The sequence below is a fragment of the Pinus tabuliformis genome, chromosome 8 (genome assembly GCF_031772625.1).
Source record: "Pinus tabuliformis cultivar Carrire ecotype Pingquan chromosome 8, CPIR1, whole genome shotgun sequence".
NCBI classification, from domain to species: domain Eukaryota; kingdom Viridiplantae; phylum Streptophyta; class Pinopsida; order Pinales; family Pinaceae; genus Pinus; species Pinus tabuliformis.
Window position 1 is genome coordinate 1427062480 of NC_142294.1, and position 72089 is coordinate 1427134568.

The 72089-nt window shown below is 33.7% G+C and overlaps 2 protein-coding genes and 1 non-coding gene across 3 annotated transcripts; 1 reads left to right on the forward strand and 2 right to left on the reverse strand.

The window, feature by feature from the left end:
- Positions 1-28718: 28718 nt before the first annotated feature.
- On the reverse strand, positions 28719-29627 carry LOC149240997 (uncharacterized). Its single transcript, XM_089370406.1, has 2 exons — positions 29445-29627; positions 28719-29240 (listed from the first exon to the last, which is right to left on the reverse strand). The coding sequence occupies exons 1-2, from the start codon at positions 29625-29627 to the stop codon at positions 28719-28721; spliced, it is 705 nt and encodes a 234-aa protein (XP_089226532.1).
- A 1998-nt stretch (positions 29628-31625) lies between these two features.
- LOC149240998 (uncharacterized) lies at positions 31626-32210 on the reverse strand. Its single transcript, XM_089370407.1, has one exon. It carries the CDS (start codon positions 32208-32210, stop codon positions 31626-31628), a length of 585 nt encoding a protein of 194 aa, XP_089226533.1.
- A 1426-nt stretch (positions 32211-33636) lies between these two features.
- Positions 33637-33708, forward strand: TRNAI-UAU (transfer RNA isoleucine (anticodon UAU)). The gene has a single exon. It is a non-coding gene; the product is annotated as a tRNA-Ile (tRNA).
- Positions 33709-72089: the final 38381 nt, after the last annotated feature.

Below are 72089 nucleotides of genomic sequence, written 5' to 3' on the forward strand. Positions count from 1 at the left end.
CTCAGTTATATGTGTTCCCTTGATCTTGCTCAATTCGATTAAGCTTCCGCAAATTGTTGTAGAAGTAGATCTTGTATTGTGTTTTAGTATATTGCATAATCTGTTGATCTACAGTGGGAATTTCTACATGGTATCAGAGCAAAGGTGATCAAGGCGAAGAACAATATACAAGAAGGAGAAGTTCGAAGTTTTTGGTTCCTGAATATAGAAATCGAGTTCTTATCACATCTCAATTTCACTAATGGCGTTCAGCGGTTTAAGACTTGAGTATGCCCTTGATGGCAGCTCAAATTATATAGCCTGGAAGGATCACATGGAGGCAGTATTAGAGGATAACGGTCTAAAGGACTTCATTGATCAAGAAGTCCCCAAGCTAACTGATGCTACTCAACTGGCGGAATGGAAGAAATGTGTGGCTAGAGCAAGGAGAATCCTCCTGGAGGGAGTTCAATACCACATTGTCTCGAGCCTCCATGGGAAGGAGACACTATTTTTGATGTGGAAAACATTGAAATATTTATATCAGAACAACAACGATCAGAGGAGGTTGGTGCTGAAAGACAAGCTTCGTAAGATCAAGTGTGAAAAGGGCGACACATTCTCTACATATCTGAACAAGCTCACCACCTATAGGGATGAGCTTGGAAGTGTAGGGATCACGACTGCTGATGATGACATGGTGAGTCTTGCACTCCTCGGTCTTCTTAAGAGCTGGAATAGCTACCAAGACTCGGTTAATGGAAGAGAAAAACTACTAGATTGGGAACAACTTTGGTCGAATCTTATGTAGGAGGAAATAAGAAGAAGCACTAGAGATGGATCCTCATCGAAGCAAGATGATGAGGAAAATCTAGCCTTAGCAAATATGGTTCTTCTCATTGTGGGAAGAAGATTGAAAAATCGAAAGTGTGATGCTTTCATTATCATGAAGTGGGCCATTATGCTACGAATTGTCCACAGAAGAAATCCAAGAAGGGTTCCTCGAAGGGATCTGATGGTGAGGCACTGGCCTCACAGTTTGAGCTAGATTTCTCGCTTATCACATGCATGGTTTCATCCATGGTGGGATGTGTGTGGTACCTAGATAGTGGAGCTTCATTCCACATTTCAGGTGACAAGAATCTTTTTAGTAGCTTGGAGGAGAAGGATCTCCAGATGTGGATCGAGATGGGTGATGATGGAAAGTACCATGTTTTAGGTGAAGGTACGGTTGTGTTTCAGAGGGAGCATGGAGCTCCCCTCACCCTGACTGATGTAAAGTATGTACCAGGTCTGAAGAAGAATCTTGTGTCTGTCGCTATGCTAGAAGATAAAGGCTATGCTATAGTCTTTAGTAAAGGAAAGGTATTCCTGAGGCATATTGTTACTAGACAGACAAAGTGAATAGGGATTCGAGTTAAGAATCTATACAAGCTGGATGTAGATGAATGTGTTGCTTTGAGTTCCAAAGATGAGATGGTGCGGAGCCAAGATGTTGGTGAGATATGGCATAGAAGACTGGGCCACTTGCACCATGGAGCCCTGAAGATCATGCAACAGATTTCTATTAGATTATCCAAGGGAAAACTTGAGTAGACCACTACATGCAAAGGTTGTACCTTGGGTAAGTATGCGAAATATTCCTTTCTGGATCGAGCCAGTAAAGCTAGATCAATCCTGGAGCCAGTTCACTCAGATGTTTGTGGACCTTTCTCTACAGCCTCCACCGCTAAACAAAGGTACTATGTTATTTTTATTGATGATTTTTCTCGTAGATGCGGGATCTACTTTATGCAAAAGAAGGATCAGACCTTCTTGAGGTTTTGTGAATTTAAAGCCTTGGCAGAGAAAGAATCTGGAAAGAAAATAAAAGCCTTGCGTAGTGACAATGGTGGAGAGTATGTCTCCGAGCAGTTTAAATACCTTGCGCTGCATAAGGTATTAAATGGGAGTTGATGGCACCCCATAACCCACAGCAGAATGGGGTGATCGAAAGGAAGAATAGATCGATTGCGGGAGTAGCTCGAGCGATGTTGCATGACCAAATCTTACCACTGCATTTGTGGGTTGAGGCATGCAATATAGCAGTATACTTTCAGAATAGTAGCCCGCACCATATACTGTGGATGAAAACACCTATGGAGGCCTATTATGGGAAGCGACCTGATGTAAGTCACTTCTGAATCTTTGGATCATCAGTTTACTGTCATGTGACCAAATATTCCAGGAAGAAGCTAGACCCAACAACTGAGTTGGGAGTACTTGTGGGGTACACGGATACACCCCACAACTATCGGGTGTACCTTCCTTCCACTTAGAGGACTGTGGTACGGAGGGATCTGAAGTTCGACGAGCAAAAATCCATGCAAGTGTCACTTGAGAGGGAGCTCAATTTTCATGCAGTGGAGGAACTTTCAGTTCCTGAGGAGGAGGAGCCTCATATTGATGTGGAGTAGCTGCATGCAGAGGATCCGGGAGTGGAGACGTCCACTCATGCTGATACTTCCAGAGATGGGTGGAAACACTCAAGGGAAGCTGACAGGTTGATGCTGGATGCATGGGAGAATGTGGGACAACCATCTTCTCAGCAGAAACAGAGGAGGTCACCTGAGCGGTACACTGGGTACATGGCCTTGGTTGGGGAGTGTGTAGATACCGAACCTTCTTCATTCAAGGACGCAATGCAACAACCAGTCTGGGTTGATGCAATGGTAGAGGAGTACGACTCTATCATTCAAAACAGTGTGTGGGATGTTGTCCCAAGACCTCAGGGCAAGTTAGTGGTGAGTTCTAGATGGATTTACAAGGTAAAGAAGGCAGTTGATGGTAGTGTTGAGAAAGCTAAGGCAAGGTTTGTTTCCCGAGGTTTCTCACAGGTTGAGGGGATCGACTACGATGAGACTTTTTCTCCCGTAGCAAGGTACTCATCGATTAGATTGATATTGGCACTATGAGATCAGATGGGGTGGAAGATCCACTAGATGGACGTGAAGAAAGCATTCCTCAATGGGAAGATTGAGGAGGAGGTGTACATTGAGCAGTTAGAGGGTTTCGAGACCTTCGATCGTGAGTCGCATGTGTGCCGACTCAAGAGGGCTTTGTATGGGCTGAAGCAAGCACCCCATGCTTGGTACACCAGGATCGACAACTATTTCACCAGTTTGGGCTTCACCAAGAGTGAAGCAGATGCGAACCTTTACCACATTATGGTAGAAGGTAAACCATTGATCATTGTTCTTTATGTCGTTTATCTGATTTTGACAAGTGATGATCAGCTGATACAGTCTTGCAAGGAGGACCTTGCAAGAGAGTTTGAGATGAAGTACATCAGCCTTATGCACTACTTTCTAGGCATGGAGGTATGGCAGAATGATGGTGAAGTATTTGTGTCTCAAGGCAAGTATGCTAATGAGATACTCAGGTGCTTTCACATGGAGAAGTGCAAGCCCATGCAGACTCCTCTAGTTGGGAACTGGAGGAAGGGGGATGCTACATCAGGTGAGGCAGTTGCTGCTACTGTTTATCAACAACTAGTGGGTTCACTTATGTATCTAGTGAACACACAACCTGACTTATGCTTTGCGATGAACCAGCTGAGTCAAGCTATGGTTTAGCCTACCAAGCTATTTTGGAAGGCAATGAAACATGTGCTAAGATACCTCAGAGGTACATCTCAGTTTGGATTGTGGTACAGAAGGACAGAGGGAGTGAAGCTTCATGGCCTCACAGATGTGGATTGGGCAGAGAGTCCATCAGATCGGACGAGAACTTCTAGAGGAATCTTCAACCTTGGTTCAGCTGCAGTTTCCTGGTACAATAGGAAACAAAGGTCAGTTGCACTTAGCTCAGCAAAGGCTGAAGACATGGCTGCTAGTCAGGCTGCATGTGAGGCCATTTGGATGTGGAAGATTCTAGTGGGATTGTTTGGTTAAAGGATGGATCCTAGAGTGATCTACTGCGATAACAAAAGTTATATCAAACTCTCTGAGAATCCAGTTTTTCATGACAGGTCCAAGCACATTGATATCTGGTATCACCATCTTCGAGACTGTGTGGTCAAGAGGATCATGTTGTCGCAGTATGTTTCGACCAAGGAACAAGATGTAGATATTTTGACTAAGGCATTGTCAAAATGCATGTTCGAGTTCCACAAAGACAGGATTGGGGTTACTGATAATCCCTTTCTTGTTGAGAGGGAGTGTTGAAAATGGCAACAAGAAATGATAAATATAGAAGTGCTAAATTTAGTACTACTATAAATAGCATTTCGGGATACCTTCCTATTTTAGTCAGTCCCTAAACTAAAATAGTGAAGTAAAATTCGAATTTGATCTTAGCAGCTGTTTGTAAAATAATTAATTAATTCACCATGAGTTAATTAGTTAAGGAAAATAAAACATGAAGTTTATGCGGGGACATGCAACAATTGCTCCATTAATTGAGGAATTTATCCATCAGTTAAAGAGATAAGGATGAGTTGTAATTAGTTGGCTCAGTTAACTGAGTCAAGTCCAATTAGATTAAATCAAACAGTTTGTTCAATTAATTTGAGTTCAGCTAGTTAATGCATGCATGCATGTAACTACTCCACTTCAGATACCTGAATATTCTCTCATAAATAACTCATGCATGTTAGTTCAGACAGAGACCCAGTTGAGATCAGATGGAGGGGCAGTGTACTATCAATTGCTAGAATATTCCATTGTGAATATTCCTTGAATGCAAAAGATATTCTTTCCTTGAGGATTGCACAGTTACTTCTTCATGTTTTGTGAGTGTGATGAGGCCAATTCACACATGTGGCTTCACTGGAACCCAAGAAAAACTACGCAAGGAAATACGAGGCTTGGATGGCTTGAGGAGGACATATACAGTGTCTATTCAATCTATGAGTTGTATTGTTTAACTGTAGAGAGAGCGGGATAGCTTGAGAGCTGATTCTTTTTGTAACTTGAACAAGATTTCCACTTGTATGATAATATAGAGATTGGGGTTTTAGGTTGAGGCTTTCCCCGGGTTATTTCTTCTGTGTTATGTGTGATTGATTTCTCATTCTCAGTTATATGTGTTCTCTTGATCTTGCTCAATTCGATTAAGCTTCTGCAAAGTGTTGTAGAAGTAGATCTTGTATTGTGTTTTAGTATATTGCATAATCTGTTGATCTACAGTGGGAATTTCTACAGTAAGGAATGGTTGCTACATAGGTCCGGTATATTCAATGCCCTACTGATAGGTATATGGATAAAATTAGGGCAAATCTTGGTCTCCAACACATGTTCTTCCCCACACTTGTTCAAAATGGTTGTGAGGCAATCAAGTGGTAAACAGTCTTTATGTAAGCTGAAAAAAGCAAGAAACTAAGGATAGTAGTTGTGGATTCACCCTTTCAATCTTTTAAAATATTAGATATTGTGATTTATTTATGGTTTACAATTTTGTTATTACAGTATCTTGAGTTTTGATATCTATGATACTAGTGAATTTATTGGGTAAATTAAAAAAAAACAAAGGACTACAATGCATGGATGCGATCTTTCAAATCATATGACATCGTTTTGAAAAGATGAGGCAAAATAAGGATGGGTATGAGAAATGTTTTCTTTGTAAAGAACGGGTAAGACATTTGAATGTAGCTAGAGGCACACCATTGGAGCTTGGAAACTCATTACCTTCCTCGGTGTCATGCAAGATCATGGCTAAAGCAATGGCTCAATTGTATGGAAGGTAGTTCAACAAGAGCACACAATTTTTTTATAGGGTCCGATTATTCTAGACATCTAATCTAGACTTGAGAGGCCTTAGATGGGCTCGAGACAGTGGATAATTCCCTAGTTTCCTACAAATTGGAGCTTTATAACAAACATGCTAGTTTTCTTACCACGACATGTGGCCATGGTGAAAAGTTAAAACATTACTCTCTAATGCATCAACATTTCTCCTTGATAATAATTCATTATCCCCTCAAAAAACTAACCACGATGTGTGGCCATGGTGAAAAGTTAAAACATTACTCTCTAACGCATCAACATTTTTCCTTGAGAATAACTCATTATCCCCTCAAATTTTGAGGGGAATCAATTGATTTTTCAAGGGTTCCCCTTTGCCCCATATTTGTATGTTTGAAAATGGATGTTTTGGATCCACCTATTGGAAGTTGCTGACATTCACGGGCAAGCAAAACGATGTAAGCAAAGGGCATCTTACATCCTGATGTGTCAGAGATGGTCAACAATCATTTTGCTTATGGATCCTTTATTTCTATGAGTTTTAAGAAGAGCTTGGTTAATGGTGCTCATACTCATTTGGAAATCCTTATACATCTTCGGTTCAACACCAGATGTTGTGGTTAGTGACCACAAGACAAATTTTGGTTATTAGAGTTAGACTCTCAGCCTAGTTGTGGTTAGTGACCACAAGACCATTTTTTGGTTATTAGAGTTAGACTCTTAGCCTAGTAGATTCCCGACCATAAGACAAATTTTTGGTTATTAGAGATGTTGTGGTTAGTGACCACAAGACAATTTTTTGGTTATTAGACTCCCAACCTAATAAATTCCCACAACTCAGACTTATATTGGAGCCAGGGTTATTGTGAGGTATCTAGGCATTGCATTGAACTGGGGCTTTCAATAGTGGCTATCCAGGATCAGTTCACCGTGCTTTCAACAATTTCAAAGTAAGCTTTGACTTCTAGAGCAGGTTTTGGTCAAATCCTCAACAATTTCATAGTAAGCTTTGATTTTCAGAGTAAGTTTTGGACAAATCCTCTAGGCCTCACACATGTTATGTATCTTGTTGGTTTCCTAGTAAGACTTAATTTCAACATCCAGAGTAGATCATGCAATCATACTTGTGGTCAAAGTATGCAATCACAGAGTAGATCATGGAATCATACCTGTGGTCAAAGTATGTAATCATAGAGAAGATCATGGAATCATACCTGTGGTCAAAGTATGCAATCATACCTATGGTCAAGGTATGGTGGGAACCACAATCTTCCATAAGGATGGGGGGCTCATCCCTTTCCCAACATGTTGAAAGAGAACATTGTGACATCGAGGCTATTTTGCAGGAATACGGGGTGGAGTTTTTGTCAGTCCTTATAGTAGTATCAATCATTATTCAAAATGGATTTAATCTTTGTTTCTTTAGTAAAATCTATTAGCTACAACTCTCTCTGCAAGATGGGGTGTCGGTTGATCTAGCAGAGTGGTGAGAACACAAATTACCCAGTTTCTAATCTATTTGAAAGCATATTCAGGACCAATATTTAGTTCTTCTTTAAGGAAATGCTCACTAGCGTGTTTCCTTGTTTGGAAACTGTACCTATCTGGTCCACTCTTCTTTCATTGGGATTTGGTAGTGCTGGAGAGTCTTTGCTCTATTTTTCCTTGGAATATTAAATTTGTTTTGCTAAACAATAATAATTTTTTTTATAAATATTTGAACATTGACAGTGTTGTTATATACTGTAACATTTAAACTAGGACATCAATGAGATAGAAAGACATAAGTGAATTGGAAAGAAAATTGGATTAAGCACCTGGTCTGAAGCTCTCAACATGTTTTTACAGTATTGATTAAGCTAATTAATTTGCTTTTGATAAAGATAATCTCAACATGTTTTTACAGTACCGATTAAGCTCATTAATTTTCTTTTGATAAAGATATTTAATGATCACATGGAGAGGGACTCTAAACATGAAGAATTCATATTCAAAATTTCAGAACATAGATCAAATAATGAGGCAGCTAATAATTTGATGGACACTAATAACACAAATTAGGTTAACTATCTTCTTTTTAGTTGAAAATAAATATGACAAAGCTCAAACAGGCTCAAAGAAACCCCTTTCTCTAAGCAGCTTTGTCTTGGTCTCTATTGTCATAACTTTTAAATTTTATATTGATGGAATGTGACTCATGAAGGATTTCAAATTTTATTGAAGAATTCATCCTTTGACTCACATAAGGGTTCACCTGCTCTGACCCCAAAGCAGCAATGGCACAAATATTCATAATGCAAATAATAGTAGTATAACACTCTCAAAACACTATGTCTATATAATGCAAATAATAATAGTATAACAGTCTCATAACACTATGTTTGTATATGTCAACAAAGGTGTCCATTAGAATTGAGGAGTAAACTCGAGGTTAAAAATTCCAAAGATGTTAGGTATTGAACTAGCTTTGGAGAAGACTATGCGCAACCATATTATGAAGTATTCTCTAAAACTACTTCTAAAACGATTCAAATTTATATGAATGATTATATATATAAAGATAGTTATTTAGATCAAATGCATGTAATTGTTTTCGTCATTAATGTTGACTGTGACAACATTGGGGATACTAATTCTATCCAAAAAATTTAAAACGAGTCCATAATAAATGCAGCAGATAGAAACACAAGAAAAGACTTAATGCAAATATGGTCTTCCTCAATGAAATGGGGAAGACAACATCAATGGAGGGTTATGGTCTCCACATGAAAGGACCTACTATGATCTGCTCCAAGAATCAATGGGAGTAAAACCTATAGATGAAAATCTACTCTTGACTTTGGCAGAGTTTAGACACTCTTTCCTTCTTCCTTTTATCTCCCTTTCCTTCTACTTTCTTTAGAGGCTTCTAGGAGGTGGTAGGATCAGCCTGTGTCATGTGATGCCAGTTGAATGAGAACCGATAATACTTAAACACAGTTAGCAATCCTGGAAACATATCCTTTAAGCCCATGTGTACAATGATCCACCTTCCTGCGTTCTTAGGAAATGGTGGCAGTGATGTATAGCAACAATGGTTCTTATGTAAATCAATGTGGAGAAAAAATAGGATCATGGCTCCAGATGATAAATTGGTAGAGTTCTAAAAACATTGCAGGGGATGAATCTATAATGGTACATGAAATTTATATAGACCAACCCCCATGGTGTAGTTAATATCCCAGACAAGGTGAAGGTAGCATTTGTACATAAGTTGAAAGAGATTAATAAAATTATTAGAGAGAATGCTTGGGGAGTATGATTATCACTTTTGTAACTTGATCAATAGGTTATCTTACCCTATCCATGAGAGCCAACAAAAGGCCTATACAAGGTGAAGATGGGATTTGTATATAAGTTGAAAGAGATTAATAAAATTATTAGCAAGAGCACCTGGAGTATGATTATCAGTTTTGTGACTTTATCAATAGGTTATATCACCCTATCCATGAGAACCAACACTAGGAGTGGTTTAATCAAGATCTTTTGCCTATTACTAGAGTATCACTCATGTAGTAGAAGTGGACCACACAATGGGAGGCCCTTTCTCAATGCATGAAAATGGAGTAAATGAGTGGATATCTTGGAGAAATCATAATATGCATTGTAACTATGTCCTCGACTAGCACATGCATGAGCTTACACAGTTCTTATCACAATTATTGGCCTTGATGGAGAAAATGCAGGGGATGAACTAAGCCAAGGTAGGATGGGAACATGATTGGCGTATCATATGCAAGAAAAATGACCACACTGTAAATTAGTTACACTAAGAAAGGTTCAAGGTTGCATTTTCTAACCCAACCCCGCCACCTACTAGATTCCTAGGAATTTTGGTGAATGGATAAGGTGAAATCTATAAAACCTATAACCATCCCCACAACTATGACTAACGCTACAGAAGTAAACTTCTACCGCAACTACCATTCTCTATAACTTTTGTAGGATGAATACTCATGCTATAGAGAACTATCACACCTTATAGGCACTCAAAACAAAGAAGTTTGAGAGGAGTTCCTTCCAAGTGGAGGAAGTGAGTTCTGGACCTCCTAAAGGAGGGGGTTCAGGATACAGTGGAGGCTACCAAGGTGGATATGGAGGAGGATATGGAGGAGGAAGGAATGGCTACTAAATAAGCCAATAAGATGTTACAATTATGATGAGACCAAACTTATCTCCTGGAATATCAGCACCCAAGGAGAGCGTGATGTATCCACTACCATGCCACACAATAAAGGAGTGTCTAGATCTTATAGAAAAATGGGAGATGGGGGTGATACAATAGAATGAAAAATTCGTTAAATCTTGGTTAAATCTGAATCTAAAAACATTAATATGGTAGGGGACCCCAAGATAAACATAGTAACTATGGGAGGAGTTTGCAGGAACATTGAAGGAGACCACTTAGAGGCTTTCCACATAAGAGAATAAGCTTCTACAGGTCTGGGTTTTGATGTGGCAAAGAAGAAGTCTTACTTCAAAGAAGATTTGGAAGCACTGAGGGAGAAGCAAAACCTTTAATAGCAAGGAGAGACAAAAATCTATAATAGAGGAAAAGGATGCAAAATATTTAATGGTTGAACATATTAACCACTATGATTTTGTAATGACAGGGAATATTCTATGAAATCTTTATTAGCAAGGAGAGAGATAAATAAATAATAGAGGAAAAGGATGCAAAATCTTTGATGGATGAACATATTAACCACCATGGTTTTGTAATGACAGGGAATATTCTTTGAAATTTATTGCAAAGGATTGAACACATATGTATGCAGATAAGTACTCGATTATATCCAATGTGATTCCTCATTCTACAAATGTCTCAATCATTATAATTAGATGTTGTATGGTCATACCTTCAATACAAAGGTAAGTCTAAAATTTGACCTGATAACGAATTCTGAGATACGTTGATGACAATCATAGATTTGAAGACCTAAATTCAAGGCATGACCAACAAGTTGATTTTCAAGCTCCTTTCCCTATTGAACAACACAATGCTCAAGAAACTACAACAAACATATACTTTTGAAAATTAAAATTCAACTTTGTTGTGAACAAACCATATTTATAAAACATCGAAAAACAAATTTTAATTACAATTAAAATCCAAAAAACAATGCATGTAAGTTCCAAAATATTAGAATCTATAGAAGTATCATCTACTTTTGGAAGTTAAAAATATTAACAATACAATAGTGGCTTGAAGCATTATAAAACTTGATGTGGATCAAGAAGCACCATGCAAACTCTAAACCAAAAAGTTTTTCTCAGCTCTATTATCACCTTCTGTATAACATAGTTACCAAACACGTCCATCATCAGTGTTGAGGCTTGGGGCAACACTTCTTGGAAAACCAATGCTTTCTCTTCAGGGCTAGCTGTTTCCAACTTTTGTTGTATGAACCGGTTTCCATGTTGATCAGCACTGATACAAAACAACCAAATAAATGATATGCTTAATTAATGTGAAGCAAAAATCTTTAACAGGTTAAAAATTCATATTAGATTTACAAATAAAATTATTTAAAAAATTGCAATTTTTTACCTCAACTTAGCCACATGTGCAACAATATCAGATAAATCAACTCTGCAAGTTTATTGTTCTTCAGTTCCTCGAGGATAGAAGAGCATCTCATATTGATATTATCCAGCTTTTAATTTCCCCTTTGTGAATGTCAGCTAGAACAAGCACCCATTAATATTATCCTATTCGAACCTAATGGGAGGCAGAAGTTTCACTCATTTGGTCTTCTAAGAATACTTGCCACCATTACTGGAGACCCTGGTATCACTGGACTAGCCAGAGATGAACTAGGATATTACATTACAAGGTCCATACTAGGACTCCATAATATGTTGGACTTACAACACCACTTTTACCAACAATTGGTAAACCCATTCTCCCACTTCTCATTAACTAAGACTTTTGTTCAGCCATATAACCCATCATTGAAGCCCTCTGTATCTCAACGATATCCATCTAACTTCCACTACTAAATCCTCTACCTACTAAAGGATCAACAAACATTGTAGTGTTATATAACATTGTAGTATTATATATGTCCTTATATGATCACTACAAATAAGGTAGGTAGATTGGATTAGCTAGGGGTAGTTATAATGTTCCAAGTTTCGCATTGAATTTATAAAGATGTTGCATATCTACATCAACCTCCATACTTCTACCATGTGTAGCTGTAGTAGCTACCAGTGCATTCATTATTTGTAGCCACAACATTATCAAAAGCCATTGGCATTGCACCATGAGTGAGTTATCCTACCTTCATTAGAGATAAAAGAGAAGTATTAATAGGATATCCACTTATTTCATACTCAGAATCATATTAAAAAGAAACCTTCATATTTCGATAATAATTTCCAGATACCATATAGGCAGCTGCAGTTGCATACAAGTGTGGAGCACCTGTTGCACCTGGTTGAACTGTTGGCTGAAATCCTGTGGCTCGGGACTGCACCATATTTTGAGTATTAAATTTAGGCTGATTTCTTACCAAGTTTAGATTACGCGGTGCTTCTTAGACCTTTTGGACCATTTTTTTACTGGTAAAACAAGCTTATTGTTGTATCATATGTAGTAGTACAAGAAGAAGCATTTTAAAAACAAAAGAGATTGCATCAACTGTGACAGAAGGGGGCAAACAACAATGTAGTACATATGGTAGCTCTTATTGTATACAATAATGTTATTTGCTACATGTAAATTGTAATAATACATTTATAATAATTTAACAGAAAATAATAAAATAAAAACATAGTCAAATAAAAGTTGTAGAGTAAGCATGACAGGCTTGCATGTAGCCCACATGCCCATGTTCCTTCCTTTGGCGTTCCCAATCTTAGTTATTCATGCTAGCCATTTGGTCATTCGTTCTTTTAAATGCCAGCCAAACATTAGATCACGTGTAGCTATCTCGCCCATCCACAACCAAGACGTATCTCAGGAAAATCACACGGAATGACAACGACTTGCCCTATTGCACCAGGGACTGCGACTGAGAATATACCACTGGATTATATACAAGGAGGGTAAGCTACCGGTCTTCATCTCTAACTAGCACTTGGTAAACTTCCATGGGTTTTTCATCTAGCATGGACACTTAGCAAGGTGGTGATAGTTAAAGGGTCACTGATCTGTTGTACTCTGTGATGTGATTTACAAATGGGTAAATGCATTGAAGTAGAGCTTCCACATCTTATTGCATTGGTATTCTTTTCATAGGTAAGGAATTGGTCTTCTTTTCACAGGTAAGGAATTAAAAAATTTATGCCCGGAACATGGAGAGCACACCATAGACGAATTGGCGACCACGTTATTTCACAGGTTGATTTTGCTCCATCAAACAACTACGTGGCTAGAATGACAATGATTATCAGGAACATTCAAAATCAATACAAGAAAGTGTTTGAAGTGTCCTTTTTTCCATTAGTAATTGATTTTTATTCAATGCAAGACACGAAATTAAATCTGTTCATACAAGTGCGATTGAAAAATAATCTAGTGGAGAGAGAAAAATAATTTAATCTGGTGGAGAGAGAACCACAATTAAATATGGGGACACCACCAGTAGGCGAAGAGGTAGAGATGGAAGAGACGTTAAACACCTAAATTTAAATTTTTATGTTATTTTGGCAAAATAATCAGTTCCAAATTGCTAAGATCTTTTATATTTGCAGGTTTCCAATATGGAATGAATAAGGTATTTGAAAATGTTTTCAGGTCAATTATCTATCGAATGACTAAGGTATTACCATAGATGACTAAGGTATCAAAGACAATATGGGTCTGTCTAACCTCGGGCTGAATTTCTTACAGCAAGAGAGAACAAACATCGTTAGGGATGGGCACACCACCAGCAAGTAGAGACGGCTAAAATTCTGACAATGAGAGAGATTAAACATGGTCAGGGATGACACACTAGCAAGCAAAGAGAGACAAGAGAGACAAGGATGGGCACACTAGCAGGAAGAGAGAGAGACAAGAGCGGAAGAGATGGTAAACACTTTGAAAATGTTTATGTTATTTTGCAAGCATTGTCAATTCTTTGATATATAGGTTTGTTTTGTCAATTATTTGATATATAGGTTTGTTTTGTCAATTATTTGATATATAGGTTTGTTTGAACAAAATCCAAGGAGAGGGAAAAAGAGAGAACATTCACATAAATATTGTTCAATGAAGTTCCATGAAATTCCAATTCGATGGAAAGATGCAAGACTTGTGAGACTGTGACTGGCACTATTTTAATAGTTATTAAGACACTCTCAACATTGTGGGATGAGACAGTGTGATGAGCTGCAAGGCAAGTGTTGAGGCAGTGTCTAGCCTGGAGCGAGGCAGGTGTTGAAGTGGTGATCAGGCTACAGGTAGCAAAACAGGTGGTTGTCACACCTGAAAGTTAATTGGCAGAGGCTAAAATGTATGCTCAACTTTGTATATATGCACAAAATATCTAACATTTAACATTTAATGTTGCAGATTAATGCTAACATTGAAGTTAGCATTAATCAAATTCATATATATCATCTTACTTTTATATTATAATATTTTAGATGGGAAATATAATATTTTGGATGGCTACCTAAGATTTTAGATGGGAAATATAAGATTTTGGACGATTACCTGCAATAAGAATTCAAACATCAAACTTTGGACAAAATTTTTGAAAATGGTTAAAACTTTGAATAAAAAGACCACATGAGAATAGTCAACAAAAATTAATATGGAGTCAACCGCAAAACGATCGTTATAGTCTTGCTTAGGCAAGGACTAATAAGAGTGCATTTTATTTTGGAATCATAGCAACAACAAATCTAGAGCATCTTGTAGCTATGAAAAGTCGAGGTTGAGACTAAATGTTGAATGACATAGAAATTGTTATCAAGCTGATCAAAGACTATCAACTTCACACTGCATAAGAGTATTTATGTTGTGAAGAATTCAGGTCTCCTTACTTATAGAATATAGTCCGTGGTACTAATTCCTTGACTATTAATGTAGGATAAGATCCCATAAACGTCACAATGCCCATGATTATTAATACCATGCATAATTCGAGTCTCCTTATTTCTAGGGTATAGCATGTGTTGTTAATTCCTGAATGCTTAATGTGCTCTTTCATGAAGGTGATTGATTTCTAATGCAGTTCAGACACTAAAAATTCTGTAAGTAATATTAGAGAACAAAGACTCAGAATATTGACTTGAGCCATTATAACTATTAGGGAGAACTATTTGTCTCCAAGAAAGAAATAGTATATGCCCATTATATCATAGAGAAATGGTAAAATGCTTTATCAATGATTATAATCCTAGGCCACATCTTCCAAGTGGCAACGACCCAGCCATTTACAAGTCTGCTCTAGGGATTTCTCATTTCTGCTACCAATTTCCTCCAGCATTGTTATCAGCTTCAAAACAAGAGTACTTGTAGGTGATGGAAACATGATGGCTAGTTCCAAATGCATCAAAGAATAGTAGTGGTAGTAGATAGTTGGAATGTCATCATTTGATAAAAAAATTAGATAAAATATTCTTATTATAAATATCAAATGATCAGCAAAGAAAGAGAGTGTACAAGAATTCATAGTCAAAACTGACTTTCTGGTTTAGAGATCCAATAATACAACACTTAGATAAATAGATGGCTCAAAATGTAAAGTTGATGACAAACTGTTGTAGAAGCTTGATCAAGTTAGGGTTACATTCAGTCCACCACAGTCTCACTTAACAGGATCAAAACGCCTCCTTTTGACTGCTTCAATCTCAGTGAGAACACCTGTCACTCTTTGCTGCCCTTCATGTCCTTTCTCAATACTGTTATAGGCCTTCACAATGACCCTACAACAATCTGATTGCTACAGCAAGGAAGATCGATCTTCTAACCAAAGAAAATACCCCTAATCACTGTGCTTCTCCTTGGAGTGACTGCGGCAAGGGTATGTGAGCCTACCTAGCCTTCTCGGCCCACTCAAACAGTCCCTCCACCTGACATATATCCTTCCCTTTATAAAAACGAGGTATTCATTGAAGGGAGCAGCATGAGGTTGGGCATCAAAACCAGATAAACATCTATCACAAGTTGTTGATAAGGTGTGCAGGGAAGAAACACCCCCAAGGCCATAGTGAATAGAGAACAATTGAAGTGACTTTTTCTCATCATAATAGATGGTTGGATGGATCAAAACATTTGAGCATAATTTTTAATCTCATGCATGACTTGTTTTTCATTCTGCAGTTTGAGAAATAGTGAGCATGTTTTTATAATATCCATGAATTATTTGCACCACTTACAGTGTGACATATTTGCGTTTGGATGGTTCTGTTGAGCCTTCAGGACGGTTTGACATTGTAAAATATTTCAATTCAAACCCGACCATTGATGTTCTCCCCCTCACAACACATGGTGAGTCAGAACAAATATTTCATTTTTATAATGTGAAAGGTTATTCATATGACAAAAGTGTTATGTTACAATTTTCTAAGTGCATTAGATATTATGCAATGCAGTTGGAGGACTTGCTTTAAATCTAACATCAATAGATACAATAGTTTTTGTGGAGAGTGATTGGAACCTGATGAGAGATCATCAAGTATGTGGTACTTTGTTTTCAATGTCCAAGTTTTATCCAATGCCTCGTGGATCCATTACAAAAAATTCATTGCTAGATAGGTGAGAATGGTTGGAATTCATACAAGAAAATATGTTTTATCCCTCAAATTTTTATTCAGCTTTGGATGCAAATTTTCCCTCTCTGCTTGGATGCAAAATTCATACAAGAAAATATGTTTTATCTCTCAAATTTTTATTCAACTTTGGATGCAAAGTTTCCCTCTCTGCTTGGATGCAAAATTCTTAATTAGAGTCTGTCAATGGGGGAACTCTACACAAGAATTATTGAAAACTCAAGATGTTGATTTCCTTTTGACTGAATAAAAATTCTCCTTACCTTCTTTTGCCGAGTGAAAAGTGAACACCAGAAATTGTTACAAAAGAAATATTTTTGATCCCTTGATTTTTTATTCATCTAGTTTGGGAGGCAATATTTTCCTTTTTTGATTGGAAAAACTCTTAATTTGGGTTTGTCTATGGTATAAGTTATAATGTATCCAAAAAATATTGAAAAATCAATATGTTTATTAGTTTTGACTGAGTAAAATTACTCTCATACCTTATTTTAATGAGTGAAAAGTGAACTTTGGCATAGCCTTTTCTTGGATCATGTCTCTTTATAGACTAAGTGCATCTTCTTTGAGTGATTTATCCACTGTACAGGACTGATTTTATTTTTATATTGGATATTATGATTTCTTATAATTGGAAAAAATAGATATTTTACTATCAAAAGATCAAATGGAGGCAACATTGCCCCTATACCTTTGGTTTTGATAAACTCAACAAAATAAGGCCTAATTCAAATAACCCCATGATGGGCATCAAGCATCAAAATAACAACAGGCTCTACGACTTAGAAAATTATTAAATATACTTAATTGGAACTGGGGCATGCTTAGAAGCAAGTTCTGTGATTTTCCTTGCTGGTCGAGTTCTATCTAGGAATGCCAAGTTACATTGTTATTCATTGCTGGGTATTTTGGATAAGTGGGATGAGTTCCTCATTCCCTACACTGGCTGAGTTCACTGTGTGTATTAGACCAAATTTTTCTTTCTTTCTCAGCTGAGCATGACTCCTATTGCTAGCCATCGATTTTTTAGTGGGGCGTATTTTGTGTATTGTGACAGTGCATTTACATCCATATATTAAGCTTCTATGGGAGCACGTAGTCGATGTACTATTATCATCTTAGAGGCAACATTGAGAGAGCCATATCAGTCTTCAGAAGGGGTCATATTCCATTCATATAGCTGAGCATTCTCTTGAGGATGAGTTGCTAATATGTTGTGGTTGTTTACTTCCTATAGTTGATTCTGAGTTCACTGTATTTTGGAATTTTTGTGGCAGTGTATCTATATGTATATATATATATATATATATATATATATATATAAACACACACATCAGGTTCTATTTCCTTGTATGCCTTGTATCTTTCATACTAATATTAAGACTATTAATGTTAGAACTATCATATAATTTCTCGGTTTGCAATGTAATAGAAAAAATAAAATTTTATCCGCTGTCATTATGACTATTATCTGGTTCTATACTTGATGAGTAAGGATGAAAGTTATTTCTTTGTTATGAAGTGTTTTTGTGGGCATATATTCTTATCATCATATGTTATTTTAAATGAAAACCCAAGAAATTCACCTACTGCAGTATCATCAGCAAACTGATTGACAAATGGCTTCACTGGGAAATTTGTAACAAACCCAAGATATACAATACTTAAATTGGGAGATTGACAAAAGGGACTCTTACATCCCTTTGAATTATTTAATCACAATGCTAACTATTCTGATTATTCAAACAATGAATTTAGTTACTGTGAGGCATTAAATTATGAGGGTGAGAATGGCTGCTCATCCCAACCTAACTATGACTTTTTTATGTTCAGAATGTTTCTGAAGATCATCTTCTTATTCATGTTGTCTCTCTGGAACAGGTCCACTAGAGATTTGAACATATCTTGTTTACCAAGTGAGGTATCAAGTGATTATTCACGCATCCATGATGACCCCTTGAGCTCATATGTCCTTTTTAATGGGCTGCCAACTGGGTTGCATCTGTTGGTTGTTGAATTTCCTAATCAACAATCTCCTAAATGACATTCTCTTTCAGTAGCAAGGTAACCCTTGCCTTTTAGGGCAGGAAGTTAGATGCTTCATCCAATGTATCCTAAAATTTGCCATCCCTTGATCTGATTAAAAAATATATCATGTTCCAAGTCCTTCTAGCCACAAGAATAAAAATATGTTGTGTGCTAAGTCCTTCAATACCCACGAAAAATGATTAATCTTTGCCAAACCCTTGATTAGTACAGTCTCCATCTAAAAAATGATTTCCACCAATTACTGTTGACTGATCTGGCAAACTGATGTTCTATGCACCCTATTGGTTCCCAGGAAACATGGCTACTGCATGCAACATATACCTCCCATGCACTATGTTGTACGACTCACATGTCACCTGTGCCCTTGTATATCCTTCGCGGTTGCACCCTGTGCCCTTGTAATCCTATGTTTGCTGCAAAGTGTTGTGGCACTGCTACTAGTGAATGAGACCACTAGTAAAAATGAGTAAAAGATTTCCTCCAAAATTTTCACTCTAAAATCATCTAGATGGATGAAAAATAATATATTGATCCAATGCAGATCACAACATGGCCCTCTGTAAGAAGATTCCAATGGTGTAAAATCATAAAATAAAGTCTGGTGCAGAAAAAATTCTGGAAATAAAGACACTATGGTTAAGTAGACAACCGATATAAAAAATAGACTAAACACATGGTAAAGAAAAAAAATTTAAAGGTTGACTGAATCATGATTTTCAGCAAGATTTATGAACTACAGTAAACTTGTAGAGTGATGCTAGTGCTTCTTTTCAGTCAGAACCTTGTTGTTTGACCATAGCGTTATTCTGTTGTTTTCTTCTGCAGGAAAAGTAGATACACTGCTAATCAAAGTATGGAACCTCAGACCATCTTTGGTTTGGAAGGATGGCCAGTGGGTTGAATGGAGAAATTCAAACGTAGAAAAGGTAGCACATGAGGTAGGGGTTGCCAGTTAGCTATCTTTTCCTATTTTTTCTTTTTGTTGTCCTGCAGTAACTGACTGTTCGTTTTCTATTTTGGATGAAAGTTAACTTTAATTGGTTTCATTTATCTAGGATGATGTTCCTTTGGGGAAGCGACAAAAGGTTGACAAAGAAGACACATTCAGGAAGGAGAAAAGTAACGACAATTTGCACAGAGTTCCAAATGTAGAGGAAGGTAATAGAGATCAAGAGTTGAGTGTAGTGATATCCTCTGCAAATGGCCTCAAATATTTGGTAGTTAAGATCTCTAGAGAAGGAAGAAGTGCAATGAATAACAAAGCACACCATGTAGAACAGACTGAAGCCTCTAGGTTTCATGGGCTTCCTAAGCCAACAAAGAAGAAGAAATTTATGGATGTAAGTACACATTATTCTGCAGATAAGATGGTAAAGAACTCTCCTAAAGGTAAGCCTACAAATAAAATGGATAAATACAAGACAATGCTAGCTCATAGCGAGAGTGGATTGGAGACCAACAAATTTGAATGTATGAAGGAAAACAAATCCACACTCCCAAAGCCTAGAGAGCTGAGATATGGAAACGGAGGTCAAAATAAGGCACAACCTGAAAAACATAAGTCTTATGTTGTCAACAAGACAACTATAAGGAATACTACTTCCAGTCATGAATTTGTCATGGGTCACAACCCTGCCATCAACATTGATGGCAGAAGGGCATCTAGAAAAGTTGTAGGAAGTGATGATTCATATTTATTTGCTTCTGTAGAGGTGTCTCATAATCCCTCGCCTTCCACCCAAGGGAGACCTTTTTATGCAGTAAATGCAGACGAGGGATAAAAAAAAAATCATCCAAATTAAAGAGCTCAAGTCAAAATTTAGAAAACAACATTTTTTGACAAGGGAAGACATCCAAAGAGAGCGGTACCCTGAAGATAGCTCTAGACCGCATACAACCACACAGATCTAATTGTAGGTTTCATCCTTCTTCCAAGGTATGTAATCTCTGTTCTCTGCTCGATGAGGTTACTTCTGAAAGATATTTCTCTTTATCTCGGGACATCAAGTGGGCTTCTATGTTTTGACTCGATATAACTTGAGATTGTAGGCATTAATTATTCGAGAGTACCCTATTATAGACGAAGCTCTAATTTGAAGGAATTTTCACCAATGTACTGTAGAATCTAATATTTGCAATAAAGGAGTGGGTAGAGGGGCTTCACCTTGTTGACCAATATCTTACCATGTTCATTCATAAAGGGACTTTTAAAATTGTAAAGAATAAAGTCAATGCATTATAAGTACTATGGGGAGTTGTAGGGTACCAAATGGTTTATAGGTATTAAGGGGAATTTAAAGGATATCTAGTAAAAATAAAGGCTTGCTTTATTGGAAATATGTATTGGGAGGGGGGTTTGAAAAAAGGATTTTTGGAGGTATTTATCAATACCTAGTGAAATTAAAGGTATTCTTTAATATTCCATAAGGCAGGTGCTATGTCACAATTCATTAGGTGAAGGCCCCATGGGAGTGGATGAAGCTTATGATGTTTAATACAATGAGAGTGTAGTTTCTAAGGATATAGTCATACTTTATCACTAACCTATAAGGATCTAGGGCTACGATAGTGATCAAGAAACATATGGATGTGTGTTAGGTTACACTAAAGAGCATAATTGTAGATGATATGGGCCATATGTTTCACAAATGCAACAAGAAAGTTATATGCAATGATCTATAATTCGTTCCTTGTTAAACATAGAGATGACAAATGGCATCTATATATTCAAATTTAATGCAGATCCATGCTAGCGCCATATAAACACTATTATATCCTCGAGTTTCTTCCTCCCTTGAAATCCATGTTATTTCCTCCTTATTTGAAGATGCAAGTGTCCCTACTTGTGAAATGGGATGACGGAAATGTGTAGAAAAATCATATTCTAGAAAGCATTTATCTTTAGTTGGGAGTTTACCCATATTTCCCATGATGTAAATAGTTATAATGTCATGTTGAGTAGATTTTTGGCACACCTTTAAGAAGGTATCATTATCGAATGGGGGCTAGAAATCTAAAATGTTATCCATTCAATTAGATATAGGATTATATTTGTCTAGATGGGGAGGTTGATATAGTTTGAGCTTGTGGGAATTAATTATTGGAGAATACCCTATTGCAGAGGAAACTTTGGGTGGAATGAAATTTCATGAACCTACTGCAGAATCTGTGAGCTAAATTTTTTATTTTTAATATATTTTTACCTTATACTATTTCTTATGACAGATGGCATATGATATGTAGGAATATTTTCACTCTATATGAGATATTCATGGCCTTATGCATGGTCAAGAAGATTCCTAAACCTCAAATGACGACAATCTACTATTCAAAGTTAACAAAGATATTTTGGATATTAGAAAGTCATTTGTATTATGCTTATGCATGGTACAAGCTCTATATCCTCCAGAAAAGCTACAATAAATAGTTACCATAGAAGGATTTGTAGCTAATGGCATCATCTAGATTGTTGGTTGTCATTTCTATTATGCCCTATGATCACAAGCATAGGGATCACCATTTTGAGCTGGAGAATGAGAAGGAAAGAAGTTCAAGAATGGCCACTCTTTTAAGTTTTGGGATTTAGTTTGGATTCCAAAATGGATACCAGAGAAGTGGTATGTTATTTCAATGAAAAGGCTTAAGTTCATCTGTCACTATTTGAGATGTTTACATTTGTATAGGTTTTTCTAGTATAAGTATTATATTTTATACTTAGTTCAAGGAGTTTGCTTCCAATATGTCTAATAATAATATGTTTTTTTGGAAGTTGTCACACTCAATAGGTATAGAGCTCATTAAATAATTTATTTTTGAAATTAAGTCTTTCCTTGATGTTGATGAGAAGTCAGAGCACACATATATTCTTCTACACACTTTTTATGCTCGTACAGGTTACCCCCATATGTATTTCCATATGTACATTGTACCTTGTTACCTCCAAACTTGCAAGTAAACTGTTACCTTCCATATGAAGAATTATCAACCACTGAGACAAAAATCAATGTTTCACTTGCCAAAGGTCCCAATGTTCAATCAAATCAGTACCCATAGTTGTAACTCCAGCTCCAGCTCCTGTCCTAGATCTTCTCAGTTATTTAATAGGTTTAGGAAATGCACTTGTCCCTAGAGATTAGTGAGCAGTAGGCTCTGGGTGGGTATTAGATAGTCAAATCCATTTAATTTTGTAAAGAACAAATGGAAAAGATTTGCTTTATTGTTGTTAGATGTGAATTGTATTTACTATGATAAGCATCAACCTGATTAAAGCAACTTGTGATATTTGGTTAATCCATTGTGTAGGCCTCCATTGCCTATTTTACTTGCATAATCATTAGGTCAAGGCCTTCTGTTCAATGGGAAACTTATATGGCAGGATGGTCAAATTTCTTACAACTTGAAGTTTTAGAATAACTCTTTTGGTCTTGCAGCTACTGGACATCTACAGGTGCAACTCATAAAATGTGAAAATATTAGTTCTATTTACTGTAAATATTGCTAGTTTAATAGGATGTATATGCACATCTATCTTGAGTCATTTTACTAAGTTTTGTTCCTGGTAAATTAGGTGCCACCATTGCACCCTGGGAGATCAAAACACACACTACTGCCAATGGTATTGTTTCAAAACATATCTCCTAGACTGGAAAATGCTCTTTTGTAGGTGGAAGTAAAAAATAATCAACAACTTGTTTGGTATTTTAATGATAATATTCCATTTGAAGTTTTCTTCACTGAGGATGGCAGGATGGAGCATGCAACATTTCTAGAGGTAATAATGAATGCTAGGATCTAAATTTTAAGCTTTGGAAGTTTTCTTCATTGAGGATGGCATGATGGAGTGTGAAACGTTTCTGGAGGTAATAATGAATGCTAGGATCTAAATTTTAAGATTTTGTATAGATTATCTATTCTTTAACACTCGTGTTAAATTGTGATGTATTTTTAAGTTGACACCAAGTGTTTTATTTCTATGATACTTGTCACATTCTACTATTTTTCTTTTAGGGTTTACACTTTTGTTAAATGGAACTCAATGATCTAATTGGTCGACATTCATCTAATTTCTTTCCTTCTAAGGAATGTAGTGGGTTATGCTAGAGAACTGATATTAGAATTTGCAATCTAACAAGATATCTACTACAAACACAATCTGTACCAAAATTATAGGTTTCAAAGAAAAAATTCATGAGAGAAATTAAGCTTGGTTAAGGATATCATCAGGAATTTAGGAGTATGCCCTACTCTTTTTTTCTCATGTAAAAACATTTTTCATTTGAATGGCTAGAAATAATAGTGACAAAAGTATCACATAAAGCAAATATTGCATATATGACCGAAAATTTCCTGCAACTGAGTGTATTGTAAGTTAGTATTAAGTGCATTGAGAACGATTACTCATAGGTTATTCTAGGAGACAACCCCCATCCAGCTTCCACTTAGTGGGGATCTCAATTCTAAATATAGGAAGATGTATTATTGTTTGAAGACTTCAAGTCCTAGCCAAGTAAGAAGAGGAGGTTGCTATCATAGCTTCTTTCTCAAGGCAATAAAAATTAATATACATGATAGTAATGTGGCCAAGCACAAGGGGATTATAAGCAGTGCGAGAAAATCAAAACAGATAGACAACATGTAGGAGGTTCACTCATGCTACTGATTCTAGAAAGGGAATGTTAAAGTACTTACCTAGATTATGTTTCTTTTTCTCCTAGTACTCTAGTATGATTAAATTGAACTGTGGAAGGTATGCAAAGGGTGGATATACTTAGCTCTACATAATATCATTCACTTCACTCTGTTTCCCATTCCATTTGGGAACAGAAGTTTGGGAGATAGGAAATATATGTACCTACTAAAAAGGCCTGTGTCTTATTTACCAGTAAGGTGCTCTTGCCAGACTAAATACACACAATCATTCTTAAAATCTTTAAATGAATATGGGCTTCTTATGTGACTAAACAGCCATAATTGCTTTTAAATATCCAAATGAATTCGGGCTTCTTAGGTACATTTATGTTCATGCATTGAATCATAATTTTGTAGTTATTCCTGCCTCTAGATAGACAGAGACAATTTTTAACAACTTTGATTCTCCTCCATCTTATGCCTGTGCTTAAATATGATATGTGCGTGTGGGTGGGGGGGGGGGGGGGGGGGGGGTGATAAACCGCTTGAAGTGCTAAGAATAACTAAAATAATCACTCCATTGATTGATATATTATACTTGGAGTTTGCAGAGTCTATGTCGTTTGGATGGCAAGATGTTTACTATTTTGTAGCCTAAGGGGATTTTCTTACATATATAGAGTGTGGTCAAGATGGTGAAAATATTAAGGAATGTTGCTCTATAGTTTCTATGTAATCTTTTGCTCCTTGTTCCACCTTTAACACCATTCAAGTACCTTAAGGTTCCCACCAAATGTTTCTCTGCACTGTTAATAATTTTGGCTTGGACTTTGACATCTCTCATTCATTTCTAAGTGTCCCCTATTTGTCTGGTTGGGAACTGGTGATACTATCATGCCCTGTCACAAGTCTAAACATACTTGTAGCTTAATGATATTGTGCCTCACTCAGAATGTAGAATTATGAGCTCAATACAAATCAGTGGAGCTATTCATAGTAGCAATCTGGTTTTTTCCTTCATCATTCTGGTAACACCACTGTAATCTATTCCTTCAAGTGTATATCATATATTTAGGTGGTTAAGCAATAATAATTTTATTATGTATGCTCAAACTACTTAATTCTCTTGATAGCCTGCATGTTATTAGAATTTGGAGTACCGTGCCAAGTGGCCAAGTATGCACCCTTCAGTATTCAATCTTCTTGTAATCCATGTTCTATGTTGGACATAAATATATGTAACCAATGGTTAATGGGGGTCAAAATATTGCAGTATATTGAGAGCGTTCATAGCCAATATTTCAGGCGTGTAGATCCTCTAATACCAACTAACCAAAGTTAGGTTAATTGTAGTGCAAAATAGTAGCCAAACTGACTAATGGATTTGGGTTAGGGGTCTTTGTGCATACCCTATAGAAGTTGATTGTGTGTGAGGTATATGAATGAAAGGTTGTGGTTTATGCAATGTTTCTTCTCGTTAGTTTGTTTGGGAATAACTTTGTTCCATATATAAGAGGTACTCCTCAACCAGTTGGAGAAGTTGTTGAAACTAATCATCTGCAGACTACAGTTGAACCCTTAAAACATGGCATAAGTTTCTTGTTTTATTAATAATAGATTTGTTGAATGAGGTGGCATGCTTCAGCTTTCTAGTCACACAAACTTCACATTCTATATCTATCTATCTATATATATATATATATATTTCAAATCAAGAGGTACGACATGCCTTAGTAAATCATGAATTCATCATGACAAACTCTCCTCTCGCATTTTGGATGTATATGGTTCTTAGTAGAACTACATGGGACTTGTTAGTGTTAAAGGATTTTGCAGCCTTTCACACAAGCCTCATTTCATCATTTCACTAAAAACATTATTTTCCTCGAACATATTATTAATATATGTATCCTATTTTATACGCAGATTGAAGTCCGTGAGATAATATTGGATTAGCATAAATTACATTTTATCATTTTTCATCTATCGATATTCATGTCACTACTTTGTAGTTTCTAAAGCAATTACAATCAGTGGGAGACTTTTTCTTTTTTTTATTCCAGTTTAGATTTATCGGCAACATCAAGTAGTTCCAGTTAGCTTTAGATTTCTTGTATATATTTTTGAGATCTCTACAAACCTTATAATTAAGGAATTTTATATTGTTCAATGTAGTATCGTGTTTTATGGCAGTTGGATTTGTGCTCCAAATTTAAGCTTCTCGAATTTACACTCAGATATGCTTAGTATTAATTTAATTGGTTTGTTATATATCTCCTCAGCACATTGAGCTCTTTGACTACTAATTGTTTGTATAATTTCTATATTATTGCAAAATTGGGATGCAAATATTTCACTGGTATAGTTTTGTTAGGCTACCAAATTCATTTCTCATGGGATAGTTAAATTCATATGGGAATTTTGGCGTATAGTTGGGAAAAAAAGAGACAGAAGAACTTAAATGATGTAATACCATGAGTGGTAATGGAACATTAGGAGAACTACATAATTCAAGGTGCATATGAAGGAAAATCTATGATCATAGACATCAAGGATGAAGGAAAAACTTAGCATAATAACTTACAAGTCCTATTTTTATTTTGGTATCTAACTATGGTCATAAGCTAAAAAAAACATAAGATAAATTTGGAAGATTAGCAAATAACAATCAGAGGACGCATCTTTTAAGGGAGTGTATTATTGCAAGTAATTTGGAAAAGAATATTCTTGGCCAGGCATTGCCTTTGAGTTTGAGTATGAGTGAAGTGTCTGGAAGATCTATTGAAGAATGGTTCCTTAGTGTATGAAAATGACAGTTTGTGTGTAGGATCCTCCTAGCCAAGAGGCTTGTATAAAATATTCTTGAAAATGATAAGGATACTCAAATCTAACAATAAACCCTTTTGGAATTGTCTATGGGATATGATTAATCTAAATATTGTAATTAAATATATGATTAATATTATCAAACTTTGATCCATAATAACTTTTTTGTAGAGATTGGAATTTCACATATAATCTGAAAAGGCCTGCTACTTTACATGGAACCATTTAACAATATAATCTGTCATATCATGCAAGGGTGAATGTCAAGAAATCTCATTGTCTTTCTCACTGCTTCTGATTTATCTCTCTATTATGTTGTGGTAATTTTCTTCCACTCAGCAACTTTGGTACTTTTTGGGCATTGGAATATCTAAGAGTTGCAGTGGAAGACTAGAGGAATATGAGGAATTGAGGAAATTCATTTTTGGAATTGCATGGGGAGGGATTTCAGAATTTGGAATAAGATTTCTGAACTTGAGTGCAAATTTTTATTTTGTTGTCAGTATTATTTTTATGTCATTATGCCTCATATGCTATTGCGAATTGGCTTCTTGTTATTATGTACTCTAATGACATGATAACTAAAACAACAGATTCAAATTTCCTACTGGGAAATAAAACAGTCTAGCAAACACCAAAAACAAGTCTTTACCAAATGGCGCATCAGTTGAACTTTATGCTGCTAGTAAGTAGGGCGAGGGTGTGAAATTTTGGCAAGTAAAAAAAAAGAGACCTTTAGATCCCATTCCCAAAAAGTTGCATTGGGAATTGACTCTTTTCAATAACCACTTCTACTTATCAAAGTTGATAAGGAGGGGTGTTACAACATCAACTCTGTTGAAATATGCAATTTTGTTGTTGTTTGAAATTCATCATGTAGCTGCAATTTTTTTTTTTTTAACTGTAACTGTTATAGATTTTATTTATTTGAAAAGATCTTGGGTCTTTGCCTGAGTGACCCCTATTACATTGCAAAGTTCTAACTGTTGCTGATTTTGATCTACTCGGTTTTCAGGGCATTTGTACAAAACTTTCATTTTTTACAATTAACAATCCTCTCATAAGATATATACCTTTATTTTCCATCTGATCGGCTTCACTATTTGACTTTCTAAGAATATGATAAAACTTGCACGTGTCAAAGTCTAGGAGAACTCTCTTCAATCTGTCTAGTATTTTGTTGAGGCTAGCATTACTGAATAACGTCCCCAAATTTAGCTTTTTTATTATTATCTCTGAATCTCCGAAAACTTGAAGGTCTTTGGTGCCTTTATCTCTTACAATAAGGCAAGATTTGAGGAGTCCGAGGATCTCTGCTTGATTGTTGGATTTCTGGCCTAATCCCCAGTTGAAATAGTCTTTTGAAACCCCATCCGGAGAGTAGATGACCCCCCCAACACCAGCGGCACCGGGATTACCTTTGGACGCTCCGTCAAAGAATATTGTTGTTAATTTTTGAGTCCGCCACCAAGATTGAAAATTGTCATCATCGTCTCTTATGCGCCAATCCTGATTGACCTTTTGTGGAGGGAGGAGATGCTTACGTGGATAAGGCACTAGCGGGCCTAGCCACCTTTTTTCTTCGGGCAGTAACAAAGGGTCATCTTTGAAGTACTGTTGTTGGGCCGCTTCCAGGAGAAAGGATTTGGCTTTTGCAGCAACTTGCAACGGTGAGTGCCTCATCTCTCTGAAAATCAGCTGATTGCGGGCCAGCTAAAGCTGCCAACAAACATATTTGGGGAGTGCTGTCCAAATTTTGTGCTAGAATGATTTGGGGGGGATGCGATGGGAATAGATTAGGCTCCATGAGGCAAAGAGGTCTGAAACAGAGATTTGGGAAGGCAATGATATCTGAAATTCCTGTAAAATGATTCCCCAGACCTCTTTAGCAAAAATGCACTCCAAGAAAAGATGCTGGGCTGTTTTGAAATTGTTGTTGCATAATACACATCTGTGCAGCCCTGCTATATTCGTTTTTTCCAGGTTGTCACCGGTTAGGAGTTTATTATGGACCAGAGTCCAGAAGAAGAAATTCACTTTTGGTAAGGCTAGGGAATCCCAGACATTCTTCCAGAAGGCCAGAGTTTGTTTGTTGTTTCTTGAGGCCTGCAATGCTCTGTAACCTGCAACTGTGGTGTAGACTCCGGACTGGCCCCAACCCCAACTATCTTTCATGGTTCTGTTGATAGGGGCTACATCCTCCAGCAGATCTTCAAACAGGGTTTGTTGATGGGATAACCGGCCAGGGACTCCATGAAAATCCCATCTTGCCCAATCTCCACACTGATCCCAATTTGACAGGTCGTATATGCTATTGACTCCTACTTGCTTCAGCTAGTCCCTGAGATCAGTTATATCCTCGTTGTTGTTTAGAGGTTCTTTCCCCATAATACTGTCCAGCCACAGGTGGGTGCGTTTGCCGTTGCCAGGAATCCTGTAGACCTATTTGTTGAAGAAGTTGTTGCTTCTGCAACATAATTTCCGCACCTGCGTACAGTTTACTATGTTAGCATTGTGTAGGTTGCTGAGGGATTTATTGGGTCCATAATTTGTTCGCAGCGTGACGCTGACCGGATGAGAGGGCTCATGGATCAGCTTCCACAAAATCTTTCCTCCCAGCGCTAGATTGACAAGAGCGGGGTCTCTAATTTGCAGCTCTCCTTCTGTCATTGTTTTTTTAACCACTTCCCAATTCACCAAGTGCATTTTGTTTTCGTTGCCTTACCTCCCTGCCACAAGAAATCACTAAGCAGTTTGGAGATCTGCTCCATCACATTTCTTGGCACTAGGAGAAATGCTTCCTGGAAGATTGGTAGCGCTGACAACATGGATTTAATTAAAATTACTTTTCCTCCCTTCGTCAGCCAATAGCCTCCCCACGCTGCAATTTTTGTTTTAATTTTCGAGATTATATCTCTCCATAGCGATCTTTTATTGGCTCCAGATATGATGGGAAGACCCAGGTACTTGAATCTGTCCCATGTTGCTTGACCTTTGAATCCGAGGAGAGTGGTTATGCAGTGAGTTCACGCTGATCTATATTCTAGCTTAAGACTTCGCTTTTGCTCTCGTTGATTAAAGCCCCAGAGGCCCTACAATAACTTCTGAGAACAATGTTAATAGCTCTGGCTATTCTGATGGAAGCTCCGCCAAGAAGAAAGGAATCGTCAGCAAATAGGGCGTGGTTCAGGGCATCTGCTCCATGGGAAGGTTTGAGACCTGGAATGTTGCCATTAAGTCTTTCAGCTGTGAGTTTACGACTAAGGGAGTCTGCCATTATGATGTACAGGAATGGGGAGAGAGGGCATCCCTGCCTGATACCTCTCTGAGCTTGGAAGAAGTTTGTGGGGCGGCCATTGACTAAAGGGGCAATCCATGGTTTGTCTATGCAAGCTTTAATAAGATAAAAAAATTGGGACGAAAAGCCAAAGGAGAGAAGGACTTTGCTAAGGAAAGAGCGATCAACTCTATCGAAGGCGTTTGCCATATCTAATTTAATCAACATACCTTTTTCATTCCGCTGCTTGCTTGAGTGTATAGTCTCCTGAACTTGGATTACATTGTCCAGAATATGCCTGCCTTCCATGAAACCACCTTGAGGAGAGGAGATTAGTCTTTTTAACAGTGGCTTGATCCGATTTGCTAACAGTTTAGCCAGAATTTTATATGAAGCATTACGCAATGAAATGTGCCTAAATCTTGCAAATGTCTCAGGGTTGGTGTCTTTGGGGATTAAAGCGAGGTAAGTGGAGTTGGTTCCTCCACCTATCTTGGCTTTTTCATAAACCAACCTATCATTTTGTGAAGATTAGCCTTGATAAGGTGCCAGCAAGCTTTGTAGAAGTAGATTGTAAATCCATCAGGCCCAGGAGCCTTATCTGCGTCCATGGACCATATAACGTTTATGATTTCCTCCTCAGTGATTGGCCTGCAGAGAGTTGCATTATCTTCAAGGCTGATTAGAGAAGGGATGTTAGCGAGGAAGTCAGTAGCTTCCTCATTGTTGCTTTGTGTTCCTTCTCTGTAAAGATTCCTGAAATGGGTTTCGGCGGCAGCTTTGACTTGATTAAACCCTTTGCAGACATTGCCCTCAACTGTTTTGATTTCTGCTATGTGGTTCCTTGACAATCTCGCTCTATATTGCCGGTGAAAGAAGGAGGTGTTCCGGTCTCCAGCCTTTAGCCACAAACTTCTGGATTTGAGTCTCCAGTATTCTTCTTCCTTTCTGAAAGATTGGTATGTGGATTGTTGGGCTTTTATTTCTTTTTCCAGCAACTCTGCTATGATATCTTTGCTTTCCATCTCTATTTGCAGAGTCTGCAATGATTGGACTGACTCCTTTCTTTGATCGGTAGGAGAAGGGGCTGGTCTCTTTATCCAGTCCTTCAGAGCCTGTTTTGTGGCTTTCAACTTTTGCTCCCAGACATAGCTTGGGGATCCCATGAAAGTTTTGGCCCATGCTGCCTTCACTATCTCTAAAAAACCTTCTCTCTCGATCCAAAGAGGGCTGAACCGAAACGGAATAGGTCCCAAGTCTTCTTCATCTTCCAAGAGGAGCTAAATAGGCTTATGATCAGAAGCAAGTTTAGGCAGAATTTTTGTGATGATTATCTTTTTGTTCATCATTATGGAGCTTTGCACCAGGAATCGATCTAAACGTGCTGAAATTTAATCTGTTCCAACTCTGTTATTGGTCCAGGTGTAAATGTCGCGGACTGGATTGAAGTCCAGAAGGTCCCAGTGCTGAAAGAGCTCCTCCACCTCGTCTAGCATGGGGTCTCTGTTGCTTGACCCCCCCCTCTTCTCTTTTTCTTTCATAATGATATTAAGATCCCCGGCTATGATGATATTGCTGGGAGACGACTGCTCTAAAAAGGCGGAGAGGGAATTCCAGCATTCTCGTTTTTCATAGTAAGAAACTGGGACGTAAAGATTGAAGAGGGAGATAAACAACTTACTTGCTTTGTGCATCAATTCCGTGAAAATCCAGTGCTGAGTTTCATGATGTTTTTTCAGATGGAAAAGGTCTTCATTCCAGAGAGTTGCCAACCCTCCAGAAGTTCCCCTTGAGCTGACTGCTTTGCCTGTTCTTTTATTCCACTTTGAACTGCTAATCTCTAGAAGGGCTTGGCCTTCTATTTTGGTCTCTTGGAGCATGAGGATATCTGAGGGTTCTGCTTTCATAAGATCCTTAACTGCTTCAATTTTGGAGGGATTCCCCAGTCCTCTACAGTTCCAAGAGACGAGATTCATTATTTACTTAAGGGGGGGTTGAGGCCTCCCTTGGAAGGCCTTGGTCTGATATTTCGCCCAATAGACATTTCTATTGTAGCTTGACTTCCTTGTATTTTGAGTCTTTCTGCTTCCTCCTCCCTCTTTTCTTTGCGGGATTTCCTTCCTGCTTTTTTCGTTAGTCGCTCGTAGGTTTCATCCTCCGAAGAACCAGAGCTTTCCACTGGTTTTTTCCTTGCTATTTCTGCATATGAGGGATTGGAGGGACTTCCTTGGATGGCCTTGTTCTGTATTACTTCCCCTACCTCTTTGTTTGAAGGTGGAGTATCTGCCTGTTCTTCATTCTCTTGGGGTAGAGTTACTTGATTGATATGAGCACTTTCTGTCCCATTTGGAGTTGCTTCCATTTCCTGGTTGGATTTGGCACTGCTAGGGCCTCCGTCCGTATTGCCTTTGCCTGTGCCTTTTTTTGTAGTTGCATTTTTCTGGACTAGGGTCCATTGTTCCCCATTTTGTTTGTCTACTTGTTCCTCAGCTTTCTTTTTACAGTTCTTTGCAAAGTGTCCATGACCGTGGCAATGTATGCATTTAAAGGGTAGCTGTTCATAATCCAACTCCTGGACATGCGTCCACCTAGCAACAGTGAGTTTGAAAGCTTCCCGTAACCCCTCTTCTAGATCCACTTCTATGCAGATTTGGGCGCATGAATACTGGTCTTTTCTCGCAGCTTGATCTATGTATTTTCCCAATGCATTACCTATGATCTGAAGGAATTTTTGATTCCAGTAGTGTAGAGGCAAATGGGGGAGCCTAACCCAGACCAAGACAGCAGAGGGGATGTCCTGGGTGGGATCGAAATCGGGAGACCATTTGTTTAGATAAAGACCCTAGGGTCCATTTCTAAAAATTAAGCCTTTGTCATCCGGGTTTTCGAAGACAAACACAAAGAAACCCTTACCTACAAAATAACTTTTGACTCCCTCTTTGATCAAGGGCTTCCAGTTCCTTTGAGTCCATTCATCAACCGTCTTGGGAGAAGGCCAATGGCCCGTGAACTGACCTATTAGGCCTCTCTCCGCGAGGTTCAAAGCTTCTTTGCAGGTTTCTTCTTCGGGAAGGGCCAAAGATGGTATTGTGTCCAGTTTCTTGACGAACTTCTGCTGTATAGCTAAGGGAGGGCGCTTTGGTCCAGCGGCTACCATTGATCTGAATGCTAGCACCTCCAGAGGCGGCAAAGGAGGGGGATCAGGGTCCCCGCTGGCCTCCATTGATTGAGACTGGACGAACAGAAGGGCGCAGAGGCCAGGAACACGCTAGTGCAGTCGGCAGACCTAGCAGGAGCGCGCTGGTCCGATTCAAAGTGACATCCAACTGCAATTTTTTTTTTAAATCAATGGATACAAATGTAATTTTAAGGATTGCCATAACTCTTCACATAATTATTTGAAGTGTACTAGCTCAATGGAAGAGCGTCTGCCTTATAAGCAGGAGGTTGGTGGTTCGATTCCACTGTACGCTAACATGAATTAATCAACGATTTTGTAGTTTATTTTTAATTAAATATTTTTTATATCGATTTATTTTAATGCTGAGATATTTCTGGATTCATTGTTTTATATTGTCTCTAAAGAGACAAAAGTGATTTTTAAATAAAAATTTTATCGTCTCTAGAGAGACAATAGCTAGTATTAAAGACATATTGTCTCTAATCCGAGTGTTGTCTTTAGAGAGACAAAAATGAAATTTTCTCCAGAGAGACAAAAATGAAATTGTCTCCTAAGAGACAATAATTCTTGTGTTATATATTGTCTTTATAGAGACAATATTTTTTAAGACAATAATCTTTATGACAATATTTTTTAAGACAGTAATCTTTAAGACAATATTTTTTAAGACAATAATTTTTGAGACACTCGCTTAAAGGCAATATTTAAGGCAATACACAATTTTTATTTTGTCTTAAGTTAAGAAAATTTACCCAAATATTTTCTTAAAACCCTCCTTTATGTAGTATTGAACTATGGGACAAAGGAATGATGGTATGTAAGTTCCATGGAGGATAATAAACTATGAGAAAAAGGAGTGATGGTATGTAAACATTCAGATAACAATAGGGGTAAGTATTAAGCCCCCCTCAATTTTTTATATATGTGGAAATTGAGAGGAGATAGATAACAACAATTCCATGGAGGATAATAAACTATGGGACAAAGGAGTGATGGTATGTAAACATCAAGATAAGAATAGGGGTAAATATTAAGCATTAGGTAGTAAGCCAATCATTAGCTTATTTTCTTTTCATATAGATATGATGCAATCCTTAGTATTCTTGAACTTGAGGAGGTAAGATTTGGTTAATAGAGGAATGCTTAAAAAATTAATTGTGAGGGTTTTCAAAGGTTGAGAGAGTAGGGAATAGAGACATTAAGTAGGATGGGAAATAATAGGTAGGAAGAAAAGCAAGTATGAATGGAGGAAACATGTAGGAAGAAAGGAAGGATGGGAGAAGAAGAGGATGGAAGTATACATGGTTGACTATGCCTACTCCTGCAGGTGATAAAGAGTGGTAAGGATATAAACTATTGTTACCAAAGGTACAACTAAAAACAATAGCAATAATTAAATTATATCACTAATGTTTTATTAGAACAAGCAAAGGAAAAGTTGGCAAAATTTAAAATTAAATTAGAAATAAAATGCAACTATTCACACTTGAGAAGATGACACCTCACCTTATGACATAGATATTAGATACAAGGAGATGAAGAAGTAATGAAACAAAATGATAACAAAGTTATATTATAACAAAATCAACATAAATTATAGTGTTGATATTTTGGAAAAAAAGGATTACCATAAAAAATAATAAATTAAATAAATAAAATGGATGGAAAGTATAAAATACTAAACAACATAATTGGGAAGAAATTAATAAAAAAATGAAAATAAAGAAAAAGAAAAATAGACACAACTTATACAAAATGACTTGATATAAAGACATAATTATTATGTTATCTATATGGTATTAACCAATTTAATATATGATTGGAAAGAAATCAATAAAAATGGAGAAAAATAACTTAACAAAACAAAATGAATGTGAGATACAAAACATAGTTATTAAATAAATTGATAATGTTAATAAAGAAAAAGATATGCCACATATATACATCACTATTAGTGCATACACTAATTTTATAATGAACAAACCATATTTCAAATTAAATTATTAAATAAGTTTTTTTATTTTTATTATAAGAGTAATATTGTTAAAATCTCAAATCATATTGGGTGATTATCGTTCTCATTTCTTTTAAAATATGCATTTAGTATATTATTAAATTTTATCATATTTATTATATTCTTAATTTTAGTTTTAAATTTTATACATTCAATTTTTATATTATGTTTTAATTATGATATTTATAAAATTTCAATTGTATTTATTTCTTAATAAATTTAAAAAATAAATATTTAAATTGATTTAAAAAATGCATTTAATGTATAAATTAAAATAACAATTATGTATATATATATAGAGAGAGAGAGAGAGAGGGAAATGATCATCAAATTTTAAAAGAAAAATAAAAATAAATTATTTCATTTTTATCTAAATATTGATATTTTATATTAATTAGCTTAGTCATATAAATTAAATGATAGATGAATACCAATCCGCTTAAGATATTAATGTAACCAAAGAAAAAAATTGTGGAAATAAGGTTGGCAAGGACCAAAATCTTAGGATTGGAAGTTAATCAATTACGTGGAAAAAAAACTAACCTTTTAATAAGTAAATCATTAGAGATCCTGATTTATAAAACACAAGTAATTTAATAAAGTTAATTAGACACTTTCATTAAATTGTAAAGATAAAGATAATTATTTTTAATTAAATCTTAAACATACACTTAATATTTATAAAAAAAAAAACTCTAAAATCTCACACCCTTATTCAATATAAATATACTTATATAGAACAACCTTTTTTTCAATATTAATATACTTATATACATAAATAAAATTATTAAAAATAGACTTACAACATTAAATGTAATCTAAAAATAGAAAACAAAACTGCACAATATTACTAATTATAATATTTTATTCTAATTATAATTTTACAATAATTACCCACCATATTTTTAAATATTTATTTATTTCTCTTTTATAATAATCACAATTTTTTTTTTTTAATTTTGATACTTTATTTAATATTTTAAAAAATTGTTTTAATTATTTTATGCACATTACAATATTACCAAAAAAAAAAACCTTAGAATTTCATTACATTTTCATTCATTTTATAATATTTATTGACATTATTTATATGTAGATCAAAATACTATACCTATATAAATCAAAATACTATACAATATCCTTTTTTTCAAAAACAATATTATATATTAGTAGCTCAGAAATATGAATATAAATTTATTGAATCTTAGGTTTCAAAATAGTTATAATTTTTTTATAAGTTTAAATTTTATAAAAAAAAGTTTTTTGGAAAAAATTATTTGGTAAATTAGTGAAAATGTAATATGGTTAATTTTTGGTTTCATATTGGAAATCGTGAAAACATACCTAAAAAATTATCGTGCTATCACACATGTATCCCATATTTATAAAACCAACCAAAATATCTCATATTTATGAAACCGACCAAATTGTCAACTCCCTTACTTATATAAATATATATTATTAAATAAAAAAAATCTAAAATCAATATATATAAATCAATATCTTCTTGATATTTCCACCGACAAAGAATCATGTCAAACCTATATTTATATGATGTCTTTTAACTTATTTATACAATCCCTTTTAACACATTATTATTAATTAAAAAAATTAGTATATTTTTTGTTTAATTTTTTTAGCCCGAATGTAATATTTAAAAAAATAATAATTGATTAGAATGTAAACAAATTATTATTAACCAATTTTTTTACAAGCCGAAAAGAAACTATATTTTTCTCTCAGGAGTATTTATATGAGAATATTTGATTACGATCAAGTTTAGATTATCGTAATAAAGATATTCTAAATAATTTTTATTACTTTTAAAACAATAAAATAACTGAGGTTTATTTACAAAACCTAGCGAAGCACCTTTTCAATTCGAAGAGATTTATTCATTATCCCAAATTGCAATGAAAATACGATGATATAAATCTCCCTTAAAAAAACAGAATTAAATCTTTATTATGGGGAGACGCCATGCCGTATGTCCATATCATGCATAATTCCGAGCGTTGAAATTTGACCTCGACATAGGCTGCCAATTTAAAACTTTATGAAATCTTTTTTGACGGGTGTTAATCGAGTTAATTGTTTGGCATTCTTAAAATAATCCAAGGGTTTCCCTTCATTGCTGTTCACGTCACTGTGGCAAGATGCTCGAGGGATCTGCCAATCGACATGACACACAGATATATATTCTTTTAAATATTAATTACTTTAATTTTTCTAAAATCCCACATATGAATTCTTACCAGTCGCTAACATCGTTCTATTTCATTTTCAATGTATCATAAAAGAAGTTTTATAATCATAATTTTTGTAAATACCACCTATGACTGAAACGCTTAAAAAGAGATCATTACCAAGTTATTTCATTGTGACTATTTTCAAGGATTGGTTATTCATTCTAGTTGATTTTTTATTTTTATGTGTGAAATTTCTAATCACCCACTTTAAGTATCTATCTAGCATTTGTTTTATGTTTTTATAATCTCAATTTCCAATATCATTTATTATCAGCATTTGAAAATTTGTAACTTCTGATATAATTTAACAAATATATATTTTATCACTTGGAAATTTGTTCTTCTTCCATCATCTTTTATATATATATATATTATTCTATTATCTTATTTTAATATTAGATTTATTTTTACTATTTTTATAGTTTTCTTCATTTTCAGTAAAAATCACATAAAATAAAATTTAGTCCATGCGTTTCGAACCAACTAATGTAATTCATCTTCGAAACAATTATCATTAATTATTTATTTATTAATATTCTCACTTTTATTGTCTATTATTTTCTTTATTTTATTATTAATATTACCATTATTATTTATTTATAGAATAATACCTAGGGATATGGAATAATGTCATCAAGTTTCAGCTAAAAACTATGGTAATAGTTAAATGCTCTCACCAATGTTTTATAAGATCGATGAAAGGGGAAGTTTAGATAATTGAAAATTAGGTGAGAATGAAAACACAGCTATCCAATGTTTTATAAGATCAATGAAAAGGGAAGTTTAGACAATTGAAAATTATGTTAGAATGAAAACACAACTATCTACATTTGTTGAAATGACATCTCACCTCATAAGATAGATATTAGAGATAGATATATGAAGTAGTGAGACAATATCGGAAAATAACAGATATAAAGTAATGAAAATGTATGAAGATGACAAATTTGCACTACAAAATCAGCAAAAATTTTAAAATCAGCAAAATTTTTATGATTAAGATTGTAGAAAAAAAAGATTACACAAATAAGAAATTTTGTAAAAATTAATAAGATAAATAGAAATTATAAAGTATCAATTAATACCATATGTGATTTGGAAACGATTAATAAAGACCATGAAAAAAAACACAAAAGACACCACTAATAAAAAGGAGTGTGATAAATAAGAAATTTTGTAAAAATTAATAAGATAAATAGAAATTATAAAGTATCAATTAATACCATATGTGATTTGGAAACGATTAATAAAGACCATGAAAAAAAACACAAAAGACACCACTAATAAAAAGGAGTGTGATAAAATAAAAATCGCTTAGTATAAAATGAAATTAAAAAATAAGAGAAAAATAACACAACCAGTAAAAAGGCGTGTGTTAATAAAACATGGTTGTTAATAAATAAATGATGCTCATGTGATTTGGAAAAACTCAATAAAACAATGAAAATGAAGAGAGAGAAAAGTTACACCACCAATAAAAAGGAGCGTGATATAAAAACATGATGGTTGAGTAAATTGATGATGTCAACCAATAAACGGACATCCCGCATATGTATACATCACCACTCCTTTATACACTAACTTTTATGATTGGCAACGATATTTCAAATCACATTGTTGATTAAAGTTATTTCCTTTTACTATATGAGTAATATTGTTCAAATATCAAGTCACGTAGGAGGATAATGTTATTTGTTTAGTAATATTACTAAAACCCTTACCAAATTTTACATTATACATAATTTATAAATAAATGCGTTATTCTTCTATATTATAGAAATAATGCTTAATCATATAGACGCGCTTAAATCGCAGGGTTAATTATGATATTTATTGTATTTGTAAATTTATTTTAATTTATTTTTTATGCATTCACTTTTATATCAAATTTTATTATATTTTAATTATGCTATTTATAAAATTTACATTTTTGTTTTATTAATTTTTAAAATATTTATTTAAATTAATAAACAAAAAAATCTACCAAGTTTGTTAATTTTGTCTGGTTAATTTTTACAAAAAATATATTAGTTCATTTTCTATTAAATATAAATATTATATTTTTACTAACTCAATTATATTCTTTAATAATTGATGAATGCCAATAAGTTTAAGACACAAATGTAAACCATAAAGATAATTTGTAAATAGGATTGGAAAAAATTCAAATCTTAAGATTGGAAGTTACCTAAATTCACAAGATTTCAATAGTTATGTATCATCAACTTCCACATAAGATATATTATTTCAGCTTCTACTAAACACCAATATTCCACTTTTATGAGCTCAACCATATCAGTAATATGGTTGATGAATGCAAATAGGCTTAAGAAACCCATGCAAGAAAGAAATTATGGCAATAGTATTGGCAATAATTCTAATCCTAGAATTGACTAGAAAAACATTTTAATAAAGAAAATAACCACACATCCCCATTTATAAACTATAAGTAAATCAATTTAATCACAACCTTTCATTAATTTTGATATTTTATTTGACTTTCATTATTGTTATTATTATTATTATGATATTTTAGAATACTAATTGACTTTACATTTTAATTATTAAGTACAAATTATAATATACCATAAGTTAACAATTCCATGTTTATATGAATATTTTTTTATTTTTGTTTGCTAGTTTATACGAGACTTGAGATAAATATATGACTAACGTGTGGCTTGAGTAGTAGTGATCCAGAGACATCTCAATAGTCAAAATTATTCTGGGATCACACTCATCCTGGGCCACACCAACACTTAGCATGGTTGAATATATTCCCATGGAATTTTAAACGAGTGACCTTTACACCACGGAGTTCTTTAACTGGACACTTTGTCGCCATCTATTGTATTCCTCGTGATGTGTTTATATCCACACTTTAATACATTTATTTCATTTTATATAACATTTAGATGTAATTTATAAGACTATAGAATATCATTACTGTGCATCTATTTTATTAATATGAATAGAAATGCATATAGTGTATTGTAATTTAACATGTAATGAATATTGGGAGATCAGATTAGGATGAACTCATGTAATTTTTTTATCTTTAGTATGAATATAAAATGCATCAATTCACAAAAAGAAAACTTCTGATGAATATTAAAATAAATAATTAAAATTAATTTTCATGTTTTTATTTTATTTTATTTATGAAATATTACTTTATTTTATAAAAAAATTTAAGCCAACTCAATAAGCTAATGAAAATGTAAAGTAAATGTGAGTATAAAGCCTTATGATAAAAAATATTGATGTCTAACCCTTGTCCTCATGTTGGGATGGTAAGAACCCAACCACAATTAAGCATAGTGGTTGGAATCAAGAAAATTTCTAAAAAAAATTATAAATGGAAAAATAAAAAATAAAAAACATATTTATAAGGGTATAAAAAGAAAAAATCAATCATCTTATTATTATTTTAGTGTCATGTCAAACTTACGTTTATATGATCCTTTTAGTTATGACGTGTTATAACTAAAAACATTATTATTAATAAAATATTTAACTAGCATACCTACATTAGTAAATGTGGCTTATATAAGTTAATTGATGTTATTTTCATCAGTTAATGAGCATATAAGAGGTGAAAAACTTTGTCTATTGGCATATATCAACCACATTTACTAATCCAGTTATGCTAGTAGATAGCTAAAGTCTATGGGGTTGATTTGTAGGGGCATAAAAGAGGTGAAAATCTTTGTCTATTGGCATATATCAACTATATTTACTAATCCAGTTATGCTAGTAGATGGATAAAGTCTATGGGGTTGATTTGTAGACCACGATTGACTATGGTTGATTTTGGTTGATTATGGCGAAAATCTTTGTCTATTAGCATATATCAACCACATTTACTAATCCAGTTATGCTAGTAGATGGATAAAGTATATGGGGTTGATTTGTAGACGACGATTGACTATGGTTGATTTTGGTTGATTATGGTGAAAATGGTTGTCAAGGGGTGACCATGGTTGCCAAGGTTGACTCGGGTTGAAGAGAATTGACTTAAGGTAAAGTCTATGGGATTGATTTGTAGACCACAATTGACTATGGTTGATGTTGCTTGATTATGGTTAAAATGGTTGTCAAGGGTTGACCATGGTTGCCAAGGTTGATTCGCATTGAAGAGAATTGACTTAAGGTTGACCATGTTTGATAGAGGATCACTATGGTCAACCAGTGATGTGATATTGTATTTATCTTACATAATCTAACAATTTTACATTAATGTTAATTATTTTTACATTGTTAAATTCATGTCACATTAATATTGACAATGGTTAGCCCTTGTCAACCATGGTTGATGTTATATTAATGTTACAATAATGGTCAATTTAATGGTTGAAGAGTGGTTACCATGGTTGATAATGTTAACTACAGTTGATTGAGGTAGACCTTGGATGATAGAGGTTGACCTTAGTTTCGTATGGTTGGTTATGATTGACCTTGGTTTACCATGGTTGAACATGATTGCCATGGTTGACTAGGGAGGAAGATAATAGATTATGGTGCACTAAATGGGAGCATGGATGAAGATTTATACCATGCTTAACTTGGTTACCATATTTGAGCATGATAACCATGGTTAAACTTGTTTGACCATGGTAAGCCACGGTTTAGATTCTTTGAAAAAGATTGACTACGGTTGACTATGGATGACCATGGTTGTCAATATTTAACTATAAATGAGTATGGTTGAGCATGTGGGCTAAGGTTGACAATGGTTAATCATGAAGACCACCCAACCATGTTTGACCATGGTTAATTATGTTAGCCATGATGACCATTGCTAAGCGTCGTTTAACCAAGTTCATTATGGTTTACCATGTTATCTACGATTGTTTAAGGCTGATAACAAATGAACGTGTTAATCATTTCCAACCACATTAGTCAATGAGATTGAACACGATTGAATAAAAAAAGTATGTATTGTCATGGTGAACATGGTTGACTATAATTGAGTTTGTTTGAGAATGGTTGACTATTTTTGAAATTATTATGTAACCCTAGAAAATGTAGGTAAACCTAGTGAAACTCTTGAACATAAAAAACTTAGATAAACCTAGTAAACCTATGTCAACCTAGAAAATGCAAATCAACTTGGTAAACTTAAATAATTCAAGTCAAACCTTAGTTGACTATTGTTGATAATAAACCTTATAAACATATATAAAAATAACAAACCTATGTCAGCCTTAAACACAATTCAACCTCATAAACCTACTATACTTCAAAATTGAAATTATTGTGGCAAGAGGCACATTCTAGTATAAGGTTGATGAGTGATTCCGTCTATGCTCAACATGGAGTTCACACGTTTCCATTTAAAATAAAAATAAAATATATTATCTAAATAAAAACAATGTCATTTATAATAAAAAAATAAATGAACATACATGTTTATATAGTTTTAATTAAAATATTATAACCTAGTATGAAGGATATGTGGTAAGAATATTTTACCACATGACTTTTGTATGGATTTTGTACCAAGGAAAGTGACACTTTACATTCCCTGTACAATTATGAACTATCAAGTCAATCCTTTTGAAAAAAACATCAGGGCCTGCAGGGCCATCCCGTTGACCCATAAATGGATCTACAGGCTTCTTTCCTATCCCTTCCTTCCTTCACTCTCCACCAGAGGCCAAAAATACCCTCGAACCATTCTCGTCTAGTTGTGGCTATCCTCACCATGGCTCCTATAGGCTATGTTTAACCGCTAGTCTTAGCATAGATCCTTCTCCTACAATTCCTTTTGTAGTCTACAAGTAGGTCTCTTCTATCTTTCTTGATCCTCAGAAGAATAATTATCATTGATGCTTCTTGTCTTTAAACCTCTTCATTCACTTATTTCCTATAGTTGTTGATAGGTCCCTTTTCTATTGGACATTGGATAAACCATCGCTCCCTGTGTATTTATTGACATGCAATAACCACCTCTTATGAATCCTTAACTATGGAGATGCAATCGTTGACATACACTTGTGGGTTTTGGTGTAATGGTAACCGTGATTAAAACAAGTGGTGTTAGAGCATAGGTCATGAGTTTGATAGACACCAAGCTCACACTGGTGGGGGACATTGTTCGACATGATATAAATCAACACTCTCCGTGTGTTTCGTGACATGGATTAACTGCCTCTTATGGTTCCTTAACTCTATCTATGCAATCATTGAATAACACCTGTGGATTTTGGTGTAACGACATTCACGGTTCAAAAAGGTTCTTTCAATAAACCTTCCACTCATACTAAATATTAAATTAAAATAATATTTTTTTTCCTTGAGCACACAACCCCATCACTTTGGGTAAAAAACCCACAACTTGAGTGAAAATTCCACGCCTCACACCTTATGGAAATTTCTCTCTCATAAGCCTCACACAAAGGGCATGTGAGTGTACCTCCTGATGCAACCCAATTTCAACACACACATTGTGTCCACTTTCCTTACCTCGGCTCTGAAGTGCATGAAAATAAACTCTTAGATGTATTTATGGGGGTGAAAGTTTCCTAGTATTTCTTAAATTTAAGTTTCATACATAAAATATCTATTAGCAATGCAATAATTTTGACATAACTTTTTTAATCAAAGGTGATGCAGCTAAATGTAAGTTATTTTTTTCTTTCTTAAAATCACATTATTTCGCTGCCATTAAGAAATGTTTAAGCATAATTATAGTTAGAAGTATAGACATTAGTCATCACATTTTTAGAAACATTCAAGATGATTTTAATATAATTAGAAAGACTATTTGTAATAAACCCAGATATTATCTTTGCATCTCACAAATCCAATACCTAGTACGTACCCATAAAACTTCTAATACAGGAAAATTTTAAAGCGTATATGAACTTCTTTAGGTTACATATGTTCTCCTTCTTACACTTTGTTATAAATAATTTAGGTTATTTCATGTAGATTTCTTCTAGTAGTGTCCACATATAGGAACACCATTTTTAGATCCATCTAATCTATCTCAAGATGAAATGTTGTAGCAAAGGAAAAATATAGATATAGCTGCATTCAATATCGTCATAGGAGAAAAAATATCGCCAACACCAATCCCCTATACATAAGAATAACCTTTTGCTACTAGGTGAGACTTATATTTCTCAATATTTCTTATTACATCAAGTTTATTTTTGAACAACTATTTTATCTGAATGGGTTTCCTTCCATTACGTGATTCAACTAAATCCCAAGCCTCATTTTTCTCCAGTCCTTCATTTCTTTTACCATGGAATTCTTCCAATGTTTTCTCTCTTTAGAGCCTATTACCTCTATAATAGATACATCATCATTATTAATACATAATGGGACAAAAGAAGAAGGGATATCACATGGAATATACCTTTCAATCAATATCTTTGCATAAAAATACCTTCTCAAAACTTGATCGAATCGTGACACCTTATAATTGTATTCAAATGAATCTACCTAGACAAATGATTTTTTAAAACCCCTCCCTTGTGTGCTAAACTATTGTAAACCTAAGCTGAGGAAAGCTTGGTGTGATATGTAAAATGAAAAGAAATATAGTATTAAATAATTAATAAATTGATCACTAGGAAAAACAAGACACGAAGAGATGAGATTCTTGCCAAATCCCATTGAGGAATGAGATATGATAAATATTTCATGATAAAGCTTCTAGATGTGATTTTAGATAAATAAATAAATTAATTAAATAAAAATATATAATAAATTAATTAATAAAATAAATAAATAAAATAAATTATTTAATTAATTAATAAATTAATCAAACATTTCTAAAAATAAATAAATAAAATTAATTAATTAATTAAACCATATAAATATAAAATTAAAAATTAAACAATTCAATTATGATAGTAATATTGAAAAATAAATAAATAAATAAATATTAATTAATTAATTAAACTATTTGAACATATAATTAAAAATTAAACAATTCTATTACATAATTAAACATTTCTAAAAATAAATAAATAAATAAAATTAATTAATCAAACTATATAAACACAAAATTAAAATTAAACAATTCAATTACATAATTAAATATTTCTAACTCAATTTAAAATTATTATTTTATAAAAAACAAAGTCGGCTTCCATTCCCTGTGCATCTCTCATCCCTATTTATTGAAACCAAGGAGATCTGTCCTACACAATTACTGATCTATCCTGATGATGAGCCACCGTGGAGGGCTCGAAACGTCGATGCAAACAAATCATGGATGCGAAAACTCCGAAAGAAAACAACACACAAAGCTTGGATGGATTGGAGATAAATATCCATAAAGGAAAATACATAAAAGCTTTACGGGAGATAAAGACAATCTTTTATGAGGAAAAGCCTTGTGGGAGATAAAGGCAAGCTTTTCCGGAAAAGACCTAGGAAAATTGAAAAATCCATAAAAGTGGGACGCCGCTAATGGAAACTATATCATGAAAGAGAGTATTAAATACCCATTGCATAGATCAATTGGAGGTAGTTGATCCATGGAAGGAACCTCAGATCAGGGTGAATTAGAAGATTCATGGCTGGGTGGTGGTGCTCCACTCTCCAAGTGATGTTTTAGTGGGATTCATTTGCGTAAAATGTTCTGTATGTTGGTTTCTCACCCTTTCTGTTATCAATTCAGCTAGTTTATTGAGGAAGTTGCATGAGTTTTCCTCGCTATGAGAAGGATTAAAGGAATTGTATGTGACTATATAGATTATCTATTTTAATGGTTTTCATGAGATAATTTTTATGTTTGCAAGTGGAAATTATGGCTTACTAATGAAGTCCAAGTTAAAATTAGTAGAGGAGTATATTATGTGAATTGGATGTGATAATGGATATGTGTTACTTTAACTTATGTGCTATCTGGATAATGAATAACTATGAGGCATTAGTCCTTTATTCGTATTGCATAAGTTATGTCAGTGGGTTACTTGTAATCATGTAAATGGTTTCATCTTTATGTATGTTACATTATTGCCTCCAAAAGTAGAGATTGTGGTAGAGGCATACTAGGTGGTTAGTATCACTTTGGCCACGGAGCTATCTTATTGTTGATAGACTTTGCATGGGACCATCATTTGTAATAGATCTACTTGCACTAACCAGTTTATGGTATGTTCATTTATGAATATTTGAGATATTTGTTGAATTTAAACATGGTCATCATTGAATTTACTGGAGGAACATAGCATGCCTTAATGTTAGGTGATAAATGGGTAAATACTTATGCATGTGAATCAGTTATGATAAAATGTTTTAACTATGATGGGATGATTTTCTATGCCATGCATGCCTCAAGAATTTTATCCAAAATATTTGGTTTAGCTGCTCTTACATGTTGCATAATCATTATACTCATTAATCCCTTTGTCCATGCCTGAGGTAGGATTCATGACCAGGCTAGCAGAAATAGATGCAAGATAATGTTGCATGTAGACCTTGAAGAAGTTGTGCGACGTATGCCATAATCCAATTCCTTCTCCAAGTTGTGGTTTAAACCGGAGGGCTGATCCAAGGAGTATGTAAGATGATACTTATGATACCGTTCATTAAATTAACATTGCTCAGTAGTTAAGATTATGAGTGTAGTTGTTGGGTTAATCACCATGCATGCAATGATTGGTTAACTAGACTTGTGATACCCACTGAAACTAAACAGTAAATGAAGGAAATTTTGAATTTATGGACCATAGGCACTAAATTATCAGGGTAGGCTCAGGAGGTTCGTTACAGATTTATATCATCCATTCTTTAGCTCAAACTCCACTTTCTCTAGTTTTGGTTCTTTTAGTTCATTTTCACTATAATCAGTTCACTTGAATTCTTTGAATACCGAATCTCAATTCAATATTTCATTCCTTGTTATAAGATTCATAGTTTTTAATCTTACACTCTATTTTTGGAATCAATGAATATACATTTCTCTACCTTATTGTCCATCTCAATCCACTTTTACTTTAGAACATGCACAACAACATTCTGCATAAATACTATATGATGTGAAATAAAATGTCTCTTATCGAACCATACCTCATGTTGAGTCTTAAAAATTAATTTTGAAATGGGTGGTTGATTTACTAGATAAGAGATTATGGAAACAATTTCTACCTAAATTTCATTTCCTAATCTTGTATCACTAAGAAAATTCCTTGATTTTTCTATTAACATCCTATTCATCATTTTTTCCACCATTTTTCTAAGGTGTGTATGAAGTAATATTATGCAATGCTATACAGTATAACTTACAAAACCCATTAATTTACTTTCCACATAATTCACCTCCATTACGTGTTTCCACACTTATATCCATTTTCTAGTTTGGTTTTCCACAAGGGCTTGAAATCCCTAGATTTACTAAAAACCTCAACTCCTTCTTCGAGAAATATAACCATGTCTTATTTGAGAAATCATATATGAACGAAACATAATATAAATATCTTCTTACTAATGGAATAGGTAAAGGAAAAAAATTATCAGTATGTATAAATTCCAAGATCTTTCTTTTCCTTTTGGAGGGATAGAGTAAATTCACTTTATTATGCATGTCGTATAAATGATGTTCACATAAATAAAAATATAATATAATACACATTCAAGCATACCTACAACCATACATTTACGTTATAGTAATTAAATACCCTTAAATTTGATGTTCAAAATATTCCATGCCAAAGAATTATGTTATCTCGAGAGTTAGTAAGGGACTTGACTTCTTCAACGCCAATGTAGGCACTAATATGCAAGGGAAAGAAGAGGGAGGGGATGTGTATTTGGATTCTACAAGTACATAGTCAAAAAGCGATGTATATTTCATTGACTTAGGCACGTATTTTGATATGATGACTCATAGGGAGTGGTTCAAAAAGTATTAAAGGTGTGATGGTGATGCCTTCACAGGAAATGTTTGGAAAACCCAAATCATAGGATGTGGAAGGTGAACTTCGAGTTAAATCACGGAATAATTGGAACCCATCCTAAGGCTTTACACTTTTCAGATATGACTAGGAAATGATATATGTGGTTAAGATATTTCATGTAGGTGTAAATAACATATTTCAAAATGATACAATAGAAATGGTTTGACGAGAAATGGTGTTGAAGAGGGGAGTTTAGTGTGGAATCTTATTTTAAACCAGTATTATTGAGATTGATAAATAAAATAAATACGTGCATATATGGAATTACTTTTCTAAATTAACTGATTGAGATTTGAGTTGGAGACCTAACATATCTTTAAAATATATTTTATATAGACTATTATATTGGTAGATACTTATCAAATGTTGATCATGGTAAATATCATCACAACTTCTCTAATAAGCTAACGAGAATATTCACCCGAACACACTACTCCGTGCCTGATTGCATTGAGGGAGGACCTTGTTCAGAAGGTAAAATTAAGAGGAAACAAAACCATGGTGAAATCTGTGATTAAACCTTCTTGTAATGAAACATGGAATACTTAGTATTCTTATAATTTAAACAACTAAGATATTCTATCTGTGAGTATAGTAAATTTTTTATATATGAGTTATAGGAATTTTATATATGTATGTATTGTACTTGTTCTAATATGAATATATTATAAAGAAGTTATATAACTAAATTTCCAAACAAGAGACTAAATTTATGATTATATAAGGAATCATGGAATCTAAAATATAATTAGTCATAAATAATTAGAAAATGAAACTGGAAGAATAACCTTTTATATGAATAAGAAGGAAATTAGAAATTAGAAACACTTGTCACTAACATATTATTCCATTCAAATAGGATGTATGTAAGTATATGTGTACATTCCTTAATCAATCCCATAGTCGATTTTAGAAGTTCTAAGAGAAACTATCATGGAATATTAATAAAAACTATAAGGATTATACATGAATGTAGACTAAAGCATGAAAGTCCATTGCTAAGAACCTAGTAAGATCGTATTATATTACGAAAGAAGAGAGTAGATATATTATGGAAGGAATAAATATAGTAAATAATCGAATATTGTAATATAGATAGTTCCGAGTTACTGTAAAAATGAGTGATATTGCTAAGGTTACTGTACAACTATAAGGTTTATACCTGAAGATAGAATAAAGCATCGAAAGTTCATTGCTAAGAACTTAGTAGGATCGTATTATATTAAGAAAGAAAAGAGTAGATATATTGTGGAAAAAAAGAACGAATATCATAAATAATCGAATATTTTCATATGGAGAGAAAAATACATTACTGAATATACAAAAGATAACAATAAAATAATACTATCGAGAATCACTGGGAATCCCACTTCATACACAATTATAAAACAAGAACAATTACATCATGTATGGAGTTTAGAGACTATGAGGAAATAAAGAATATACGTTATATAGTCTAAAAAGCCTAATGCCAAGCCTCCATTGTTCATATCAAACTCTGAACCGGTTACAAACACCTAACCCTCATAGAGTTATGAAAATAGTAAAGAACCATTAATTGGGTTCAATTAATAAAATAAAACATTCAAAACTGACATCCATAGACTCGGAGAAAATTGTCCGTAGCTGAACTGTGGTAAGAAGAAACCAAAATTCATTTAGTCTTGCAACCCTAGCTCACTCTGTAGTAAGTAAAAAATGAAAAAAAAGGTTTTGTTGAGCCATACCTACAGGGGAAATACCAACAGATCTTGTGTTAGAATTTGGAGGAATGAAAATCAAAATAAGTTCTAGAAATGAGTAACAAGATATACCATTCTTATGACATTCTAACTTCAAGCTATAGAAACCCAAAATCAAGAAATGATTAAATACAGGGTTGAGGCACTCACGAAATACTATCCAAAAAAATACCATAAAATAATGACTATGTTACGGTGAAAGAAATGACCAAAACCAGTAGAGCCATTAGGGTTAAATATTATAACTCTAGGAACATAAACTAATGGAAAGTTATGTGAATTAGAATTTCCTCAAAAGTGAAGTTAATTGAAAAAGGAATGACAATGGCCCATCAGGGTATTACAACTCACTAAACGCAGACTTTCATATCTTAGCAAAAGAAAACAAAACAAATGACAAAAACCTGGTATATATATATATAATTTGAACAATAGTGGCAAGGTAAAATATTACCTTTAAAGCTCCAGAGGCTTAACTCAAATCCTTGCACCCACTATGAAATGTAAAGTGCGTCACCACGTGCACAATCATAGGTATCGGTTAAAAGGAAAATACTTACAAGTTAATAAAAATTAAAAGTGATCTACGGAGAAGGGAATTCCTATGTAACATTACCACCATAGAGAGTGATTCCAAGACTTGCTGCCGAGGGAACCAGTGACATAGTAAAAATCAAGCATTTGAAAATGAAACTTGGTACATCTGCAATTCAAGGTGCCATTGACATTAACAAAATGAGTAAAAATTTACAGTAACAATAGATACTCAGAAAATGTTATAAAATCCAAGTGATATATCATCATGTCACCCCAATGTGATAAGATGTCGATAGAAAAAACACCTAAAAATACTCGGAGAAAGACGTGTAGAATTCAATTCACAAAATGTTGACAGAAGACTCAGCGATATTAGAGGGCAGAGCGGTACTCTAGCCCCTACAACCAAAGTCAAAAATATGCAAACCATACTACGAATAATTCAATAAAGTACCAATTTGTATCATGAAACGTTTAATATATGTGTGCATTGCATACCAAATAAGTATAATCGATTAACTTTGGGGGGACATTATTACAGAACATTGTGTGAAAAATATTTAATGATAACGAAGAACAGAAAGCATATTCTCGCAACATTTTACAAAAATATCATTTAACACGCTTGTAGATAAATGGTAAGTAGATTCTACTGTGCCTAAAATGTATTTAACAATAATGAAAACAATTACGGTAATAAGAATTGCATCCAGATTCAGATACTAATTACTATAGTTATTACTAAAAAAAACATAAAAATTGAAACAAATTTACAAAAACCAAAAACAATTATTGAATATTCATTTTGATTTTGAACCAAAAAAAAAAAAGAGCAATCATCTTCGAATTGTTCAGAAAATTGGTTTTTTTCAGGTCAAACAAAGCTATATTTCATTGATATCAGTAATATAAACAAGAACATCATATTAGTTTATCTGAACTCTATACAAAATTTAAAAACATACTAGAGATTTATCCCCAAGGCACAAGCCAAAACTGGAAATGCTCCACATATATGAGCCTATAATAGGAACCCAAACAAATTCCCAATAAGATTGAACAGTATCTGAATCAGATTGCCTATGAAGCCAAATATCTACAGACATTAAAAGATTGAAGCTATAGCGGACACACAGTCCATAGCAAATCGCAGATAGCGAAAATAAGCGGGTCCTAGAATACTGCTTCCAGCAACAGGATAATGTAAACACTCACGAAGAACCTGCGATCACTGGAATTTATACATCTTCGAATTGCTCACAAAATTGGTTAACAATGTCGGAATTTGTATAAAGAAATCGATTTTTAACATTAAGGTATACAATGGGATTAACAACAATACTACATAGCTAGTCATGGTAGCTACTTTGGTATCCTAGTTCACTAGCTAATTACTATATTTATTATTAAAAAACACAGAAATTGAAACAAATTTCTGAAAACCAAAAACAATTATTGAATATTCATTTTCATTTTGATCAACAAAAGAGAAATCATTTTCGAATTGTTCACAAAATTGGTTAACAATGTCAGAATTTGCTTAAAGAAATCAATTTTTAACATTAAGGTATACAATGGGATTAACAACAATGCTACATAGCTATTCATGGTAGCTACTTTGGTATCCCAGTGCACTAGCATATTCAGGAGGGCCAATTTGTTGTTTTGTCTCTTTAACTTTCCGACCCTGCATTTTGGAAAAGTAGCAACAATTGTTCCACAATTAATTAAATAGATGTAATAAATGATAATGTAACTCTGAAATAAAGCTATCTTGGAAAACAAATTCATTCATGTGCAAATGAAAGCCCATATGTAAGCTGCTTTAGAAATTTTGGTTACAGAAAATATCACTTGATTCCTAAAGTGTTTATCAAAATATTTATACCTAGCTGCACAATTAAATGATTTAGACTCTCGCAAACCTTAATATGAAAAATCTATTTGCAACGAAAAGAAAAAAATTCCACCCATGGATTGACTCAGTTCATAATAACATATATAAAACCTTAACATTTATTCACAAGTAAACAAGAAAACAAATATTCCAATATTTAAGAAGACTTACAATATGTAAAACCATATATCCTGATTGCTTGGTTGTTAACTATTTTTTGGGTTTCCTACTTCTTGAAGCCACTTCTTTAGCTTTTCTTGTATGCAATATTTCATAGGAGTAGTTGTAGTTTTTGGTTTGACACATTGAATGAATATCTCCTTCTCAATTTCCCTAGATTCTTCTTGCAACTTCGCAGCTAAAGTGGAGTTATGTTTATTAACATTGACAAAGGTAATTAGGCATTCCCTAATTTTATGTGTATTAAAATCATCTATAACATGAAATTCTCTTGCCTTTGACCATTTTAGCTTATCCAATTTGATTGTTAACGTTTCTCTTCAAATTAATCTAAAGTCACATGTGATATGTGGACATGAAATTCTCTTGCCTTTGACCATTTTAGCTTATCCAATTTGATTGTTAACGTTTCTCTTCAAATTAATCTAAAGTCACATGTGATATGTGGGCTGTTTAGATTCTGGACAATACATTCATCTTTGAAATATGCATTTTCTCTTTGATTCTCTATTTTTTCATATTTAGAAATAATGTTTTCCATTCTTTTCATTCTCTAAGACCATGTAACTTTGAGTTGCTTTATTCGATTAACATTTCCCACTTCCTCTCATTTTTTCTTTGCATCAGAATGTAAATCAAGTCTCTTGTTGAAAAAAAAAAAATCATTGTCAATGAAATGCATGTCTCCTTCAAGATCACATTAAATTCACATGAAAAATGACTTAGTTCTCTGGACCAAATGCTCTAGATCGAAACATGTTTTCCATGCATGTTCAATGATTTGCAATTGTTTGCATATATTGCTAATAATATATGTTTTCACCACATTAGGGAGATCAATAGATTTAGTAAATCTATGTGATGATTCGTGAGTAGAAACCAACAATAGTGTTTTCCCGTGGGGACTTCATTTAATGAAGCTATGACATAGCATGTGTGTTCGTGAAATACTAAACAATACCCTTAATTTGACTACATATTGGAAAATACCTCTAAAAATCACTTTATTTAACCCCCTACTAATGCAAACCCAATACACTTTCCAAATTTAAAAAATCTCTACTTCCACTAGATATTGTAGTTATTCATTTTTTTAATAACATTTTTTATACCCCTTTATATTTTTTCATTAACTTTGAGCTCCATTTTTTATAGACAACATATAAAAGCCCTTAACCCCATATTATATGCTAAATATATTATGTCATTTTTTCTTCAATATATAAACCCCAATATGAACACACGTGGTATGGTAATGCTCCTTAGTGAATCCCCCATGTGTTTTCTGTATTACCAATGGAGTCATCAACAAAGAACACAAATTTGGAGCACCTTCTAGGTGCTTTATTCTTGTTTTTAGTCTCAAATTTTCTGCTTCCTCTTGACTAAGAGACTTTGCAAACACATAACCGGTAACTTGATGCATCTTTGTGACTGATGTGGTTGCAACTCTAGACATATCAATATGAATTTATATTTGGCCTAAATTTTTTTTGCTAGAAAGTTTTATTTTCTCAACCTTCAATTTTTTACTGTTAGTGTCATACTTTGCATTTTGCAATGTCACAGATTCATCATAAAAAATAATAAATTCATTGTTAATTTGCACCATTGTTTTCCGATTTTTTGCAAAATAAACACTAACTCAATTAGGTAGCATAACGATTTCAACTTCCACGTTTATATCTTCTTCAACACCTCCTCTTTTCATAGGACTTCTGGAATTGGATGATTCACTAGTATACACTTATTTTGAAATAAAAATTCAACCAGTTTCTTTGTGCTTCCCACTACTTAATAGCTTATTGTGAATCCGTTTTGTATTTGCAGTATGTTTTGACATTTTCTCATTCAAATATGAACTCACATTAATATCATTTATGTAATTTACAAATTTCTCTACAGAAGTAATGATACTTGATTCTTCGGTGATTTCTTCAGCATCTATGATTAGCCCTTGATTTCCACTAGTATTATTTATGCAACATACAAATTTCTCTGCGGAAGTACTGATAATTGATTGTTCAATGATTTCTTTAGCATCTATGATTAGCCCTTGCTTTCTTGTTGATGCATTTTGACAGTCTTCACCCTACTCTCTAATTGCTAGAAATAAGTTTTTGTATCAAATTGTTTCCATGACCCTCCTTTTTAAAGGCTTTAATTTATTCAACTTAACTTAATTTAATAGGATGTAAAGCCTTTGTGAGTTATGTAACATGAGCCTCATTCTTCATTGCGATTTCTCTAAACGTAAATGGCAAAGAAAGGAATTGTTTTGTCTTTATGCTTTGAAATATAATTAGCTAGTCAAAGTATTGCCTACAGACATCATCAACAAAATACCTATCCATATCAAATTTCTATAATAGCAATGACTTACCTTGAAATAAATAAATTCAAATTAGTGTATTACTATCTCTTTCTTCAGGAATACCTCTGTCCCATAGAAAATTTGTGCATGTGCAGATATTTGATGAGGCTCTTTTCCAGCGATCATGTAATTGACTTGTCTTACAAAAAAATCTTGATTTAGACAAAATTTTAAAGAATAATTAGGCTTGCACAGTATAGGATACCAAAAATGCATTGGTTCTTTAATGAAATTTAATTTAGGATTACATGGAAATCCACAAAAGTGATTGCTATAAATCAAAGCTACTATGAGATATACCATCATGAAGAACCTATTAGCCTTTGGTAAATTAGCTAAGTAAGAAGATAATTCATTATAAATGATATCATCCTAGTTGAATACACAATCCTTTTTGTATGTGTGATAAAGCATATAGAGAATGCACTTTAGAGCATTTGTTGTAGTTTCTTGGCCCATTACATATGCAGAAGCTAAAAAAGGGTCCTTAAACGATTGTTTAAAAAAGATATATCTAGGATATGAAGGTTTTAAGTATTTTGGTAACTTGATGAAAATAAATATTCAACAACATTAGCCTCACCTTCTTGTGACATCACAAAACTGTTTTCTCCGGACAATGTTAAGTGCATATTATGTTTTGGTAACTTGAATATATGTCTAAATGTATTCACATTCAAAGGAATCCCTTTGGATGATTGCACAATTTTTCTTCTTTAAGAATCAATTTTTTTTGCACATAACTGAATAATTTCCCTAAAATAAAAAATTTATGGCACAAATGCAACATTCACAAATCAACTAGTCCAAATTGTGTTACTGTTCTTCTCTTTTGTTAGGAGATTCACATAACACTCATATGCAATCAACTAGTGGAAGTTCTCATCCATATGACCAAGTAGGTTAATAGTATCAGTGAAAATAACTTCTCTTCTTTGTGCTCTAACCATATTCATTTCGTAGATGAAAACATTTTTGAATCAATAACGCTCTCAATAACATTGAGTTGTGCAATTTTCCGGTTATGTATATAATCACTAGCTATTATTATTTCAAACATGAAATCATATCTGACTATTGTAACTACGAAATATATTATATAAGACATTTGACTATAAATAGAAATTTAAGACACCAAAGCTAACATTTATGGAAACCACTGCAAATAAATTACAAATTACAACAAAAAGACACAGGCAGAAACACCAGCAAAACGTGAGACAAAGCTCACACGACTTCATTAATTTCATTGCTCAATTACATCACACTTATATAGGAAATAACACAAACTAATTCCTAACCACTCATAACTAATTATGTTCAACCACCTACAACTAATTCAGTTCAACCACTCATAACTAACTATTTCTGCATTATTCTCACATCCTCCCTTAATGGAGAAATGGATTTTCTACAATACCTAACTGACTTCTAAAAACTTCAAACTTGATTTTACCAAGGGGCTTAGTAAATATATCAGCCACATTATCCTTGGTGTTACAAAATATCAATCCAATTTCATTTGACTCAATTTTCTCACGTACAAAGTGGTACTGTAACCCAACGTGTTTTGTTCTAGCATGGTAAACTGGATTATGTGCTAATTTGATAGCACTCTGATTATCACAATTGATATATGTTGCACCACTTTGCGCTTCTTCAAGATCTGCAAGAATTCTCCGCAACCAAATATCTTCACAGGTGGCATTGGTCAAAGCTTTGTACTCTGATTCTATTGATGATAAAGAAACAGTTGGTTGTTTCTTACTACTCCAAGATACGACCCCTGATCCAATATGAAATGCATAGCCAGAGGTAGATCGTCTATCATCTGGATTTCCTGCCCAATCTGAATCAGAAAAACCTGTCAGTGCAACATCAGATACATCAGTATACATAATACCAAGATTCACTGTTCCCTTTAAGTATCGGAGAACTTTCTTTGCAGCATTCCAGTGATTTCCTGAAGGCTTAGCCATGAACTGACTAAGGATACTGACTTAGTATGCAATGTCTGGCCTGGTAGTGGTGAGATAGTTCAAACTTCCCACTAACTGACGATATAATGTTCCATCTGCCTCTTTCGAACCATCTTCTTTGTACAACTTTTCATTTTGTTCTAAGGGAGTTGACATAGCTTTACAATCTGTCATATTGAACTTTTTAAGAATCTCCTTTGTATATTTGCTTTGAGTGATCAAAGTTTTACCAGTTTCTCTCCATACCTCAATGCCTAAACAGTAATGCATTTCACCCAAATCTTTCATTTCAAAATCCTGTGACAACTGAACTTTAATTTCTTCAATTAACTTGTGAGCACTGCCTGTTATAATGAGATCATCCACATACAAAGATATTAAAGCAACATTTCCTTTTTCATCTTTCTTAAAATACAAGTTAGGATCATTTTTGCTTTTCACAAATCCATTCTGAAGAAAGAAGGTATCAATCTTTACATACCATGATCTTGGTGCCTGTTTCAAACCATACAATGCCTTTCTTAACCTGCAAACCAGATGCTCCTGTCCCTGTTTGACAAACCCTTCAGGTTGAACCAAATAAACTTCTTCCTTTAAATCACCATTTAGAAAGGCAGATTTGACATCCAATTGATGTATATTCCAATTATGTTTTGTGGCTAAGGCAATCAGTAATCTAATTGTATTCAACTTAGCTACTGGTGCAAAAGTGTCTTCATAATCAATTCCCTCCTGTTGAGCATATCCTTTTGCTACTAATCTTGCCTTAAATTTATCAATTGTACCATCTGCTTTAAATTTTGTTTTGTACAACCATTTGCTTCCAATTGGAACTTTATTTTCAGGAAGTTCCACTAATTCCCATGTTTGATTTTTCATAATAGAAGCATACTCATCATTCATAGCATTAATCCATGGTTCATGTTGTTTAGCCTGCTCATAATCAATTGGTTCTTCAACATTCATTATATTAGACATTAAGGCATAGTCTCTATACCTTTCAGGAAGCCGAGTCTGTCGGGACGACCTTCTTGGTGTGGATGTTCCATCCATGATTCGTTGGCTTTGAGGTGTATCACCTCCTTGTGATGACTCACTGCTGCTAGATGTGCTCATACTGCTGCTATCATTCTGATCCTGTACCTGTACCTGTTCCTGTTCCTGCTTAATCAAAGTATCAAGCTTGAGATGTGCATCATTAGAAATATGCCATGTATCATTCTTTGTGTTACTTTTATCAGTCTGCTCATGAAACAATACATCACGACTTGCAAATAGTTTATGGGAACTTGGATCAAACAATTTATAGGCTTTCTGATTCGTACAATATCCAATGAAAACACACTTGATGGACTTGGCATCAAGTTTGCTTCTGTTAGCCTTAGGAATATGAGCAAAAGCAGTACATCCAAAGACTTTGAAATGACTCACATCAGGTTTATAACCATAAAGAACCTCAAAAGGAGTTTGAAAAACTAATTTCTTAGTGGGACATCGATTCTTCAGATAAACAGCAGTGTTAATGGCTTCTGCCCATAAACCATTAGAGATGTTCTTACCTTGCAGCATACTACAAGCAGATTCCACCAAGGTTCTATTCCATCGCTCAGCAACACCATTTTGCTGAGGGGTATGTGGCACTGTGAACTGTTGTTGAATTCCATTAGATTTACAATAGGTGTTAAATGCTTTTGATTTATATTCACCCCTTGATCAGATCTGAGTATTTTGATGCACTTTCCTGTTTGTTTTTCAACCATATTTCGAAACTCTTTAAAATACTCAAATATGTCACTTTTCCTTCTAATGAAATAGACCCAGGTATATCTAGATCTATCATCAATAAAAATAACAAAGTATGAAGCACCACCAAGAGACCTAGTTTGCATAGGTCCACATACATCAGTGTGAATTAATTCAAGTATATCATACTTTCGTTTCTCAGTATGAACAGGAAACTCTTCTCTATGCTGCTTACCAAGTGCACAAGCTTCACATGGTAAATGTTCACACTTCATAACAGGAAGACCTTCAACCATTGATTTCCTTTGTAACAACGATAAATCATTGTAATTTAGGTGCCCATACCTGTGATGCCATAATTTTGCTGTCGATGTCTCTTGGGATGTCAGTGCAACATGGCGCTTGACTGTCACATCCAATCTGTATAATCCTCCAACCCTGGTACCTGTCGAAACAACCTTGTAGTGGTCCTGAACATCTTTCACTATACACCCCAATTTACCAAATTCTACTTTTAAATGATTATCAGTGATAGTGGAAACAGATAGCAAATTCTTTTTAAGAGCAGGTACATACATCACATTATGAATCTGTCGCATTTGTCCATTAGGTAAGTACACATTTATTATGCCATAGCCTTGAACTTTAAGTGACCTATCATCTCCTAGGTAAATGTGTGTACCATCAGATTTCTCATAATATTTATCATACCATTCTTTATTACAAGTCATGTGTGCCAAGGCACCAGAATCTATAAACCAAGCATTCTCATCATCAGTTTCAGCAGACAATGCAGCATCAGAAAGAAATAACTTAAGATTTTTAAATCCATCATTCGCTGAGGTGTCTCTGTTTATGTAATTTCCATTATGCCTGCGATGTCTTTGATTTGATTCATTATTCTTTCTCCTATAGCAATATTTAGCCAGATGTCCAGGTTTTCCACAATAATGACATTCAATGTTCCTTTTAACATAAGAATCAGGAGATGCCATACCTTTCTGCTTTGCTTGAAAACGGCCTCTATTTCTGTCCCATGGTCTCCCTCGGAATGGTCTTTGGCCTCTTGCAGTCAAAGCCAAATCAGAACCATTTGACTCCAGTTCAAAAGTTTTCATGCGCTCTTCTTCTTGAAGAAGAATTCCAGCCAATTCTTCAAATGTAGGGGGTGTCGGTCTAGCTGAGAGAGCTGAAATAAAGACTTTATAGTCTGGGACTAACCCCTTTAACGTAACATTTACCATGTCTGTACTAGAAACCTTTTCACCAATATCACCAAGCTTATCACTGAAATCTTTAATTCGGGAAAGAAAGTTACTAATGCTTTCATTGGCATCCATTTTGATAGATAGCAGTTTTGTTTTTAAAAATAAAATACAGTTTGCATTAGTAGTCTCATACAAACCTTTGAGAGTGTCCCATGTCGCCTTCGAAGTTTCACAGTCCCGAATGTGAGGAATAATATTGTCCTTCACTGACATGCGTAGTAGCACCCTTGCTTTCATTTCACGCTTCTCCCAATCTTGAGTATTAGTAGGAGGTTGAGGCTTGGTCTCGTCACCTTTGACAATCGGCCAGAGATTGTATGCCTCCAGTACTGTTATGATCTTAAATTTCCAATTGACATAATTTTCTCCATCAAGTCTTGAAGACTCATTTAAATATGAATCTGCAAGGGGATTAGCCATTTCTGAACTCTGCTATCTTTTAAAAAAAAAAAAAACTGAACAACCTCTGCTATCAAGAAGCTTGAAGTAACAAGATTCTGCAAAATTTATCCTTGAAATATTCTGACCGAAATATGTTTTCAGAGAGTATAATCACTTCCAAAGTTGACAGTACCAGCCAGAAAACCAGTGTTGGTATCCAACAATAGCACATACGCTAATACAAACAATAACAGAGTCCACACAATTTAATAAACACGAACAGATACAGACACGCCTTTTAATCATAACCAGACAGACCAACATATCTTTAATAGTTAAATATCACCACCAATCCCCCCTGACCAGCAGCATCTGATCTTTGCCGGAAAACAGCTTAACACACAGCAAGGGTTTCACGTCCAGCAATGAAGTATACAGGACACAGAGTATGCAGATCACGCAGGACTGCAGCATAAAAAAAATAATTAACACTCAAATGCCTCCACACGTAGGACTCAAACTCAACTCGTTAGCTCCGATACCAAATTACAAATTACAACAAAAAGACACAGGCAGAAACACCAGCAAAACGTGAGACAAAGCTCACACGACTTCATTAATTTCATTGCTCAATTACATCACACTTATATAGGAAATAACACAAACTAATTCCTAACCACTCATAACTAATTCTGTTCAACCACCTACAACTAATTCAGTTCAACCACTCATAACTAACTATTTCTGCATTATTCTCACAAAATACGCCTCAAAATTCCAAAAAAAATTCTTCCATTTATTATGCATCTTGCTTTTTTATTACTATAAATTTTTTGTAATAATGATGCCTAGCTCAAATGTTGTCGATAATAATTCTCTCTTTAAAAAATCGTGCTAAGTTATCCCTATTACGAAATGATAAGATCGTGTGGTTGGTGCCCACTACATTGTCACTATTGACTTTGAATTACGAATAACTTGATTCAGATATTTCAAAAAACTCAGAGACGCATGCAGTTTGAATAAGCATTGCAAAATAATTCAGTCTCTTATTTGTTAACCTAAATAAAGAACGGTTTAAAAATTAATCGCATTTTTAAAAAATTACATGAACGTACAGAAAATGTGTCACATGATATGGAAATATACACATAAAATATGCAAACTAGTGAGTATGTACAAAGAAAGGAAGATGGAAAAAACACATCACTTTCACACATTTGCAAGTTTCGCACAACGCTTGTAGATTTTTCCTATCTTCTGCAATTGTGCAATTAGTAATTAGCTTAAGTTATAATAATACGATTAATAACAAATCTAAACTATCAAATATTGAAAAAAGTAGATGAGCAACCAAAAATAAATAAAGATTTAAGAATACTTATAATGCGAGACTTTATATGATTTATGCAATCTACGATTGTTATTTCCTTGGACTAGTTAAATTAATTACTTAGTCATTTTAGACTCCGCATGATAATTAGAAAACAAATCTACCATTATATCATATGAAAATAGATGAAATTTAGAAAAATATGTCGTATTGACTTTATAATTTCCTATGAACTTTACTACTTCAAAACAAAAAGCATAGCTTCTACTATGTTACAATCACACAAAGTGTAACAAAGCATGAACTATATCATTATCGCTCCACTACGAATGTGAAATATGAATATGACATTGCTAAAGAGATAAATTTGTCCAAATGCGATCAATAATAGTATTATTCCCAGAAATTAAATTCCTCTTTATTTGGTGTAATTGATCGCATCACATATACTTTAATAAATTTTTACTTTGTTTGCTATTTGAATTAATGGCAATATTTAAATCTCTAATAAGTATAAGAATGTAATCATCAGGTATTAATTCTGTCATTTTTATTTCTATCTCTTTAATGATTGCCGAAACAGATACAAGTGATGAAACATCTACATTTATTATGCATATCCAGCATTGGAAGTATACTTCTAATAGAACAAGTTCGATTTTGTTATAGCAAATGGTTTTTGTTAATATGATTTCTATGTTTTCATTTATACTCCATGAATACAATTAGATATATTTAAATTGAATTTGTGAGATTTAGTATTTGACTGTGGAAATTTTAAATGTATTTCCTACCAACAGAGAATCATATAATTCATGAATCCTTCATCACATACAATGTCATTCACATGAGCATGTATACTTCGAGTATTTAAACTTACAATCATTAAACTATTTTCACTTTTTATTGGCTTGTCTATGTATCCTAATTTCAATGACGCTTCAGTTCTTAAGAATTTTGTTCCTTCTAATACTCTCTATTGACACAAAATTTATTTTGTGTTAGTTTTTGAATAAGATACAATGATTCGGTCATTCTAACACATGAAAATGTTGTGTAAACTAGTCTATGTTACAATATGAAACTTGGATCAAATGCAAGTACATTCAAAGTTAAACCATGTTATCGATGAATTGTTCTAACACAATCTAGTTGTATAAAAAATTGTTTGTGCACTATTGTTGTAAAACTATTGCTATGACATGTCAATGGTTTTGCAACATGTAATATTGGAGACCAATTCGATGAAATTCTTCTATGATATAGTTCATGATACTTGTTTCTTTGAAGTTTACCCATATTTGGATTTACAAAATCTATCCATAACACATCAACATTCTTGCTATTTTTCATATATTTGTTTCATATTCCATCAATGCCATTAAAGATGTCATCATTTGTATTATGGTTCCTTGCATCTAACTCAACAAGAACATTTCATTTGATAAGGATTCTTGATGATAATCTCATTGTTTTTTCATATGCTACAAATATTATTTCCTTACGGTTATATTCATCAATTTCATCAAGAACTATTAGCTCCTCATTTACATGTGACAACATTTTTTCGTTATGCTTATGCAGATCCCTATTTCTTTAAAATAGGTATGGAAACATTAGATCCAGTGGAGCTAGTCTATAATACTTATCGTTTATCTATTTGATTTCTTCATCATATTGTTGATTTAGTTACATTTTGTTAGGAATCTCAACGAATTTGTTATCTCTTTGACGCATTTTCGTATGTAATTCATAGAATTTGACTTTGTTCTTCCAGAAATCCTATACTAGTTTTTTGATTGCTAAAATTAGTTGCTCAAAAACTAGAGATTCTTTGATCGCTTGCGCTTCGAACAAGTCAATTGAAATATTACATTAATATTTCAAAAATAATATAATGGAGTATGCTCAATTTATCGTAAAAAAATTTCAACTTTGTATAATAATGTTGAACCTATCAAAGACACCTCATCAATTAGCATAACACAAAGTTGTTCACAATGTTTTGTCAATGTGTCTAATTTTTCACCTTTAAGTGAAAGATATTATGATTTGTTAAATGGTAAATGGAAAGCCAGATGCAACGTTATACCACCTACATCTAACACTACATTTATTGTATATGCTATTATGATTCCTTTTAATTGAGTTGGGTCATATATGAACATGTTGTTGTACAAGTGAATTAGAGATTGGAATATTTCTATAACAGTAAATGTTTTTTCCAACACCCACACCACCTGTTACAAGTACATACAATGGGTCATTTGGATTTTTTTTCTTATTCAGTATTTCTTTCACTATCTTTGCCTATTCTAGGTTAGCATACCATGATTTCATAAAACTTTGTTTCTTCTAACACTTGTGGTTGTTATATAAGTTGGTAAGGTATCTCAACAATTGACTTTGCATTTCTAGCCTTTCGCAAATATTGAAAATCTGACTTGATATCATATTCTTGATAACCTTTTTCACTTTCCATTTCTTCATATGGAGGTACATTTTTTTCAAGCAATTCTCTCTCTTTATTTTCAAGCTTAGTTACCATGTTATCAGTATCAATCCACACTATCATTCTTTTTTTCATGAATTTTCGTTTGTTAATTTTATGATTCTTTTAAATAATAAATATGCATTCTCTCAACTTGAATATTGTTCCTTAAAATTGTTCTCGTCAATAAAATATGGGACATACACCATTAATCATTATTTCTAATAGTCATAAAAATTGAGATGTTTGTTATAATTTACATACCTTATATCATATGGTCTCTTAGTGCCTCCTCTTTTCTTTCCTTTCACTATATAACCGAATGCAAATTCTACTAAACATACATGTTCAATGTTTTATGGTCATTTCACATATCAATCAATAAATGATAAACATGCTATGTTTTCTAAATAATTGAGTTCACACTTTAGCTCTTTTGGTTTCTTTAGTGAAAGTGTTCGATCATCTATTGTTAAAGTATTAATAGATATACATTTTCTTGAAATAGTATTCAGTGGAATTGACAAAACTACATATCCATCTTGTTATGTAGACATTTGTTATAATAAATACAACTTTTCCAAGTCTTGCAATTGTTTCTATAATATCACCATTGCTTTTTTGACATTCACTTCACACACGTTTAAACATCGATGTCATTGTTTTATCTAGCTTTGTCATATATGAACTACAATAAGTAGTTGTAGCATATGAGTCAAGTACAAATTGGGCATCAATATTTACACCCCATGTTAATGAAATATGCTGCACATAGCTATTATTCCATATTTTTGTTGGTTCTATTTTCAACTAAAATGTTCTCTGATTGAGAGTAAACTTAATTGCATGGATTTAATCAGATTCAGTTATACCTATTTTTTAGAAAACAATCAAATGCATATGTATCATCATGCTCCATATTCTCTAGTTCATCAAATATCATTATTTCATTTTCCTTTGTTTTTGCATTGTCAAATTCCATAGGCTCAAGTATTTGTGTTCTTGGCATTGGTGGAATTAGAAAATCGAACCTACAATGCATCTATTTTCTTTTGCTACAAGCGTTTGTGTGACAATGATGTTGAATAGTTTTCAAATTTGCAGGTATTTTAGTTAAATCATAGCACAAGTATTTTCCAGAAAGGTTTTTCATTTCTATATTCATGCTTGTTACATAGATGGGAGCATTTTTTATCCATAACAATCCATGTTCATGCTACCTTCCTCAATTTTGGAAGTTACTGAAGTACTTGGACTCATCTAGAATTAACTTTCATAGAGAATTCATTTTATTTTTGTAATATCGTACACAAGTGATGAGGTCATTTTTATTGAGTTATGAACATCATCTTCCTCCACATTTTTTTCAGTCAATGATTTTTTTCTTAATATATTTGTTGCAAAGCCTTTACTAAAGGATCCCATATATCTTCATCACTGCTAAACGAAACAAAGAAATCCAGTGGACCTAACGATCATATCATTTCATATAAGTTCTTATGCAAATTCTAAAATATTTCGACGATGTCCATATTCATCTAAGATCCATATACATAATGTTCGATGCAAGAATGTGTTTTAGGTTTTCCTTTATTTTAGCCTCTTTAGCTATTAGTTTTTTTCTTTTCTTTTACCTGTCCTTTTCTTATACGAATCCAAATACAATTGAATAATTGGTTGCGGATAATTATTATTTTCTTGTAAAATAAATTCATTATATGATATACAAAATCATGATCTTGATGCAAAAATTCCCACCGAACAGTATTGTGATATACAAGTTTCTCGTAACATTGTCTAAATATTTGTTCTCATAAAACAGTGTGGGAAATCTCATCTCTTCTGAATACCTATCACTAAATGTGCCCAAAGGCTTATAGCCTTCACCCAAAGCAATATTTATTTGATTATTACGAAAATAATAAATACTGTATGAATCGCTAAATCCATGTAGTAGTGTTTTTGTTACCAGATCTTGATCACAATAATCATTATCATCATTGCTTTCTATATATGTTACTATCTCACATGCATATGCATCTTTGTTTTAATCAAAGACTTGTTTCTGGTTTTCATTTATTCTGACATTATCTAGTCTATAGAGGGAAGTTCTACACTATCATCTCAATGTCTTCGTGACTTCATGAACACGTATTTGTCCAACAAAAAAATATGATTTTAAACACTAAATAACTTTTAATTGTCATGACCATTGTACTAGATTCATTTATGTCATGTGGAAGTGCAATTTTAATTTCAGATATGTCAGCAAGTATATTGATTAGTCCACCAGTCAATCCCAACTGTGGTTTTGTAAAATGTTGTACACGTTTTTGTATTTGCACCAAATGGCTCAAGTGAAATACCAAAATATTTAGAGACAAGCTGGTTAACTGGAACCTGCTCCCTCCGAAAATCTGCGCTGCTTTTGAAGAGCTACCAAATGATGAGTGCCAAAAGAGACCTAGACATATTCGACAGGAACAGATAAACACAACAATTCCTTGGGCCTATTTTGATGGTGCTGCCCAGCAGCATGGATGTGGGGGAGGCATATGTTTTTACCTATCAGATTCACACTTTTACCAGATTAGTATGGGATTGGGACCGGGCACAAATAATCATGCTGAACTGATATCTCTTCGCCACCTGATATACTTTGCCATTCTGAAACAATGCTGAAACATACAAATATTTGGGGACTCAAAGAATGTGACTGATTGGTTTAACAACACAGCTGTTTGTAATGCTTACTCTTTGAGATCTATTATGGAAGAAATTGTTTTTTTCAAAACATTCTTTGATCAGATTTCTGTTTCTCATATCTACAGGGAAAGAAATGAAACTGCAGACAGGCTATCGAAAGAAGCGATGCATCATCCACTAGGAGAGTGGATGATCGTTGAGCATACACCTGCAGGAATCTATCACTTCTTCCACAGGCCATACATCGATGGGAGACTACAGAGGGGCAACAGTCCCTAATTATCAGCATCTTGATATTGAAATTTTTGAAATTTTGATACAGTTTTTAAATAGTATTTATGAGTAAATAATTGTAAATATGGTCAGCATAATACACACCCGCGTGGGTGAATATTTTTGAACTTTTTATTGAGGTCTTGAACCAACACAGTACACCCATTGGGTTTCATTGTAAATATTAGTTTATAACAGTGGATAGACAACCACGTTACAGCATATGCCTTCAGGCATCTACAACATGTAATTTCATCAATGAAATTATGAATTTTCTTTACCGGAAAAAAATTCTTTCCTCCAATTCATAAAGTTTTTTCACTATGATTTTTTTTTTATCATAGCTAATTCGCTCTAAAATTACAAATTTGATAACTTTGTCATTGTCTAATGCCATTCTACAATTTTTTCTTACACGATTAATTTTCAACACATTGCTTATTTGTTTCTCTATGACAACTCTTTTAAACCAAGTTTGATTTCATATTGCATAGTAATAAATAGGAACATCTTGTATTTTCTTTAAATACTATTGCTTAGTCACCATTTCAAATGTATAATCAAACATTTGTAACGATTATTTATGTTTATTAGAAAATATGGTATTATGTATTGACTTTGACAATTTTGAGCATCTTGTAATCGAACTTGTTTCGATAAAATTATTGTTTGTTATGTATTTTTTGAGTTTATGAAATGAATAACGTGGCATCTTGCATACACTGATAGGATTTCCATGTTCGTAGAGCCATATTTTGATGAATTGCATAATTTTATAACACTTGTTTCGAAAATGTCCTTGTTTCTTATATGTTTTTTGAGCTGATGCAATGATAGTCACGATTTCTTGTTTTCATTGATAAACTTTGTGTCAATTTCTATGTTATTTTTATTCACGTTCATGTTTTCAAAGTCATCCATACTAACGTCACTATGCTTTTTATTGGATTCTTCTAAACATTGTTCTTCGTTGACTGCTTCAATAGTATGTGAAATGTTGTTTTCTTGTACTATCTCTTTCAGAGGTTCATAATGAAAATGACCTATACTTATTCCAAATTGCATAACATGGAATATCCTTTTGCCTTTCTCGAACCCACGAAATTTGGCTACAATAGCTAGAGTCTCAAAAAACCATATGCATATAGTTTTATTCAAGATATACGATATCTAATCATAAAAAAAAGGCCATAGTGTATCTTCCCTTTTTCATATGGAATTTCTAATTGTATAATGTATTCTTGCCAATCTACTATTCCAGGAAATTGCATAATTTCATGTTTGTTCATGTATATTTCTATGTAGTTTAATGAAAACGAATAGTTATGCATGATTGCATTGCAAAAAGTTTGTGAAATTATGTGTCATAAATATGGAACAACATATTCATTCTCCATTTATTGGCATATTGTTTCAAAACATATTTCACCATAAATACTCCTGAACCCGGAAAATCTCTTAAACATATCTCTACCCATGCTTTTTCCTATATGCATCCATTCATGTTTAGTTTGTCCGTACGCTGTTATATTTATTATATGTTCATGGTCAATTTCATATGAACAATTTTTCTTGTACAAAAGTGGTTTGAAGTGTTCGAAAATTGATTTTCTCATTATTCTTCATTGTTGTCTTTGACCAATCTTATGGGAATTTTTAGCTAGTTCAATAACTAATGTATAGAAAATATTCCCCCCACCCCCACCCCCACCGCCACCCCCACCCCCCAAAAGTCATTGTCTTTACCCAACAATAGCATTATAAGCTAAGTTTTTCATCCTTTCCAAGTAAACATCCTGGATATTTATACCATGCATTTGTATTAATGCATCTATATTTAATTCACGTTCATAAGCTAATATGGCTTTGACGTGAACTTCATGTAAATAATTCCTGAAATATTCTATCGGTCCTTCACGCAATAATGTTGATGTGTATTTAAAATGCATTATAGTTTGCATAGTATCGAATATAAAATATCCCATTGCATATGAAAAATTATTTAAACAAAATAGATTATGCTTCCTTAGTTTTACATCTACGCCATTTCTTTCTATAGTAAAAAAAAAATTCTCTATTGATGATTTAGTAATCATGATTTAAACATGCTTGTTCATTTATGCTTTAGAAATCACACTTCAAAGAAGTTTTAAATTCATTCTGATCTATTGCTCGATGATAAGCACAACATAAACAATGCATAGAAAACTGAACAAAACGATATAGCTACAATTGATTCGCATAAAACTCTTATCTATGAACAAGATATAGAACCAAAAACCAAATGAAACACAATGTACTTGATACAGATATCATAAAATATATACCTTTTTTTGAAAATAGATAATGTGCATAATTCTTTCGCTAATTAACAAAACACACCGTTCTCCGAAAAAACTATCAGTTCCGGCAACTATGAGAAAACCATTCGCAATGAATCCCCCTAGAAATATGAACTATCTGAATGTGCATTGGAAATATATAATGCATGATCAACACCTGCCCAATGGAACTAACAACACATTACCTGTTACAATCACACCACAAAGGATTCATAAAGCTTAGACCTTTTGATTTATGATTCTTATGCTAACGAGTAAAATGCACAGTTCTAAAAATAGAGTATTGAGTTCGACAACCATGAGAAAAACAATTCATAACAAACCCTGAGAGAACTATGAAATATTCCAATATGCATTGGAAATATGCATGTCGAAAAAGAATGTATGATCAATACTGGTCTAATGTAAGTACTGACACGTTACTTGTTAAAATTATATTGCAAAAGCTTCATAAAGCTTAGAAACTTTGATTTATGATTTGCAATAGAGAACATGTATTCATAATTACAAACACAATATTTCTATGGTAAAGTTACACACCTATGCATTCACTCTCCCACTGCATAATTCTATGGCACACGTTCCTTGCACATAATAATAAATTTTAAATGACCGAAGCCACTTAATATTAATCACTCCACCCAATGTATTATGTGTTTTCATATTTATTTAATTTTGTATGTTTCAATGATTTACAATACATATGTGTACATGATCTCTCCTCTATAACATGTTTCACACGTAAAATAGTTACATATGGTCATTATACACAAAAACAAAAATATAGAGTTAGACAAAATTAAGAGCATGACTGACTAAGAAATTAATTTTAAGTACAGAATATAAATGGCTAGCAAATTTCTATTTGCACAATGCATTTAGAAGTTGTAAGTATTGTTCAAGAATTTTTTTCTTCACGTGAAATTTTATCTCCAAATCTGCATTCCATAAACTCACATCTTCATCTTTCAACTTGGCTTTAATGACATCTCTAAATATTGCATGAAAACTAGGAAATGTTGAACATAAAGCAATGCAATATGATGTTTCTTGTCATTGATAATTAATATAGTTTTGAGATGGTGTTCAAGCCCAACTAAAAATAAACTATGTGTTTTGTAAGGAATCATACATATGAATGATAGTCAATGCTTTAATGATTACTATTTTCCCTTTCCGTCAAGCTCCCACACAATACAAACTGAATGGGTCGTTCTCCCTTCGAATCCCTCACGCTTTTTTTCCTGGTTGAGCCATTCCTCCAATTTTTAGCAATAGAGTATCCTTTCAGTACCTCACCCTTCTTAGGTATTTAGAGCGATTCTTCCTCCCTCTCCATCATTCGAGTGGTGCGACTATTCATTGAACTCAAATTTCCATCACTCCAATATAGCACACAGATTACTCTCACACGTATTGCATAGAGCTTGGAATTTGCTCTGAATGGAAGATCTACGAATAACGTTAATGCATAGATGACTTTATTCTCCACAAAATTAACATTGGATAATATCAATCCAACTTTCAATTGGGCGTAAATGGAATCTCTAAATATCGTATGAAAAGAAATAAAAGATAATATAGATTAGAGATGTCATTCAAGCTCAATTGAAAATCAAAGATGTTTTTTTCAATAAATAGTGAATATGAGAAACAACCAATGATCAAACAATCTTGATTTTTAATCTTCGTAGAGTGAAAGTTGTATGCACAAGAATTTGTTAATAGTTATAGGGAGGTGCAGGTTCTTTATGCAATAGGGAGAGCATTTCTTTGGTTAATTTTTAAACTTCTTTCCATTTGGAACTTTTACAAATATAGCTATGCCAAAAAACAATTGAAAAAAACTAATTACTTGATCAATGGTTATGCTCTCAGCTAATACAAAGATGAGTCCTTGTTCTTTTACTATGTAGAAGACAATGTATGTGGTACTTTACAAAGGACATAATATGTGTGGGAGAGAAGTTACGTAGAGCTCTGATTTTATAGAGCTATGAATATTTGCGAAGGACGGATTAAGTGTGGTAGAGCATAATAATTAATATTATTATGTTTCATTGTGGAGATATTTTACTGTGCGGAAGACAAGGTATGTGCGGGAGAATGGGGGTGCATTGGGAAATTTATTCGGCAAGGATGAAATTAGGAAATGGTATTTGCTGGAGAATGGGGATTCATAAGAAAACAAATGTTAAAATATTAATCTTAATTTGTTTGCATAGACCTGTAATTTTCTTCGA

Bases quoted from the DNA above. Each gene is read 5' to 3' on its own strand.
- LOC149240997 (XM_089370406.1), bottom strand. From the start codon at position 29,627: ATGACAGAAGGAGAGCTGCAAATTAGAGACCCCGCTCTTGTCAATCTA. The intron at 29,241-29,444 runs GTGCGGAAATTA...AATTGGGATCAG, and splicing joins ACATAGTAAACTGTACGCAG to TGTGGAGATTGGGCAAGATG.
- LOC149240998 (XM_089370407.1), bottom strand. From the start codon at position 32,210: ATGAATCTCGTCTCTTGGAACTGTAGAGGACTGGGGAATCCCTCCAAA.